The sequence below is a fragment of the Anthonomus grandis genome, chromosome 13 (assembly GCF_022605725.1).
Source record: "Anthonomus grandis grandis chromosome 13, icAntGran1.3, whole genome shotgun sequence".
NCBI classification, from domain to species: Eukaryota; Metazoa; Arthropoda; class Insecta; order Coleoptera; family Curculionidae; genus Anthonomus; species Anthonomus grandis.
In genome coordinates, this window is record NC_065558.1 from 4,733,027 (window position 1) to 4,805,115 (window position 72,089).

Here is a 72,089-nt window from a genome sequence, read left to right on the forward strand (position 1 = left end):
AAATTTATTTAATTTTGCATAATGTCCTAAAAAATGTCGATTTTTCAACGAAAATTGGTACTTGGAAGTTTTTGATATGAGTAATTTGAATTTGTCCTTAATTTAGCTCCTATTTGTAGAAGATAATATCGAAATAAAAAAAAAATAAATAACACGAAATCGTGGATCAAAAATTCCAGGCAGCTGAAACCACGTCCGGGAACTACCTCAACTGCCTGGAATTACAAATTTAAAAAATATCATGTATCAAGAATTCCAGGCAGTTGGGACCAAGTGTGGGAATTACCTAAACTGCCTGGAATTCCAAATCAAAACAATCATCGGTCAAGAATTTCAGGCAATTGAACCCACGTCCTGGAATTTGAAAATAAAAATCCAGGAATTCCAGGCAAATGAGACAGTTTCATAGCCTGGAATTAGAAAATAGTGTCTTTTATGCTGATGGAATATCATCAAAATTGCTACTCCTTTTGCCTGACTCAGCATTGAATGCCTTAGCTTCTGCCATAAACAATTCCTTTCATAATTGCATCTTTTCAGCATGTTTGAAAGAGGCAGTAGTTATCCCTCTTTATAAGGGTGGAGATTTGAGTGAGCCTTGTGATTTCCGTCCAATTTCTATATTATCTACCCTCTCCAAGATAGTTGAAAAACTTGCAAAAATCAAAATGTTGCGTTTTTTGCAACATAATTGCATTTTATCTGCAAATCAGTTTGGATTTCAAACGGGAAAAGGGACTCATGACGCTATTTTCGGCTTTTTGGAGAGTGTCTATGTGTCCTTAAATTCTGGAGAGTCCGCGGCGGCAGTGTTTTGCGATTTATCCAAGGCATTTGATTGTGTAGATCACGGAATAATGCTGTCTAAGCTCAATAATTATGGCTTTAGAGGTGTGGCATTGCAATGGCTGGAATCCTATATGTCTAATCGTACCCAAAGAGTTACACTATCTGAACCCTTATAAAAAGTCAAGAGCCTTTAAAAGTCATAAAAGATATGCAGATAGCGCCCTCTATAAGTAACAGCCAAATTAAGGACAAATTCAAATTTTTTATGTCAGACAGATACCAATTTTTGTTCAGAAATTGGCATTATCTAGGAAATTATGCAGAAAAAATCATAAATAAAAATAAATCTTTGACACCCTGTATCTTCAAAACCAAGCATTTTAGACCACACGTGTATATAAACTTTTTCGGACACTTATTAAATAACAGCCTGTATAAAAGAAATAATAAAATAATTTAAAAAAAATGATGAAAATAAATAGCCATTTAAATAATTTATTGACTTTGAACCCACAATAAAAACAAAGAGAGAGGTAAAAAGTTCAGAATTAAAGAAAAAATATAAGAAGCAATTAGAGATTTAAACAATAGAAAGAACGAACTCGAAAAACGATTAACATAATAACCATAGGGAAAATAACCGCAAAAAACAAACTAACATATGGAAGATTCGGAATGAAGTGAGATTAAAAAATAACTTAACAAGCAAAAACAGAAAGAAAGAATCCAAACAAATTGAAACAACAAACAACAAACGAATTTTCTATTATCGATTTTTTTAAATTTAAACAAAACTGCTCCACCTTTAAATTAAAACAACATATTTAGTTTATATAGGATTTATTTTTAGACTAATTTATTTACATATTCCTACCCTAGACCTAACATATGATAAAATACACATACAGGATACTTACTTAAACTATAAACAAGTTCAAAAGAATTCTTGAACACCCTGGCGTGTTTTATAAAAATTTGAACCATGTATACTAATCTAAAAAAAGCACAAAGAATTTACACTGGTATAAAAAAAAGACAAGTTGAAAAATAATAAATTAGTTATTTATTTATATATTATGGCATAAAACTAAAAATTTTTCATAATACTGCCCAAAAAAATGTGTTTTTTTTCTTAAATATTATATTATATGGTTGGCACATACAACTAGGAAATTTACAATACATAATTACAATCCTCCTCCTCCTCACTGTCTGTTATAAATGAAATACTTCTCATCGCTTTTATCGTAAACGGAATTCTCCTCCTCACCGGCGGCCTCTTTGTTCTGCATCAAATAAACTATTTGAGGCACGTAGTACCTCACTCCACCAGAATAAACTACTCCAATTTGAGGTACGTATTTCGCCTGTTTGTTCGTCTTGATCCTCTCCTCCTCCCTATACTTCGTAGACGGTTGCAAAGTAGTCTTTTTCACCTCGTAGTATTGGTAAGGTTGAACTTCGAAGAGGTGAGGACCGGTATAGTCGAGACCAAGGCTCCGCGAATATTGTTTCTTCTGTAGGTTGTATTTTGGTAAGGAGGGGGTGTACTTTTGGTCCAACGGGGTTCCCAAAATGAGATTGGGGTTGGGTTTGAACGAGTAAATTTTAGTGCGATATTGGTGGGGTACGGGGGGTTGGTACTGGTTGGGGTTGGGGGTGTCTGCTATGTGGCGTTCCTCACGTACTGGTGCTGGGCTTCTTGGCACAATGGTTTTTTGCTGAAAGAAAATGGATAAAAAGATATAGAAGATAAAAACGGTTTTGTACCACAGTACTCGTTTAATATTTTATTTTCATGTGTTAAAATGAGTGTTTTAGGACTTGCGAGAACCTCATTCTATATATTTATTTTTTATTTTGACCACTGTGCATGCTAAATTTTTATGATTTGCTTGATCGTATTTTATTTATTAATCTCATTTAGATTTTTTCAACTCCAAAATTTTTCTAGTTCAATTTACTTGTTTTAAAATTGAGTCAAGGGATTGTAAGTTTTAGAGCAGTGTATGTGAAAAAAACTGTTTTATTATTTGTTAATTTAAGAGGGGAATTTTGTATTATCTGAAAAATGTTCTAATTCACGGAGTATTCCAAAAAATTACGTCAAAGTCTTGTAAATTTTGGACCACTATATGTTTATAAAAAATTGCTTTTCTTTCCTCGTCTAAGACAGGAATTTTGCATTATCTCAAAAATTTTCTTATTTATAGAGTATACCAAAAAATTGGATCAAAGTCTTGTAAATTTTGGACTACTGTATGTTCATAAAAAATTGCTTTAGTCTTTCGTCGTCTAAGACAGGAATTTTGCATTATCTCAAAAATTTTCTAAATCATGGAGTATACCAAAAAATTGAATCAAATGTAGATAATATCTAGAGGTAGCTTCTCTATAATTAAAAAATATTTACAAATAATAATATCCAGATCAGTCAGTTGAAATTCAGTACTCTAGAACTTCAGTCAGTACTCTAGAAATCTTATCTCCATAAAATACTTTTTTAACATTTGGACCACTGTATATACTGAGATTTGTTTATTTCAAGTAGATAGTATTAAAGAGTAACTTTTCTATAACTAGAAATGAATATATACAGGTGTCCTAGAAAATTCCGGGTAATCCCTATTTAATATTCTCTATAAGAAGTGCATTTACAAGGACAGTAGGATGGATGAGCATTGAATATTTTAGCATTGCACATTTAGACAATTAATATACTTGCCTACCTCAAAATATCTGGAACATGTTTTAGATCCAAAGTTTAATGCAACTTTAGAGAACCAGCAAGAAACTCTAGTGAAACTTTTGGAATCGTTGAAATGATCAACTGAGATCCGAACATTTATGTGTTCCTAAACTTTGCACCTTAATGATCGAGTTGGAAGACTTTGAAAAGTGAGATTTTTAAATTAAATAAAAAAAACATTAACTTGGTCTTGAAACTGGTCAGTGAGTTTAGGGAGTTAAAAAATAACCTAAATATATGAAAAACGGCTTTAATTCTTCATTTGGCCATATTAAAACAGACATTTCTTTTATAAAATCAAACCCTGAAAATGTAAACATCTAGAGTGAAACTTCTCCACAAATTTCCTCCGGTAATGATCTCTTTACTGAAAAGTCAGAGCGTCAGAGCAGAGCATATAACTTCATCATATTCAAGTTTCCAAAAAAAAACGATATTGAAGATGAAAATGCTGCAAAATCACTAATTTTAGGCAGGCAACCACATCTTAGTGATGAGGGTTACTCGCATTGGAAGCAAAAATAAAACTGATCATAGATCAATTGGAGTGACATTACATTCAGCAGAAGATGTCCATAGGGTAATAAAAAAAAAAAAGATCTAAAGAAATTCTTATAGATAATGATCTACCTGTACAGCAGCGTCAAAATCTTAATCCTTTAAAAAATTAAATAAAAACCCGACAACAAAATGGGGAGAGCAATCTAATTCTGACATATATGAACGGCAATGCTGACATTCATCAAAAAACTAGAGAAACTCTTTATTTGTTAGAGATCTAACTGCTTATAAATGCTTCTTATTCCCAATACAGTATTATTATGTTAAATAAGACCTGAAACCTTAACAAGAAGTAACTTTTCCGACAGTGAATTACATCTTTACGACTATAATGTTTATAGGAGGAACAGATCTGCTGGAAATAGTGTGTTCTCTAGAGATGGAGATGGACTTATTGGTGTCCATAGGAATGTTTCAACCTCTTTACTTGTGTCGGATCCTTATTTAGTTTTAGTTTAGATTTTAATCAACCATTCTTTGTTGAAACCAAATATTTTACTTCCAGATCTACTTTGGACTGCTATGCAGCTTTTAGCCAATCCCTGGAAAACTTTGCAATAATTTTCCTTGCTGTAACTTGGGTATGTTCTTGGTCAAATGAAGAAATATAGTTCTGTCGCTATAACTCAACAGTCGGCATCACTAAATGAAGTAGATGCATTGTAAGCAATGTCTATCATGTGTTCATTGCATTGTCTGTACCAGGTAAACAATATTCCAAACGAAGCACATTTAATCTTAGATTTGATCGTCTTGCAAGACAAAAATCCGGAAATCTTCGTAGCAGAAGAGTCAAATTATCCATCTAAAAATATTAGTTACTGATGTATATACTAAATTATCCAGCTTGGATCTAGGGATTGGATGAAGACCAGATCCTCTCCCACCAATTTGCCTTAAAAAGTGTTATTAGTCAGGCCTCTTTTTACTATGAGCAACTTATTCCTGAGCTCTAGTGAATTTCCTGGCTACTGGAAGACAAATTCCTCTAGTGCCCAAAAAGCCCTACCATCCCTAAAATGTTTGAAGGATATGTTTATGAGCTCCTTGTACCTGCTCTTTAAGGTCATTTAATGGATCAACAATTTAGATTTATTGCTAAGCCTACCGCTAAATTAAATGTCCTTTTTTTGTTGACTTACTCACTGAGTCTTTCTGGGGAAAGCTGTCAAGTATATACTTTGTACACTGATTTCTCCAAGTCCTTTGACAGGGTAGATCATAGTAATGTATAGACTTATGAAAGCAGACATTGGTTCCCTCTTGAAATGGTTTGAGAGCTACCTAACTGATCGAACAAAGGTTGCCAAAGTTCTTGGTTATGCGTCACATGAGATTCATGTATTGTCTAGTGTTTTACAGGGGTCTAACTTGGAACATTTGTTGTTTAACCTTTATGTAAATGATATCTCGGAGTACTTTCAATATAGCTCTTATCTCATCTTTGCTGTAATAAGTCTTAAATATTGGTATGAACTTAAATGCTAGGATATATTATTCAATATGCTTTAATAAGTATAAGAAACCTTGAAATCACTCTAATTTCCTAGGTGATACCATGTTGGAATCTGTTAATCAAATCAGGGTTTTAGTTGACGGTGGTCTGGTCTTTATTCCACATATTTCAGATATAGTACCTGAGTCGTTCCAGATGCTTGGTTTTATTAAAAGATGTTCTCGGGATTTTCATGATATTGCTTCTCTCCCTTTGCTATACTGTTCATTAGTACATTAACCTCTTAAATACAGTTCTTGTGTCTGGTTTCCTTGCTATAATGAACATATTCAAAAAATCAAAAATGTGCAGTTCTCAGATATGTCTTTTAAACAGAATAAACTGCTTATCTGGAAGAGTTTAATTATCAATAACAAGAGTCATCCCTAAATTTAAAGAGTCTGAAATCTTGTTGCAAAGATAAAGACTTAAAGGGGTTTTATGATATTCTTCATTCTATGAAGTTTTGTCCTTTACTTCTTAATGAATTATATCTTGGACCACTGTGCAACTCTTGGTTTCTTATAAATATCGTATTTTGGCCTTCTTCTTAATTATAATATTTTTTGAAATTTTAGGGGGTTCCTTGAAAATAGAGTCAAAATCTCTATAAATGCTTTATTTGATTTTCAATTAGTTAAATTTTAGTCTACTGTCTGTGATTTGTTCAAATTATAGTGTCATTATTAAATACGGATCCCAAAAAATTTCATTAAACTTTATTTTGGAGTGGCAATTTTACTATCTTAAACTATTGTTGCCTATTTAAACAAAATTATATATGGCGTCTCAGGAAATCGGAAAAAACAGACATTTCTGAAATAAAGCCACTAGGCACTACAAAAACGCCATAAATTATATATTGGACCACTGTATAGGGATTCGCAATCAACATTTTCTTCCATTACATTTTGTTTAATTACATTAAACAGGGTGTCCTAGAAATTCGACTTATACTTTATAAACGAGTCTTTTAATATAATAAATTCTAAATAATCGTAAGATTTACGTGGTAAAGAAATTACAAGGGCAAAATACAGAAACAGGTGAAAAATCAAAATTGAGAATGACAAATAAACACGTGGACAAATATTTTCTTATTAATATAACAAACTTACCTGAATGCTATTTCTGGGTATATCCTTCGGTATAATGGGTCCCTTACTGGTACCAAACTCCACCATGATGGTATGACAGCATTCCAAAGTGGATAACCAAAAAACAAGTGCCTGCAATGAAAAAAAAACAATTAAAATTCCAAAATATGTAACTGAAGGAAATCCTTTATTATTCGCAGTGGTAATAAAAACTTTACCACAAAAAAACCTAAATCGATTTGTTCGCATACAAAGTGCATGAATTAAACAAAAAAAAATTCTCAGGTTACGCTTCAGCGGGTCCCAAGCAAAAAGTTATTCAGTATTTACGGTAATTGTTTCGTCTTTAATTAGTACAAAACAGTTTCAAAATTATCATAGAAAATCACGCATGTAGAATTTCGTGTTACGTCTACGTACTGTTGTAATTAATTATTGTGCAAGTGGACGTGGAAATGGCGCGAAGAGTGTACTTCTTCTGGTAAGAATGAAAATGCGTATAGTGATGCAGGTTAAATTTCGACATTATGTATCAACAATTTGTTTTTTTTTTAAATCTTGTTACATTCTTATTTTTAGGTTGTGCGTGTAATTCTAAGAAATTTGATGGGTCAGATGATATTATTATGGACTACAGTTTCTGAAATACACACAGTTGAAAATTAGAACAAGAATCATAAAATAATATGGAAAAAAAAAATTGAATTTTGAAATTAATTGACGCTTTTTGTAGTAGATTAAAAAAAAACTATATTTACGCAATTATTATTCTTTAGCAATAACAGTTAAAGAAGATAATAAAAATCGGCTGTCTAAAAAAATATCAAAATGTCGCCTTGTTTTTACAGTTTCAGGTAATTCTTCTCTGTTTTTTTCTTTTATTTCCTCTTATTTATTTCTTCTGATTTCCTACTCTTTTGCCATTCAATGAAATTTTTAAATTTTCAACTATCAACTGGAAGAACCAAAACATGACTTCAACTATCTAGAAAAAGAAATGTTCTGCTTCTTCTTCCTGTCAATGGAAATTATTTTCTTCTCCTTTTAATTCAGGTACTTAAAACTAGTTTCATCTCTTTTTTTTCTAAATTCATAATCCTTCCTTCTTCCAGTCAATCAAAGTTACTTAAAATATTCAATTGCCTGGAAGACTGACAAACCATGACTTTAATTGTGTTCTTTCCTTTGTAAAAATTGAAGTGATTTCTAGTTTCTTTCTTAATTTTCTTTATCTCTCTCTTCTTCATATGTCTTTTTTTTGTCCCAAGTGTCTTGAAGTTTCTCTTTTAGGACTTGAGACTTTTTTTTCTTTGTCTCTTCTTACAGTCTCTTTTCTATCCTTACTCCCTCTTACTTCCAGTCAATGATGATTTTTTAATTATTCATCTTATTTAGTATTTCGTATTTTTTTGTCTTGACTTTGAAGATTTATTTATTTTCTTTTTTTACCGGTGTGTTTTTAAAAATTTGCCTCTTCACTATCTATTTTTTTTCTCTTTATTCTCCTTTTTTCCAGTTACTTAATTGAAATTTACAAAATTCTAGGTAATTGGAATCTTTAGTTACTTCCTTAATTATCTGAAAGAACCTGGCAATGGAAATTATCTTATAATTTTTTTTGGCCACAACTGCCTGCAAGTTTTTGTTTCAGGACTTGAGATTCTGAATTAATGTTATTTTCTTTTGGTTTCGGGTAGTTCAAATTAGATTTTTTTTTGTTTTCCTTTTTATTCTGTCCTTTTCCATTTTCTCTAATTTCCTACCCCTTCTTTCAATGTAAAAAATTAGAAGAAACAAGACATGACTACAACTGTCTAAAATAAAAGATCTTCTGCTTCTCTTTCCTGTCAATGGATATTATTTTCTTTTCCTTTTAATTCAGGATTTGAGACTAGTCTTTTCTTTTTTTTGTTATGTCAAAGTTTTACTTGTATAAAAGAAGCAAAACATGACTTCAACTGCCTGGAAAAAGACATTTTCTACTTTTCTACTTAAAATTGAAGTAATTTTTAATTTTCTTCTTTATTTTGTTTCTCATCCATCTTCTTCATTGTTTCATATTCTTTTATCACAACTGTCTGGAAGTTCTTATTATAGGACTTAAGACATCGAAGATTGGATAGAGTTTTCTTCAGTTTCTCTTAATTCTCCTTTCTTCAAGTGACTCAACTGAACTTTATATGAAAAAAAAAACGACAAGACAAACTAGCGTATTTAACTCGTTTAATTTTGCTTGTAGGTAAGTACATTTACTTAATTAGTATAAATAGAAATAATCAGATTCATTTATTATTACACAAAAAATATGACATAACTTACAAAATATGATATCTGGTATCTCCTGACCTCAAGTGCCTTGAAGAAGAGGCTTAAGAATACTTAGAAGATACTTACAGGCAGTCAAATTTTTGCAGTAGACTCTTAGATAATCTTTAAGTAACTAGAGGAGCCTAAAGAATACTTAGTAGATACTTCCAGGCAGTCTGATTAGCTCAGATTACTCTTAAGCCTGGAAGAAACTTAAGAGTACCTATAAGACACTTATGGGTATTAAAGGTTATTAAAATTCCGGGAATAAACTCTTCAATTACCTTAGACACGTTACAGACAGTCAAAGTGACTCAAATTCCTGTAGTAAATTATTCTCAGATTACCTTTAAGTATCTGAATACTTTAAGAATTCTTAGAAGATACTTCTAGACTGGTAAATTCTTAAAATAGACTCTTAGGTAAAAGGCTTTATGACGCAGACATATAAAGTTAATGGAGAGGTTTATGGGTGTATTCTGGTGACCTATAATTTTAATATAATTGCAAAAGTTAGTTTCAGATAGATGGAATAGTAGTAATATGACGGAGTTTAGAAGATTGAGACGAAACCTGTAGATGCAGCTTCTAGTGATAAGAAAAAGAGAAACTGCAAGAAATTTTGTGAAAAAGAAAGGTAAAACCACAAATAATCCTTGACATCCTACAAATTTAAATAGAAAATTTGGTTTCAATTGATTTGGACCTAAAATAGTGTTTCTAGAAAATATTCTTCATGCTTAGTCTTCATCTCATTAGTTACTGAAATTTTCGATTTGGAAGTAAACTATCATCATTATCCTTAAACCTCACTTTATTTTTGATAAAATACATTAGAACCAGTTTTACTATGGCTTTGTACTAGTATTTCCAGGTAATTGGAATCATCATTAGATTCTTCCATAATTATCTGAAAGAAACTGCAAAGATTTTTATTATTATTTCTGTTAATAGAATTTTTTTTTTGGTTTCAGGCATTCTTCCTTTTTGTTCCTTCTATTTTTTATTTTTCTCAATTCACACTCTCTGCTTGTTCCAGTCAGTAAAAGTTATTTTGAATTTTCAACTACCTGGAAGAAACATTCCATGACCTTTACTGCCTGGAAAAGCAAATTTTCTACTTTTCTATTAAACAGTTTAAGTAATAAACACAAAATGTGACAACTTACAAATAGGATAACTCGTGTTTTCTGGGTTTAAGTGCCTGAAAGAGGCTTAAAAATACTAAGAAGACACTTCCAGGCAGTCAGATTTCTGCAGTAGACTCTTAGATAACCTTTAAGTACCTAGAGGACTCTAAAGAATACTTAATAGATACTTCCAGGCAGTCGAATTCCTGGAATAGACTCTTAGAATACCTTTAAGTGCCTAGAAGAGGCGTAGGAGTACCTAGAAGATACTTAAAGGTAGTAAAAGTGTAAATCAGTAATTCTCAGAGTACCTTAATGAACTTTAAGAATTCTTAGAAGGTACTTTCAGGCATTCAAATTCTTGAAATAGACTCTTAGATTTCAAGTTCGATATTGAGCAGCTACGCAAAGAGTTTCATGACGCAGATAAATAAAGTTAATGCAGAGGTTTATGGGTGTCTTTTGGTGACACCCATAAATATTAATAAAATGACAGAGTCTTGAAGATTGAGAAGAAGCCTTCTATAGATGCAGCTTCTAGTGATGCCAGAGCTAAAGAAAGTGACGGGAAAAAGAAAAACTGCACAAAATTTTGTGAAAAAAATTTTGTGGTATAACCATAAGTAATCCTTGACATAACTACAAATTTAAATAGGAAATTTGGTTTCGATTGATTTGCACCCAAAGTAGTATATTATAGAATATTTCTAGAGAATATTCTTCTGATTAATGTGCTTTCATACTATGTAACTGAAATTTTCCATTTGGAAGTAAACTAGCACCATTATCCTTAAAGCTGACTATATTTTTGATAAAATACATTAGAATACATTAGAACCAGTTTTACTATGGCTTTGTACTAGTATTTTCAGGTAACTGGAATCATCATTAGTTTCTTCCATAATTATCTGAAAGAAAGTGCAAAAATTTTCATTAATATTCAAACTAACGCATCTTCCCTGTTCTTCCTTTTTGTTCCTTCTTTTCTCTTTTTCTCAAATCACCTTCTTTGCTTGTTCCAGTCAATAAAAGTTATTTTAAATTATCAACTACCTAGAAGAAACATTACATGACGTCAACTGCCTGGAAAAGGAAATTTTCTACTTTTCTATTGAATAGTTAAAGTAATAAACACAAAACTTATAAATAGGATAATTTATGTCTTCTGGGTTTAAGTGCCTGGAAGAGGCTTAAAAATACTAAGAAGACACTTCCAGGCAGTCAAATTTCTACAGTAGACTCTCAGATAACCTTTAAGTACCTGGAGGACTCTAAAGAATACTTAATAGATACTCCAGGCAGTCGAATTCCTGGAATAGACTCTTAGATTACCTTTAAGTGCCTGGAAGAGGCGTAGGAGTACCTAGAAGATACTTAAAGGTAGTAAAAGTGTAAATCAGTAATTCTCAAAGTACCTTAATGAACTTTAAGAATTCTTAGAAGGTACTTCTAGGCATTCAAATTCTTGAAATAGACTCTTAGATTTGAGGTTCGATATTGAGCAGCTACGCAAAGAGTTTCATGACGCAGACAAATAAAGTTAATGCAGAAGTTTATGGGTGTCTTTTGGTGATACCCATAAATATTAATAAAATGACAGAGTCTTGAAGATTGAGAAGAAGCCTTCTAGTGATGCCAGAGCTAAAGAAAGTGATGGGAAAAAGAAAAACTGCACAAAATTTTGTGAAAAAGAGTGGTATAACCATAAGTAATCCTTGACATAACTACAAATTTAAATAGGAAATTTGGTTTCGATTGATTTGCACCCAAAGTAGTATTTCTAGAGAACATTCTTTTGAGTAATGTGCTTTCATGCTGATTTCATAATATCTCATTAGTAACTGAAATTTTCCATTTGAAAATAAACTAGCACCATTATCCTTAAAGCTGACTATATTTTTGATAAAATACATTAGAACCAGTTTTACTATGGCTTTGTACTAGTATTTCCAGGTAACTGGAATCATCATTAGTTTCTTCCATAATTATCTGAAAGAAAGTGCAAAAATTTTAATTAATATTCAAACTAACGCATCTTCCCTGTTCTTCCTTTTTGTTCCTTCTATTTTCTCTTTTTCTCAAATCACCTTCTTTGCTTGTTCCAGTCAATAAAATTATTTTAAATTATCAACTACCTGGAAGAAAGATTACATGACCTTAACTACAAGGAAAGGGAAATTTTCTACTGAACAGTTAAAGAAATAAACACAAAACTTATAAATAGGATAATTTGTGTCTTCTGGATTTAAATGTCTGGAAGAGGCTTAAGAATACTAAGACACTTCCAAGCAGTTAAATTTCTGCAGTAGACTCTTAGATAACCTTTAAGTACCTAAGACGCTTAAGAGAATACTTAGTAGATACTTCCAGGCAGTTGAATTCCTGGAATAGACACTTAGGTTACCTTTAAGTTAAAGAATTAGATTACCTTTAAGTTATTCTTGCAGTGGAGTTGATAGATCAATGGGTAACTAAAATTATTTCGGTCATCTTCCACTAAAAATAACTAAGGTAACTTTAAGTTAACTAAAAGGATTGATTAAAGTACTGTAAGTATGAAAAGCTATCAACCGATATTTCTCCTCTTTTTAATACCACTTTTCAGAAACTAATCTTTTTTAATTTCCTTTTTTTTTATATTTCTACTACTCTTGTTACTCTCTTTTCCTTCCATTAAGTTAATTGAAACCTCCTGAAAAAAGAAAAAAATCTTTCAGCCGTCTTCGGAAACTATAGAGATTTCTCTTTATCTTCTCATGTTCCTATTTACGTTCTCATTGTTTCTATTTCTTTCATATCTTTTTTGAAATTAATAACTTCTAGGAATGTATTACCTTAATACGCCCCTGCTTATCTTAATTAGAAACGTCAATAAAAAGTGACAACAGACGCTGAATACTTGATGCATCTGTCACTTGTCACGGCAATTGGAGACAGAACCGCACTAAGAAAAATTTCAATAATCGAGGATTTTTTTTACTGCTGTCATAAATCACCGCCAAATAATGTCTGTGTTTAACTTAATTTATCTCAAAAACTATTGGATCAAAATATGGCATATCACCTATCATACTCTTTGAAATTTTACGTAGAATCTAAAAATACCTATAAGTCATTCTATCCAAAATATTGAAGTTTTTACCTAAATCACACAAATATGCCTTCAACTAGACCTCCTTGAAGTGTATTTTTTGATTTATTAGCAGCAACACCCCTTTGTCACGATCAGCCGACTGGTTTATTAATAAAAAACAGAATTTAAATTTAATGTTTCTTAAAGTACTACTTTTCACGTCACGTTGAATCCAATGCCACCAATCCCTCTAACATCGCCTTAATAAATTTCGAAAAAAATTACAATTATTTGTCAAACGTTTCTGTATAAATCCGAAGCTCGTTAATTAATCTTTACTATTCCAATCATCAGAATAAGTACAATCAACTGCCAATTGACCTTAGAATAATGTTGACACACGAAGAATATAAATGCCCCATATAAAATCGTTTTGCCGCAATATCCACCCACATGTCTCTAGTATTTTTTTTATTGTTTTGAAATTCCTTTATCGTTAGGAATGTTACATTTAATTTGACTTCCAAATTTCGCCTTATTTTTTACATTTGAAGCAATTAAAATAATCTTGATGACCCAGTGCGGCGGGTTGTAATTTGGGTATTACCATACATGGAAACTATATTATAATACCTATGCATATTACATGATGATGGTTTTTAGTCGGTTTTGTAATTTAATTGTGTTAAGTGATGAAATTATTGTTTTTTGTACTTATGCCTTAGAAAGTTAGGTTTTACTCATGGGAAACTCGATCTAAAGGAGGAATTTTCTATGTTGTTTCCTTTGTATGTAAAGAGTTTTTAGAAAGGAAATTTACTTAATTTCTTTGTATAAGATTAAAAAACGTTTCACATTATTTTTTTATTCGAGTCAATTATTTAAATTCTTTTTCATCCGGTTCTGTTCAATTCTAATGACAAGTGACATTTACATTGTAATTAACGTCAATTGTCATCGTCTATTGGCGTTCTTGATCGAGATGACTTAAGCAGGGGCGTATTAAGGTATTTAAAAAAATTGTGTTTCTTCTACACATTCAAGGGTGAAATAATGTAGTTTTAGATATATCAGAAGACATATTTCTTATAAGCAGAGCTATTGGAAAGAATCTTTAATTGAGAAAAAATTGGAAATTAACTCGATTGCCTTTGGGATTTTAAAAACTTTAATGTTTTAGAATTTTTTTTTCCAGGTAATTTGAAAATTAAAGAGAAGAAAAGAAAGAAGAGGATAACGAGAAAATAACAAAGTTACTGCATTCAAACGAACAATGAGAAGATAAACCAAATAACGTTGAAGTAACCCAAGCAACACTTTATATATTATTATCGGTAAATATATATTTATCAACCGTATATGGTCAATGTATATTTATTAAACTGTCGTAGAATATACGAATATCATATACGATTCTGTTTACGAAAGGGATGAAATTTCAGCATTTAAAAAAATTGACACGAGATTTTCAATTTTTAAATTCGTTTACTAGACCTCAAATATTTAATAAAATCTTCTGAAAAATCACTGTTTTTCGTCCATATTATTCAATCTAATAACGCTGTTTTTATACTTAATATTCATATACAAAATAATATCAAATTTAAATAAACAATGTTATTAAATTAAATATTGAATTAATATTTTCTGCAAAAACTTTGTTTTTCATTAAAACGACCCTTACACCCCCCACCCACCCCAAACACTTGCCCAGTTACAGATTCCTTTGAAAAATATCAATTTTTCGTCCATAATATCCAAACTAATAGCACTGTTTTCGTATTAAATATTTATTAATACATATAAATAATTATATCAAATTTAAATAAACAAACTGTGCTATTCATACGTATTATTTTACAAAACAGTAATTTTTAAAACAATTTCTTACTGGTAAGTTGTGTGGGGTGGGTGGGGGGGTAAGGGTAAAGTTAATGAAGAACGGTTTTTTTCAGATTATACCTGAGACACAAATCTTTTTTAAGAAATGTATAAATAATACAAAAATTTACTGTTTTTGTATTTTTTTCACATAATGTTAAGGTTTTCGAGTAAAGTGGTATCGCTATGAAAATTGCAGTAGTTTGCAGAGATTTAATACTTGTCTCTTGTCATTTTGCGTTTTTTGTTTAATTCTTTTATAAATTCGTACTCTATATTTATTTAAGTATTTGAATTTTTGATTAAGTTTTAATTGCCTGGAATAATGAAATTTTTTGCTCATTATCTTTTAGTATAAAAGTTAATTAACTGATTTTATGATAATTTTGTCATTTTTCTTATTTTAGATAGCTTAGTAGTTTCTTTTCTTTTATTCTCTCTTCTCTTCTATTTTGTTTCCTTCTCAATTATCTGAAAAAAAAAACTATTCAGTTAATGAAAATAAATATTTTAGTCTCTTCTCCTTTTGTTTTTCTTTATTTGGTTCTTTTCTCATTTTTTCACTTCTGAATTCGTCTTTTTCTTTTCTTTCAGGTTTTCTTTATTTTAAACTGCCTGGGAAAAATAATTTTTTTATTGCTTTTAGGCACATAATACACTTTTATTATCTTCCAGGCAATTGAAATAATTGAAATTACCAGAAAAAACTAAATTAGTTGATTTATTGAAGAAAAAATAATTTAGGCAATAAGCTGGAAAAAGGAAAGAGTAAATAATAAAAAAATATAAGCAAATAAAAGTCGAGAAAAAGCAAGGAAAAAATAATAGAGAAAACTAGTTTTAACCTGAACTAATTCAGGTTAAAACTAGTTTTTCAATGAGATGCCGTTTCTTCAAAAGCAGACATTTGAAATCGTTACATATATTTCTTCAAGGTAGTTGAAATTTAATTAATTAAAAATAAAATCTGGCAGTGACGTGGAAGAAGGATACAAAAAGAGTCGATAAAAAAAGGTAAAAAGAGAAGGAAAAAAATGAAAATAATAAAACAATTGATTGAAAATATTTCCATTGACAGAAATATAAATAATAATCGTTGCATTTCATTTTAGGAAATTATTAAGAAAATTATTTCAATGTGACTAAAAAATTAATTTCTTTCAATTTTTTGATTTCTTGAAATAGGTGCTTCGACACAGGAAGGAATAAAAATTGAGAAAAGGAAAGAAAGAGAAAAATCAAAAATATAATTGCTTTGAAAACCCTTGCAGTACAATTACCAGAAAAAAAAAACTGAATTTATTGTTTGTTAATAATTTCGTTTTGTTAATTTTTGTTTGGGTAATATTGACTAATTTTGTTTCTTTTTTCCTTCTCTTTCAATTCATTCTATTCTCAATTCTCCATTATTGCCTGAATGACCTAAAAAGTATACTTTTCTTAATAACCTATAAGTAAACAGTCGTTTTCGCCCCTCTTTTATTCAATACACCATTACAAACTAAATAATATAAAACATTTAGAGAATTTTCATTTAGAACTTTAGAAACTGTATCACATAAAGAATTCACATTAAATTAATTAAAACGTCAGTACTTATCGTATTGACATTTCGTAAATATATTAATGGGACAAAAATTGTTTTAAACACAAATACGTAGAAAATCATGAATGAACTTGACATTAATGTGCGGTCATTGTAAAACATTGAAGGTATTTAACATAGGTAGCAAAGGTCAGTATGACAATAATTGATAGAGTGTTCGTACAATGTATACATATGAATTATTCTGTTTTTATTATTTTTAATATTATGCTATTTTCCATTATATTAGGCAATGGAAAAGTCTTTCAAGTAGATTCAAAAATTAGTTCAATTATCCTAATTAATTTTTTCAGTCCATTGAAGTCATATTTAATTTATTCAAAGTATTTAAACTTAAGAAAAACTATAGGGAGTTACCTGGAAAAAGGTAATAATTAAAATTGAGGAGACATAAGGAAGGACAAAGAGAAGGAAAGAAAAAAAATTACAAAAATAATAGAAAAAGTTCATGTGACTAAAATAGAAATTAGATCCATTGAAAGCAATGAAAATAGAAATCCATATATGTAGTTTCTTCAATTGCCTGGAAAAAAGAAGAACTAAAAAAAAGAGAACGAATATGATAAGGAAAGCAAAAAAATTATGACGGAAAGAAAAACACTCTCAACTACCTAAAACGATTAAAATAGAAATAATTTTTATTATGACCAATATAAATCAGAAGCATTGAAGTTTAGTCCAGGAAAATATGCAGAAAATCAGATTAAATAAAACTAAAAAGAGAACAACAAAACAAAGGTAAAAGCTCCAAGTCGGGGTCTCAATAAATGTATATAATTTTATAAACTACGATAGAAATCGAAGCATTATCAGGCCTAAAAATGAGCTAAAAATTTTATAAAAAAACGCTTATAAATTATGATAAAACTTGATCAAATATTTAAACAAAAAAATTAAATTTTAAATCATTAAACTGCCTTTAAAAAAATTAAAAATAATATGTAGTAATTATTCACAGTTTTCTTTCTAATTTGATTTTTTCTAAATAAAATTAAAAAATTGTTATAAGTAAAAAATTAAATTTAAAATAGTTTTTCTTAAAGTTAAATTTCTTAATTTTATAAAATTTTATCTCAGTTACATTTTAATAAGTTATATAAATTGTCTTTAACCAGAACTAATCCTTTACAAACATTTTTATCATTTAGATAATTTAATTTTTATTTAAATCGTTTTTTAAATTTTATGATTGCTGTATATAAGAATATTAAGAATTTTATTTAAATTTGAAAAAAATATTTTCTTTTAATTAAAATTTATTTTTTTTTATTCAAAACGCCTAATTTGTTTTAATTACCGTAATTTTTTTATTTTAATTTATTTTCGAATACACTCGCTTTTCCTTTTTAAACTGAATTTAAAATTAAACGTATTAAACTCAGTTTCAAAATTATTTTCAGTAACATTTTTCAAAATTAATTTGATAAATTTAATTTAATTTTAAATTACTATTAGGAGGGTTCTTCTGGGTAAGTAATTAAATCTGATGTTTTATAACACATTTAAATTAATGTTAAAATTCACAAAAAAATGCCTTTAATTTTTGTTATTTAGAAAGTTTAAATTTTAGATTTAAATATTTTTTTATAAATCTCAAAGTCAAATTTCTGAAATTTTTTAAAACCTAAACAGGAAAAAAATAAATTTCAATTAAAAAAAAAAGAAAAAATGTTTGTTCTTCTCTTCTTGTTATCGTTTTTTAAATAAAATTATTTTGTTAAATTCCTTATTAAATAAAATAATAAAAATTAAATTTATACAAAAATTTCATCTATATTTTTCTGTTAAAGCTTAACTTTAAATTAACTAAACTCCTTAAATTTTTTTATTAATTTGAATTTAACTAATTTTTTAAATTTTTGTTTAACTATTTATAATAATCAAGGATTTTTTTTAAGCAAATAATTAAATTCAAGTTTAATTTCTCATACATATTTAAATTGACTTAAAAAATTATTAAAATTAAAAATATATATCATTTTACTTATTCCATTTCAGTTAAAATAAGTTTTAATCTATACTTATTAATATTTACAGTTTTCTAGTTTAAATATTTTAAATATGTTTTACAAGTTTTATTTAAATTTTCAAAAATTCCATTCGTTTTTTTTATTTTCTTATTACAAATCATTTAAAGTTTTCCTTTTTTTGTTCAGATATTTGATAAAATGTTATCTTCTTTTTGTGTAATTTTTTATTTTTAGGCCTGATGATGCTCTCCAATAAAAGCGAAACACGTATAGCTTATAAAATTATATATATTTAATAAGACCTTGACTTATTTTACTTTTTACTTTATTTTACTTTATGTTTCTATTAAAAAATAGAGCTGTCTTAATGTGTCTAATGAAAAAAAAAACTTTAAGGCAGTTAACATATTTGTTATTTTTTTCAGTTAGTTGTCTATATGAAGGAAGGAATAATAATTGAAAAAAAGTAAGAAAGAAAAAGAGAAGTTATAAATCTATTTGTCTTAAAAATTCATTGAAATTTCTTTCTTAAGTATTTAAGAGAAGCCGAGAACTTTATTTCTTTTAGGCATCTAAGTGCAGTTAAAAACTTTAAATAAATTCAGGTGATTACTTGGATGAGGAAGGAATAAAAATGTAGAAAACAAAAGAATGGAGGAAATAAAAGAAGAAAGAAATGAAAAAGAATTAAGTGAACAAATTAAAAAATTACAACTACCTGAATGAAAACAGAATTAAGAATAGAGTAGAGAGCAGAAAAAAAACAGATAAGAGAAGTGAAAAAATGAAGAGGAAATAGAGGAAAAGAAAGAAGAAAAAATAATCTCTACCTAATATTCTTTTATTTGTATTAGATCTTTAATATACACTCTAAAAATATAAAGCGGAAAACTCGGTTGATTACCTCCTAATACATAATAAGCCTAATTATGTAAAACAAAACAATTTCAGGAAGATCTTAAATCTTCAGCAACAGAGAAATGAAACGAGTTACAGACAATAAAAAAACAATGAACGTACGATAATGATCATGATAATATTTTCATATAATATGAAGGTAAAATGATGGTATCTTTAGAAAATTAACATCTTTGACTGCATGAAAAATATTAAAAAACGCGCAGTCATTTTCAGGTATTTAGTATTCATATATGGTAACGAGAGAATAATGGACGCGCATCACGTTTGATAATTGGTGAGATCATGCACCACTGGCCATTGTAATTTGTTAAATTAAAAATGTGTTTAAACCTAAACAGGTCTTGATCAGAAGGTCAACTACTCGCTTTTTTAGAAAGTGTCCTATTCCCTTATTGCGATTTTTCTTTAACGAAAATTTCTCTATAGTAAACGCCCATCAGGACGTGTAACCTACCCACAAAGATTTACTCGACTCATTTATTATCTGACCGGTAAACTTTCTATACAGTACGTACTGCCTCTATTTGTTCAAATTTATGTACACGTTTTTTCAACGTTACGCACTTTACTGTCACTAATTTCTGATTTGTTATTATTATTTCAACCGAAAGCGTGTTTTTAACAACTAATTGTTATGGCGGTTATTATTTACGATGTGAGTACTACAGGAAACGAGGCTTGTTCGGTTAATTGTCAAGATCACACGCGGTACTATAGAAAATTTATTTTTTGTTATTTAGGAGAGAGAAAGTTGAGAGGAGCATATTATGTTTAACTTTGATATTGATGTTAGCACCTTCAGGAACTCAAAATGTCACATAATCTCTATTTAAATGATGGGAAGTTAAGAATAAAAAGCTTTTGTAAAATTCATCATTGAAGAGTAAAATCAACCAATATTATTTTCGCTTTAAACAACGATTAAACCGCTATTAACATCTTAGCAGCAAAGATCACCCTGTATGGTGAAAATGTTGTTATATAATATAACAATTAACTGAAATTATAGTCTCATCTTTAACACTTTATCATCCTCATCTAATGTCAGAATAATCGCAGGTCGTGTGAATTCTTTAGAGCAAATTGCCTTAGGAGATATAGTATATGCGGAAATAAATGACTAGTTTTGTTGTACAATTTTATTCCTAAAAATATGCACTTGGATATGTGTGGTTTATTAGCATACCCATTAATCTAGAAATAATTTTTCCAAAAACCATGTGGAAAATGCACCATCAATAACTGAATGTTGAACTTCTGGATTTGTAAATCCGTATATGTTGAATCTACCTTCTATTCAGTTAATAATATGAAGACTTTCAGGTAACAACTACCTTTTAACAGACTATACCGCTAATATTATGAATGTTATCTCATCTTTGACACCCGTTACGGAGCGTGAAAGGTAACCGCTTAAAATCTAATATTATTTTATGCATTGACCTTTTTACGAAAATATTTTAATAAACCAATTAAAAAATTTGTAAAATGATCTTTAGTGGTAGCCTTGGGTTTATATGATGTTACCTTCTTAGCATAATATGAATACCACTTTGTATCCACCGATATGGGTTAATGCATGGACTAGTTTTTCACTGTTAAGTTATGTGTTGAGGCATATTTTACATGGATGCTTAATTTTGATTGGTCGTTAATACGGTTTGGTAAAAATGCAATTTTTATATGTCAGTACTAATATGAACATTTAGAATTAATTGGTTTTAAGCTAATCCGTTTAATTTCTTCATGACGGTTTATTACTATAATTTGCAATTTGTTAATGTATGTGTTTGTATTTAAAATACAAATTAAACATGTTGAAAATGTGTATTTTTTAATAAAAAAAATGAGTCCCAAAAAATAATAAATATAGCAATTCTGTGGACCAATGAAAATCCTCATACTGATATCACTTTGTTAACAATTTTGACATAAATTCAAGCCTTGGTAAGTCCGATGTGTATTAATTTTGAGATGGTTTTTGTGTTCAGTGTTTTTGTTCATGACCAATTTCTTTTAGTGTCAGAAATATGTTGACAGTTTTGACTTAGCTTTTTCACAAAAAGAAAATACAGAACCATATTAGACTGTTTTTTATTTTGTATTAAATATTATGCCTAATGCTTATAATAAAATAAAAATTTACGTCAAATAATAAAATTGCGTTGATGTACAATGATTTAATAAACAACGTTTTGAACTTTTTAGTCTCCTCTTTAAGTTAAAAAAAAAACAAGAAATATGGTAAAGTATACAAAGAATTGAGGATAATTTTATTTATATGTATTTATTCTTCTAAAATTCTTTTAGTTGCTATTAATTTTACTGACCTCCTGACTTTTTTTTTTATAACCTGAATTTATTTTATATATATTTTTAAATTAGTTATCTGTAAATTAATTGATTTTATTAATAAAAATTAATTGATTTTTTTAAATAGTTCTATCAGTATTAATTTTTTTTATTAAAGAAAAGAAAATCTAAGTTTGTAGTAAAAAACTAAAACAATTTAATTTAAACAATCAAATTTAAAATAAATGAACTTCTCGTAATATTTGGCAACAGTGATCATTATTTTAGTTTTAAATAATTATACTTTTATATTTATTAATTTTAAAATTTTTTTACAGGTACTGCCAAAATCCTAAAAGTTGTAATTTTAAGTATCTATAGTCAAAATTAAAATATTTTAATACAAAAATAATATCTCAAGATTTAATTTTATACCTATTTTTAAACTGTAAATCTAAATTATTTGTATATTTAATTTATTTATTTTATTTAAAATTTGTATCAGTATTTATATTTTTAGTATTGGAAAAGAAAATCCAAGTTAATTCAGTTTATAGTTAGAACTAAAATATGCTAACATTAAAATAATTTAAAAATTGAAACTAAACATTTAAATTAAAACTTAAAGCTTTTTTAAAATTCAAAAAATTATGGAATATTTCATTTTGCAAAAGTGACCCTAATTTAAATGGAAAAAATTAAACAAATATTTTTTATTTAAAAAAATTAAAATTAAATTATATTATTGCAAAAATTATTTCAAGATTTAATTTTATACATATTTTTAAAGACAATATCTAATATAACAAGCTAGTTCAATTTATAGTTAAAATTAAAATATCGTAATATTAAAATAATTAAAAAATGTATTCTTGCTAGTGATGTACTAAATGGTAATATTACCGAGGTAACATTACCGGTAATTTTGGTAATATTACGTAATATTACTGCATGATGTTTATTTTGTAGTTGCGATAATATGGTTAAGCCAAAGAGTGATGTTTGGAGATACTACGATCTTAAAGATAAAGACAACTATTTCTGTAAATATTGTAAAACCTCCTTTAAAATAAATGCTACCAGACAGTTCCAACATTTGCTTAAATGTGTCAAAATACCTGAAAATATAGTACACATTCTTAAAAAAGAGAATTTGCCTGTTAAAAATGTTTTCGGTAGTAACAATAATACCAATACCTCGCGAAGTTCACTTATGGTATTAGAAGATAGTGATACTGAAATTGCTGATTATGAAACCTCTCAGCAGGGACACGCATTTGAGACTTTAGACTCAGAAATAGCTTCACTAGTTCGGTCTGTGCCTTCCTCAGCTAGTTCTACTTTTTCAAGTACATCTAAAGCATCACAGGGTACAATTTCCTCGTATATTGATAACATGTCCTCTCAAGAAAACAACAAGATTGATGAAATACTGGCAAGGGCTATTTATGTCTCAGGAGCCCCATTAGATATGACAACAAAAAAAGTATGGTTAGATGTATTCAAAACAATGAGATGCGCATATAAACCGCCTTCTCGTTACCAGTTGTCGAATCCACTACTCGAATCTGAGTACACTAGAGTACAAGCTGCAGTTTCTTCAAAAATTAGTGAAATTGGTCAAATTGTAGAAATCACTCTATATCCAATTTTGTGATTAATACACCTCTGCCGGTATTTTATAAATCAATCCATACCGAAGATAACAGACATTTAGCAACATTTTTGGCCTCAGAAATTGAAAAAGTATTGGAAGAATTGGAAGCTTCAAATTTTTTGGCTATATTGTCACTGACAACGGAGCTAACATAAAAAAGGCTCGTGAAATAGTTAGCAGCAAGTACAATTACATAACTAATTATGGTTGTGTTTGTCTTCTGGTAGAAGACTTCTTGAAATTAGACCAATTTGCCAATTTTAAAAAGAACATAATTTCAATCAGAGTTGAAAAATTCGCAGATTTTACATGCAAGGTTTGAAAAATCCACTGCGATACATCTTTTTAAAATTGCCGGTGAAAACAAGATGGGGTTCCTTTCTTTCTTGTTTAAAAAGCTTTTTGGACACTAAACATTCATTGAAAAGTTTAGCAGTTGATGATAACCCAGATATTTCTGATGTTCTTTCAACAAATACAGTAAGACCTTTTCTTCAAAATGAATTTTGGTTGGAAGAAATTGAAAAAGAAGATCTCGGTTTCGCAATTATAGACTGAATTAACCGAGGAGAAAGAAGAATCAGATGAAGAGGTTGGGGATGATGAGGATGATTTACCATTATCCACTCTATTACGTAGTTCATTCTGACTCGTTTTTTTTGTCTTTCCTAATGTTTTTACAGTTTTGAATTAAAAAAACTAGTATTAGTTAAAAAGTTGTTTTTTTTTAAATAAATTACCAATATTACCGTAATATTACGTAATATTACCGATTTTTAAATTACCGGTAATTTTACATCTATAATTCTTGCTATTCAAATTAAAAATTAGAAAAATTAAGAAATCTTGGAACATTTCATTTTGTAAAAGTGACCTTAGCTTAAGTGTTAAAAAAATCGAAATTATTATAATTTTTAAATCTTTTTCTTTTTTACCAAATATTGTCAAAGAATTAAGAAAGCTATAATTTTAAAAAAAATTATTTAAGCCCTTTATTTTATATATAAATATATCTAAAATAAATATCTGAATAAGCAAAAATTACGAGTTTAACTAGCAACTTTTGAAAAATTGACAAATTTTGTATTTGAATTTGAAAAATTAAAGTTTTAGTCAAATGAATATTTAAAATATAAATTTAAATATTCAAAATTAGAACATCTTCATATATAAATGCCTTTGAATTTAGGACATGATTTTCCCAAATATTATACTTTATTCTTTTTTAATTAAAATGACTTAATTAGTCAAATTAATCCGTAACAATTATTATAAAAAGTTAAAATTAAGGTTATTATGCAATGTCGCAAAAGTGTTAAATAATATTAAAAGTGTAAATTACCCAAACTTGTATTTGAAACTTTAGTTTAAAGTTATTTTTTGTTAGTAAGGTAATATTAATAAAATCCAAATTTTTATAGCAAAAAATTAAAATATTTAAATATTTTAGTAATTTTCAGATTTAACATGTTACATTTTTAATTAATTATTTACATTTTAATTTATATATTGAACTGGTTTTTAAAAAAAACAGTTTTAATATAATTAATATAATTGACTATAAACCAAGTTGATATTCCATATTTACAAGCAAGCTACAAGTAAGCAATGCTTACAAGAACAGTTTAATATATTACTATTCAAATATATTTAGAACAGAGTAGTAATATACTGCACATTCAACGTTTCATGAAACATTTCCATATCAGAAATGTATTGTCTGACTATCATTAGACAAAAACCCTTTATCACATAATAATAATGTTCAGACATCAGATTTTCGAAATCACATTAGGGGGAAGCTAATCCGTATTGACCCTCTACATAAATTTGATAATTTATTACAAAACAATCAATCAATTAAGATTCATCTTCTCACGTTCCATAATAATTAATTTATAATAAAACGTCGTGACTCATCGTTTGCTCCTATTCTTCATGACTGACGAGACCTTCGAGAACTTATTTTAGTTATTTATTTAGGATCGTCTTGAAATAACTTAATAACAAATCAATTTATATAAATGGAGCTTGAGTTATTCAGGGAAGAAAAAAATTTTAAAATAAATTTTTGCTAATTGCATCGAAAGCCAAGATATTTTTGCACAACATTTATTCTTATATAAGTGGCACTCGTTCATTAACCAGAAATTATTTAATACCGAAAAGTGTACCATCTGCTATAGGAAACACGAAAATTACAAAACAAACAAATTAATTATTATGTTGTCATATTTAGTGCAAAAATTAAATGCTTTCTCCCTGTATTGTACTATTGGAATTATATGCATTTATCATCCTTATAGTGATTCACCGACATCATAGTCAAGTAATTTTGCTTTAATGACTTTTAAATCGCACGTTTGACATTTACGTTGCACTTTCTTTTATTGTTGAACCTGATTTTTGAGAAGGTCCTGCTTTTTCTTTTTTTTTTTTCGGTTAAAAGTCTAATTAAAAGTTTCATAGATTTTTTGTTATTACTAGGTGATACGTGAAAAAAATACATATTTTTATTGGGAAAACGACAAGACTTCAATCAGTCGTTTATTGTTTTTTATGCAGTTCAATAAAAAATAGGTTTGACATAATAGTAATGCATAATATTTTTGTCTCAACATGACCATAACTGTTGGAACAACATGGAACAAATATTCAGATATATTTTCAATTTTTTCCATGATTCTACAAAACTATTAGCTAAACTCAACTACCTGGAAAAAGACATAAAACAAGAACTATTTGGATAAATTTAAAAAGTTTCAAGAAAGTTTAAATCAAATTGTTTAAAACACCAACTTAATTAAATGAGTTATAATTCAAAACGTTTTCATTTAAGGCAAACATTAAATGCATAACTTAAATGGATACATTTTTTATTTTTTATTTTAAGCTTCCTTAAAATAGGAATAAAATAATAATAATATTAAAAAAAAGTCTAGCAACTAACAAAAATACCAATTTTAGTAACTAGTGCCGAAATACATTCTCCCCTTAGTTTTAATAACTGTATAAATATATATGTCGAGGATTTTTTTATTAATTTAATACTTTTTTTATAATTAATTTATTATCGTTTTATTGGAGAAAGGGATTTTTTAGGAATCAATGGGTTATACTGAGTGTAACTAATTGAAATTTATTGCTTCATTTTAGGAACTTAGGATTTTTAGGAACTTAGGATTTTTAGGAACCTTTAGGGATTGAAGATACTTTAATATGTTATTTTTTATGGAACTGTTTAGCAGAAAAAATTAAAAGTTTTATATATTTTTTATTATTACTAAAGTGATACGTAAGAATACTTATTTTACGGTTTTTTATCGAGAAAACGACAATACTTCAAACAGTCGTTTATTATTTTTTTACGCAGTTCAACAAAAAATAATACTTTAAGTTTGACATAATAGTAATGCATAATATTTTTAAATAAATTAAAAAAGTGGAGGATGACAGATACATTTTCAATTTTTTCCATGATTTTACAATAATGAAATTTTCTTAAATATTAAATAAATTAGGGACCATAAATTATGTCACCTTATTCAGTTTTAGGTCTAATTAATTGATTTAAATTTTTAAATTAATCTGTATCTGTATGTATCTAAAAAAAAATCTTTTTGCAGGCATTTTTTTATGGGGTATTAATAAGAATCAAAAAATCGACTTCAATAACTTGAAAAATTGTTTTTGTTTTCCAGGCAACTTACCCAAGCAGTTCAGAGTATTTGCTGTTATTCAGTTCACATTAGCTAAGAAAACGTAAATTTCTTTATTTCCAAATAATTTCACTTTTTTCATCCATAAAAAAATATATGATGGTACTGAGAATCAAGCAAAAAAAATCTGAAAAAATATCCAGAGATCTTACTAAATGTAAAACATCAATTTCCAAGCAGTTCACTCAACATAACCATAACTACCTGGAAAAAAACATAACACAATAACTATTTGAATAAATTGAAAAATTTTTCAAGGAAGGTAAAATCATATTCTTTAAAAGAGAAACTTAAGTAAATAAGTTACAATTCCCAACGTTTTTATTTTAGGTGCATGCATAACTTAAATGGATACATTCTTACTTTTTTTAATCTACCTTAAAATAGGAATAAAAAATAATAATTATACAAAAAATTGTTGCAAATAGTGTCGAAATATATTTTTTACTTCTGGTTGCTTTTAATAACTGGGTGTATACGTCGATTGATTCTTTTTTATTCTCAATGAAATATTTGTAAGGTTTTATTTTAGAAAGGGATTTTTTGGGAATTAATGGCTGATACTAATGGTATTAGTGTAATCAATTGAAATTTATTGCTTCATGACCCTTTAGGATCCTTTAGGGATTAATGATGCCTTAAATTGTTAATATTTAAGGAACTATTCAATAAAAAAAATTTAATTAATTAAAAGTTTCATATATCTTTTATTATTACTGAAGTAATACGTGAAAAAAATACTTGTTTTATGATTTTTTATTGAAAACTCGACAATACTTAAATCAGTCGTTTATTTTTTTTAAGTTAGTCATAAGTATATGAAAAATAATCGATTTCTTACATAAAATTTGACTTCAATAACTTGAAAAAATTTAAAAATTGTTTGTATTTTCTCAGGCAACTTACCCAATTTACTTTCAGTTACCTGAAAAGAAATATAGCTCTTTTCTAAGCAGTTCAGAGTATTTGGTGTTATGCAGTTCACAAATATAAAATAAATTGCCTAAGAAAACATTAATTTCTTTATTTCCAAATAGTTTTATGAATGAAAATTATTATAATATGATATTGAAAATCAAACAAAAAAAAAACAATTCCTAACGTTTTCATTTAAGTTATGCATTAAATGCATAACTTAAATGGATACATTCTTACTTTTTTTAAGCTTCCTTAAAATAGGAATAAAAAAATGATAATTATACAAAAAATTGTTACAAATAGTGTCGAAATATATTCTTTACTTTCGGTTACTAAGTTTTAATAACTGGATAAATATATATGTTGAGGGAGTTTTTATGAATTTAAGACTTTTCTTATAATCAATGCAATTTTTGCATTTGAATTTTTTGGCTGAATTGAAATTTATTGCTTCATGACCTCTAGGAACCTTTAGGGATTGATGATGTCTTAAAATCGTGAACATTTACCGAATAAGACAAAATATATCTTGATGACAGAAAAGGATAGGAAAATATAAGATTAAGTTGGGTGGAATTACGTTAAGTCGAGGTCTATACTTGATAGTTTCATTTTTATTCCAAATGAAACCCTTTCGATGTCTTGGCAATATATTACACAAATTCTCTCCTAAACACCTGGGTGCTCATCCTAATTGCAAATAAAAATTTAACCCGTGTTTAACCATATAAAGAAATTAAACGAGCCCATGCCGTTTCGCAACATCACGATTGCAAAATGGTTCTTTAAACGTTTTCACGGTTTTAAACGCACTACCAGCATTTTTAAAAAAAATTATAATTTATTGTTTTCGCTTATCATGAAGAAGATTTACAATTATTTAGGTTGCGTTATGTAATTCGGTATACTTCGACCATTGAAACAAGTAAATATTTTGGCTGAAGTAGAGCTGCAAACCGCTTTCTTACATAAGTAAAAGGTATATAAGTCATAAAATATAATCAAAAAATAATTATATAGTATTATAATAAAGATTTAATCATGTTTTCATAAGATAATCGGTGCGCTTGCAATTGATGCATGATGGTAGTATTATGTAGTTTATTGTTTATTTCTCGTAATGGTGAATGTAGAGAAATGGCAGGTAATGGGATAAGATGAACATTTCTGATAAGTTTTTTTTAGTATCAGTTAAACCTACTTCATATTTCCTATTTTTGCCAAATAGTCAAAGAATTTTTTCACCTTATTAGCTTGAGAATTTATTTGTTTGTTAGTAATTGACTTGGGAATAATAATCAATTTATTTTTAAGGATCCACCAATCTATATTAGAAAAAGAAGTTCTATCCCTTGAATCCTCTTAAATTTCGTTAAAAATGCCTTGGCATAAATCAAATACTAATTTTATCTGATATTTTTAATATTGTATATTACGAACCGGCTGGAAAAATGGTCTTATTCTAAATTAACTTAAAGAGAAATAGTGAAAAAAATTCCCCCTGTCTGATTTTTAAGATTAGTCTAACCCAGATGCAAAAGTACCGATTCGACAAGTATTTAGATGCTGTGGATGCCCACAATATAATTAGGTACAAGAGCATCCCATATTTTATCACTAAAATAATGTTGCACCATCACACTTATTACATTAATGCTGTTCATGCTTATTTAATTTAAATAAAAATTAAACTCAACATACATGCAATTTGTCTGCAACCATTTTATTTTTATACACAAATTATTCGCGTTTTGACTGGACTTTCGCATCTAGATTAGAGTAACTAGATACCAGAAGATTCCCGAAGAAGATTCCCCATGAAGTCCCGCTTCTTCAATGTAAATAAAAACGATATTTAACATACATGCAATTTGTCTGCAGCCATTTGCTTTATCAAACGTGTCACCCATGCGGTTTATCTGGGACCGCTTTCTTGAGATCACCAAAATCGATTTACGTTTTTACTACACGTTGGCATCTGGATTGGAGTAACTAGACACCAGAGCATTTCAACTTCTTTTTACTAAATAATGTTGTACGAGCACACGAATTATATTAATGTAGGTCCTGCTTCTTCAATGTAAATAAAAACGATACCCAACATACATGCAATTTGTGTGCGGCCGTTTGTTTTTTCATACTTGCCATCCATGCGGTTTTTCTGGGACCCCTTTCTCGAGATTACCGAAATTAATTCGTGTTTTTTTACCAGATTTTCGCATTTGGATTAGGTCCTGCTTTTTCAATTTAAATAAAAACGATATTAAACATGCATGCAATTGGTCTGCAGCCAATTATTTTCTCATATTTAGCATCCATGCGGCTTATCTGAGACTGCTTTCTTAAAGTCCTAAAAATCGGTTCGCGTTTTTACTGAAATTTCGCATCTGGACCAAAGTGAGTAATTAGGTACCAGAGCATCCCATATTTCATAACTTAAATAATTTTGGACCATCACACGATACACATTAATGCAAGTTTATTATGCGTATTTCCATAGTATTCATAGTTATAGAAATGCAAATAAATTGAATATTCATTCAGTTATGGGATGGTCTTTGTTTGTCTTTTTTTATCTATTAAGACAAATTTTCATTTGAATTTACGTGAGAAAACAATAGTTACCATCCATGCAATTTGTCCGTAGCTCAATGCAGATTACTTGTTTTCTAACAACTATTTTTTTTATTCATTTTTAAATGAATCAAATATCAATCTAAATACTTATTTGAAGGCTTTTTGGATAATATTAAATTGTTGTGGTTACAAAAAGTGTTTGTTCCTAATTATCTACTTAAATGTGTTCCTTTTTCTTATTATTTAATATTTATTTTAGTATTTTTTAAATATTTTGTACAATAAGAATATATTTGTTTTTATTTTTTTTAACAGTGGTTTTCGAAATTAATCACCCTGAAAATATAGAAGAAATTTACTCCAGTTGTAATTTAAGAATCGATTATAAAAGTCCTGGACTGGTAAGTCATTATTTTTTTTCTTTTATTAGCTTAGAAATTATAAAATATTTATCTCAGTAGTAAAACGTCCATGGGCTACTCAAAAGAAAATGGGTTTTCTCCGAGTGTTTCTTATATCATGAATTGTATTTAAGATGTATGAGTTTTTCATTTAAATTTTCTTCAATATTAGACCTATGTTTGGATAAAATTTGAACCGAAATTATACAGTAAGGTATAAGGAAAGTCACTGTTTTGTAAATTAATACCAAAGACAGAAATATAATAGTATACAGAAAGGTTCAAAATTCAATATTACACCACTTTATGTTCTCGTAAATATATTGAAAATAAAATTAAAATAATAATTAAAATATTTTATCAGTCAAGTTCCTGTTCAAATTCCCGTTACTTGTAAGGATTACCGGAGGATCATAAATAAATAAGTAAATAAATTTTAATAATTACGCTTTTTATGGTAAATTAATAATAAAATGCGGTGAGAATAATTCCGCCTATTTTATTATGATTTAATAATGTACCTACCAACGTGGCGCAATCGATACAAAACCGCCGTATAATTATTTTACCATTTTTCTTTTTAATAATAACATCCGCGTTTTAAACGACACTAAGGTTATTAAATCAGAAATTATATTTTATAGTGAAAGATTAAACTTATTCTCTTTATATTAGAAATATATTGTAAAATTCCTAAATATTAAAACGTCTAGTCCTGTCTATATTTAATAAACCTTTAGTATACTTCCCTGTTGTGCAAAAAAACAATAGAACAGCACAGCCGTTTCAACAAAAGATATTTTAATGATCCCCGAACGTCTTATAATAACCAAATAAGTACTTTATTATTATTATATAAGGTATCGCTTTAGCAGTTATTATAAAAGATGTTACATGCCTCTGAAACAATACGAGACACGTAAACCAACCAGTCACGCATTCCTGCGTTTAAACAATAATTATCCTCAATTGAATAAATGTTTGTTTTATTAATATTATATAATTTTTTTCTCTGTTAGTCAAAGTGATAACTTTTGTGTGATGGTTAATGTAATTGTAAAAAAATTATGGTTTTAAGGACTTATTTTTGTTATAACCTTCATCCTATTGAAATTAATTAAAATTAACTCTGTTAAATAAATATTCTTTTTATCTTTCTTATTTTTGATTTTTTTGTTACTCATTCATTTTTCCGATTTTTATTAGTGTACATTTTATGTCATTTTTTAAAAGTTCTTATTATCCTTTCTTTATGGGTTTTTTGAATTTTCTAATTCAAATTAAACAATAATTATCCTCAATTGAACAAATGTATGTTTTATTAATATTATATAATTTTTTCTCTGTTAGTCAAAGTGATGACTTTTGTGTGATAATTAATGCAATTGTAAAAAAATATGCTTTTAAGGACTTATTTTTGTTATAACATACATCTTATCCAAATTAATTAAAATTAACTTTATTAAATAAATATTCTTTATATATTTCTTATTTTTGATATTTTATTTATTCATCCATTTTCCCCATTTTTATTAGGGTACCTACATCATGTTATTCTTTAAAAGTTCTTATCATTTTTTCTTGTCGGACTTTTAATTTTTCAAATTCTACTTTTTGAAAAATTTCGCATTTTATATGAATTCAAATTTACCTGTTCCGACTTTTAAGTTTATTCTTAATTTTTTTACTTCATTAATTTTAATTAATCAATTTTGCTTTTTTCTTCTTTATATTCTCTTACACGTTTTAGTTATAATCAATTACTTTTTTTTTGGTTTCTTGTTGTTTTTTTATATAATTTTATTGAATATATTTTCAACTTTTATTCTTGAATTTTATTATTAAGTTTATAATTAAGAATTAAGTTTATAAAAAAATTAAATATTTATCTACAAACTTTGAAAACAATTAATGAAGACTTTTTTGCTAATCAGTCTTTTGTCCAGACTGACTTAATTGGTTATTCTTCCACTTAAAACGTGAATTTTCTCCATATCTCATGTAATATTCTAATAAAATTAACTACAATAGATTGAGAAATATCTTTTTATAAGTACAATTTTCCATATTCAAATTTTTAATTATCTGTCCTTTCAGGTTATTAAAAAAATTAAGGTTGGTTTAATCCAGGTTACCCTTTAAGAAGATTTTGAGTTTATGGTACATCGTCAACTTAAACTAAATTTTCTCTGAAATGATATTTTAATAAAATCGACTCCATAAGATGAGGGAATAAATAAAATAATATAAAATGATAAAAACACAGCAAGAGCGTTTTTTGTCTCCTCTCCTTTGAACGTTTATGGTAAAACAATCTTTGAGGAAATTCTTGAAGAAGGAATGTAAATCAACGATAAACAATTTTAGATACGCCGACAGTATTGAAGACCTCTGGAATCTATTGCAAAGAATAAATTACTCTTGTAAATCATATGAACTCAATACGAACTTGAAAAAGACAAAGTATCGAGTCCAACATCATAAATATTTAGACACAATAATACATGATTCATCTATACATCTTTTTCTTTAGTAGACTGGCCAAGAACCATTTGAACCCAAAAACTCTTCATAACGCCCTTTATAGAACCCCTTTGCTAATTTTCGTCTTAAATTAAGAAAAAAACCGTTAAAAAAATCCATATATAGCGGATATTCTTGACCCCAAAAGCTTTTAAAAATCTGCAATTTACGTTCAATAATTCAAAGACAAATAATATGTTGTAATACGAACTGGTCGGAATCACGAAGGACCACAACGCATTCATAAATTCAAGAATTAAAGCCTAAAGTGATGTAGATCAAAAGGCGTTTCAAAAGATGTAATATTACATTTATTTAGAATGTGCAACAGCTAACTACCTTCATAATATACTTAAATAAATGGACCATATTTTGATGCAATAGGTGAGAGATGGTGTAACGAATTTTAAATTTGCTGCCTTATTAATCGTATTACTATATAAGGATAAAGTATTTTAAGCAAAAATACAGGAAGAAACAATTATTTCGATGTTTCCTGCAACAGATTTCCTGTAATAAAACTGACCCGGAGAAATGCTCTGTAATGATATCTTTTACTTTCTTCATTACTTTTTATGGTGCACATAAGAATGCAATTCTTATCAAACTAGATTTGAATTAAGTGGGTGTGTTTTTATAATATATAGCAGTGTAAACTAAAACAAACTGAAATTTCTTAACGATTACATAAAGCAAATAAGAAATAGCCCGAGGTAAGAATGGGTACAATCGTCTATCGGTCACGGTGATTGATAGACCACGACGAGAGTCAATTCTAATTATTCGTTTCTTTTATGAATTGTCTTTAAGATTAAAAGGTCAGGACTTTGGGATCATCGTTGATTGGTTTTTTCTGTTTTGGGTTTCAGATAGTTCTCGTGAGAAAATATTTTTTTTGTTTTACAAGTAGTCGTTTGTTCTAGGTATTTAAAGACTATTTTTCAAAGATTATTTGTGTTATTTTAAGCACTACTTATTTTATTTATAGGTACTTAAATTGGTTTTGAAATTCAAGTATTTTCTCTGTTTTCTTCAAATTTTAAAAAATATTTTTAATACTTCCAGTTGAAGTTGTTTTTATTATTGTATTTTTTACCAAGGTACTAAGAATCTTGTTCCAATAATTTCTTTTTTTATTTAATTAAATATTTGTTTTAGTTTTTAAAAGTCTGTTCTTTTTTAATTTATTTAAAAGGCACTTATAGTCGGTACCATATTTACTTTCTGTGTTTGTAGGTGCGCTTTAAATTTCTTCAAAATTGTACACCCAGTTTGATTTCTATTAATTATTTCAAAAGTTCTACAAGAGTCTACAAATATTGCCAAAATAAAATTCCTTAACAATTTCCTTACTAAACTTAACTAATGCAATAACAGGCTTTCATAAATAATGAATATGAAAGCCTGATTGATTTGTTTGCCACGTTTTTTTAATTTTCTGTTTTCCTTAAAGTCATTTAAAGCAACTGAAAGTATTGTTACAATAATTTCTTTTTTGTTACCGTATATTTCCCTTTTTTTTCTGTTTTCTTTAAAGTCACTTAAAGCAACTGAAAGTGATGTTGAAATTATTTATTTTTTTATTTAATAAATTTCTTGATTTTTCCAGGCATTTAAAATATTTATTTTAGGCTCCTAAAGTTTGTTCTGTTATTTTTCAATTTATTTAAAGACTCTTAAAGTCAATTTTCCTATTTGCTGTAACAAAAATATTTTTATTACTTTCAGGTAGTTTAACTGTATTTTTTTTAATTCCACTCTTGCTTTTGTTTCAGGTTTTATTTAAAGTCACTTAAAACAACTAAGAGTCTTGTTCCCAATAATATTTGTTTTATTTAAAGTAATTTCTTGATATTTCCAGGTGCCTAAAATATTGGTTTTAGGCTCTTAAAGTATGTTCTGTTTTTTTTTCAATTTATTTAAAGGCACTTAAAGTCAATTTTACTATTTGCTGTAAAACATATTTTTTTTACTTCCAGGCAGTATAAACTGTTTTTATTATTGTATTATTCCTTTTAATTCCTGTTTTTTTTAAAGTCTCTTAAAATAGTTGAGAGTCTTGTTCCAATAATTTCTTCTTTTATTCAGAGTAATTTCTTGATACTTTCAGGTATTTAAAATATTTGTCTTAGCAATAGTCTATAACAGGCATTAAAAAAAATTAAAAATAGAAAATTACAATTACCCATCAAGATTAATTAGTATACACGTAGACATCTCATGCTAAAATCAGTCTATATTACTCATAATTTACCTAGATATTTTCATATTTAATTAATTTTTGTAGAAAATTGACCCTTTTCTTGTTCCCTGTATGCATCAAATATTAATCTAGTAATTTTTTTTAATGAAATATTGCAAGAAATTCTTTGTTTTTTTTTTAATTTTTGTTGATGAAAATTAGTTACAAAGATGGATTGTGTGCCATAAAAAATATCGTAATTTGAAGATTCCGCTCAGGTTAAAGAACATGGAGCCAAATATACCATATTACTTTAGCATGTTTTTCTCAATGGTCTGCTGACAAAAAAAAAACGATCATTTTATCTAATGACCGAAATAAAAACAATTCAATTAATAAAAAAAACATGAAACATTATATTCCATAGCCTGTAGATTCCATAGATGTTGACTGGCTGCTTACCAAAAGTTAAACCTATATTAGGACAACGTTAACATGTAATAACGCCCAACCAATTCACTTTCTTCAGATTTCTTTACAATAAATTCAATTTATTTATTAGAGGTAAAATAAAAAAATTGATATTTGGACATTCTCAATTTTATAGATATAAAAAATTAATTAATTAATATTTCTTTTAGAGAATGAGAATCTCAAATATTACTCCAAAAACTTAAATATGACTCTTAAAACTTATACTGTCTTAACGTAATATTCTTAGGGAACCCAATTTAGAATATATACATGTGGAACTTCTAAACTTAAGGTATAAGTAATATTAGTTTTTGTCATGATAGATTCTTGTAATTGCAATTAGTTTCAACATTTTTAAAAGTATTATGATTATTTTTTATCAATACATATGTGTATATTTGTTTCGATTGTAAATCTTTTAATTGTAGGTACTTCCTTTTTCTTAGTTATATTTTTTATTGATTTTATTATCTCCCGTTGTTTAATATTATTGTTTTTTAAATGATGTTAAGTCTTTCACGAACAAGGGTAATCTTTTGTGGGTTTTTGTGTATTCATTTCCTTCTGACTTGTAATGTAATTTGAATGTAACTTTTGTTTTTATGTTTGAATAAACTTATAATTATTATTATTATTATTAAATAAATGTAAGATGTTACAAACATGAGGATACCAAGCGCAATATATGTTCAGGTTTCTGTTTTCTTTCAACTAATTTAAAGGCCCTTAAAGTCATTTTAAAATTTGCTGTATAAAAAATATTTTATTACTTACAGGCAGTTGAACTGTTTTTTTTTTAATTGTATTTTTCCATTTCTTTTCTTAATATAATTTCTGGTTGTTACTATCCAAGCATATAATTTTTGTAGGTCTGATTAATAACTATCTTAATTTTTTTTAATAAACCTATCCTTCCTCCAAGAAATTTAAGAAAATTCTACTAGCAAGCCTAAGATGAGCACTTATAATTACCGGGAAAACAAAACAATTTTTTTTATATAAAGTTTTCCAAGCATTTTCCATTATATTAAATAATTATTAATCAATGATTACAGGCATTATATATTTTTTATTAGGCATTTAAAACCTGTTCTTCAATTTAAAAAAAGTATATATTAATGATTCCTTCTGTAAAAACTGATTTTTTTTAACCACTTGCAAGTAGTTTATTGCAGACACTTAAAGCCTCTTTTTTCAGGATTTTTACTCTAATTGAAGTGTTTTTTTTTCAACAAAAAAAAATTTCAAACATTTTCTATTATATTCTTAAAATAATTTCACGACTCTTATCTTACATTGGTATATTAGGCACTTAAAGTCTGTAGTTCAATTTAAAAAAAACATATTTTCATCTTCCATTTTTTCTCAAGCCACTTAAAGCCATATTTCCAAACGTTCCTTGCTTAAAAACTGATATTTCTGTTACTTGAAGTATTTTTTTGCCTACACTTTGCAAACCTCTTTTTGTGATTATTTTTTATTTATTTAGAATAAATATTTTATTACTTCCAGGCAGTTGAACTGAGTTTTTGTCATTGTATTTTTATTTCTTTTTTAGATTCTTAAAGGAACTAAAGCTCTGGTTCAATAATTTTTTGTTTTATTTAATGTATTTTCTTGATATTAAAATCTGTTCTCCAATTGAAGTATTTTCTCCGTTTATGTCCTGTTTTCTTAAAGCCACTTAAATTTTCTGTTTAAAAAATAATTTTTAGTTGCTTCCAGGCCTCTTTTGTTGCATGTTTTTCAGTATTTTGTACTCTAATTTAACGTTTTTTTTTTTTAAAAATTATGCATTTTCTATAATATTTAAAAAATAAATTCTCGGCGCTAACTTGCAATAGATATTTTCATATTAAGCAATTAAAGCTTTTTCTTTAATTAAAATATTTTTATATTTATTTTCTGTTTTCTCTCAAGCTACTTAAAGCCATATTTCCAAACGTTCCTTGTCTAAAAACCGATTTTCTTGCACGCGATCACTTGCAGTTAAAGTAGTTTCTTGCAGGCACTTTTTTACGATAATTTTCTATTTGTTTAGAGTAAATATTTTATTACTTCTAGACAGTTAAGCTGCGTTTTTGCTATTGTATTTTTCCCTATTTTTCTGTTTTCTTTAAAGTCACTTAAAGTAATTAAGAATCTTATTGCAATAATTTTTTGTGTTTTTTTTAATGTAATTTTTTTATATTTCTTATTATAAAAGTCACTAAAATTGAGCACATATTTTCTTTAAAAAAATATTTTTTTATTACTTTTAGGCATTCTTTGTTGCAGAAGGATTTTTTACTCTAATTAAAGCGTTTTTTTACATTCTTTCACATTTTTTTTATTAATTTAATTAAAATAATTTTTTATTGCTTTCATATGATTAATTCATTTTCATATGGACAGTTGTAGCGTTCTTGTAAAAATTTTCTATTTATTAATCAAATTATTTTCTCTATTTAAAAAAAATATATTTAATTTTCTGTTTTTTCTTCCAAGGGACTTCTTTTAATTAAAGTAACTTATTAATGTTTTCTTTTTGATTAATTTTTAGGTTATTTTTCTAAGCACTTTTTAAATCAATTTCTTAATTCCTTATAAATAATTTCTTATTTATTCCAGGCAAATTGACTTTCTTTATTTAATAATTTACTAATTATTTAAAAACTTTGAGTTTTTAGTCTGAGGTTGATATTCCTTGAATTCACTTGGATTCCCCTTACTTAATTTTTGCGAATTTTCGAATGTTTTTTTTAAAAGGACCTTTTTTCTAGACTTTTTTAATATACTTAAAGAACAATATATATCGCATTTTCCGTTTTCATGGTAAACATGTACCATCACTCGACATTGCAACACCCATAAACGTACTTAAAGAAAAATATGCGCAAAACAAGATTCCGCGTACGGAATTTTAACTCAACTTTATTGGTCTTCTTTACACGCGATGACACCAAAAAAATCGGGTTTCGACGTTTTTTTAAAGGTCGAGTTATGTCAGCGGTTATGTCACGTTATTTATTGGCACCGAAGGAGTTTGTTTCATCAGTTTGGCAATTATATTAATTATTCTGGGCCCTAAGACTATTATGAAACCTAGATAAGATCAAGGTTTTCAAAGGTCCTTCATAACTAGTAAACGAAAGTTTTCACTTGATAGGTTTGTCACTAACAGTCTCGATTTCTCACTCATATATATATGAGCAACTTATTCACGGTAAAATTCATACGAGTTTTAAGCGGCAACCCAATCTTCCAGATAAGAATTTCTGGGTTATCCGTTTTATTATTGTTATTATTCTTCTAAGGTTGACTGCTCTTTTATTACTCTTAACACAACAGCGATGTACCATAAAACCGTACACCGGTTTTGATGAATCTGAAATGTTAATGCTGCTACTTATTTGTTGCGAAACCGAACCTGATGGAGCGTGCAAATGTAATTTGGTTTCGATAATTTTTTATTTCATCTCGTAATCTCGTATTGACGGTTGCCTCATATGTTTGTTTTTGTGGGCAATATAGTACCACCTTATTTAGTTTTTGACCTCAGATGATATAGAGCCAAGATGAGAGTTACTGAAGCTTCTTTTAGTTTTTTTGTTTATTCAGAAAATTTTTAGGTTTTCATGATTAATTGTACTTTTCTCTTAGATTAAATTTAAATTTAAGAAATGATTGACCTAATTGCATGGGACCTGTAAACCAATTCAAGTAATGATTTCTTAGAACATTGAAAAACCTTTCAGAATGATTTAATGTTGCATTCAAAATTATTTTAAATATGGATGAAATTTGCTAGGAATTAAGTAGTTATACCTAGGGAATCAGAAGGGTTATATTTAAAAATTGGAATATAGGAATATTGGAATTGTTTTCATAAATGTTATAAATTCGTAATAAAATTTTATTTTCTGAGAAACAAGGGTAAGATTTATTTTTTGATAATTTTAGGGTTTTTTAAACTAATTTTAAACCAGTTTAGCCTAACAAAAGATTTCAAAACCTTAAATTTAAAAATTTTGAATCTTTTAAATTAAACATCTTAAAGGTTAAATAAAATTGCAAAATAATATTCTCTAGAAATCAAAAAACAAATAATATTTATAATTATGCATGACTTTAGAAAATTCTAATCTCCAGACAATTAAAAACGTTTATTTACAATTATTATTTACAAATTTATCAGCAATTTAAATCTATTTGTTGTTGTTTCTCGATTGTCTTATTTATTTGTATTCGTGTCTTATTACTTTATTATTTACTTCTTAAATTTATGAAAACAGGAAAATTCTATTAAATATTTTTTTGCTTAAAGCATTATTTACTTTGACAAATATCTGGCAGTAATTGATTTATTGTAATGATCGTCTAATTAGGGTCGAACATTTAAAAATATATTTATTAGAGTTGAAAAAACATAAAAAAATCGTTTTATTTAGTATTATTATTTATACATTTATTATAATTTTTTTCAATATTTTTAACTTTTTTTTGCTATTAATCTTACTTAATTTTTCTTTATGTAGTCATATGATAAATACCATTATAATAAAAAATTATTTATTTGAAAAAAATTAATAAAATAAAGAAATAACTATATTTTGACATTTTTTAAAATATAAAAAAAATTAAAATCTCTTTTAAAATTATTAGCTGTATTTGTTTAAATAAACACCTTCATTTTAAGCTGAGAAGTTGGGATATAAACAAAAATAATAATAATCTTTATTTAGCATAAAAAAGCTATATATAAAATACAATACATTTTTACAAAGTTCAATGAAACTATAATATTTTTGTAAACCCAAGATATTATTATAAGCTACTTTCGTAAGCAGGAATAACAAAATAAAATAACAAAAAAAGAATAAAAAAAAGTTGATTTTTTAAAATAATTAAATAAAAGAGGAATTCTAAAATATTTATGTTTTAAATTGTTAATATTTTTTTTATTTATTTAAAAATGTTACTTGTAAACTAATGAAAAATATCTTTAATTTATATAAAAATGTTAAATTAGGAAATTTTGAATTTTTTAAATTAAATTTCTTAAAGGTTAAAGGATTTATAAAAAAAAAAAATAAAATTAACGTTTTAAAAATATGACAATTTATACAGTATAAATTCGTTTTAAAAATTATTAAATTAAGAAGGGAAGTTATTTATAAAAATAAAATTTCCTAGAAGAAATATTTTATTCTTTGCTTATTTTTGATTATACATGACTTCAGAGGAGTTAATATTTAAAAGATTATTATATAAAGATTTATCAGCATTTTAAGTCTCTTTGTTGTTGTTTCTCGTTTATTTTACATACTAGTATTTATAATTTTTTTTGTAATCTATTTTTGATTTTTTTTTAAATATGGAAATTCAGTTAAATGTTTCTTTGTTTAAAACATTAATTGTTCTGATAGATTTACGCCTGTACCTAATAAATTTCTTGAATAAACATTTAATTAAATCAAAACGATTTATTTATTACTATTATTTATAGATTTATATTGAATTTTGTTATTAGTTTAACTTTTTTATTTACTTTTAATGCTACTAATTTTACTTTATTCATTTTTAATTTTCTTTGATTCTACTTCAATTCTGTGCTGAATTTTTCACTATTTAGTCATAAGGTTTAAATAAATTTCCATAATAATAAACACTTATTGTACTAAAAAATATATATAAAAATTGAAAAATGAGTAGAAAAATTAATCTTAAAAAAAACTTTTTTGGAATTATGAGTAAAATTAATTTTTTCTCTGTTATTAATGATTCTTTGATTTCTTTTTTAGTTTAACAACTTAATTTTAACCTACGAATTTAATATAAAAAAGATTAGGTTTTTCATTCATCAATAAAAAAAATGTAGCAATTGAATATTTTGATGAAAATTGTAGAATAAATTTTGAAAAATCAAAAGAAACAAATTTTAAATTGGTAATAATTTCTAAAAACACAATTGTAACCTTAAAAAATTTCTAAAAAACATCTTAAGGGTACGTAAAAAAATTATTATATAATACATTAAAATGTAATTTAATTGAAAAAAATATAATATATAAATTTATAAATTAAGAGGAGAAAAAAAAATTGAATTCCCTTAGTCAAGTCAAGAACAAATTTAATTTATTGGTAATTCTTGAATATACCTGAATTAAGAGAAGTTCAATACTCATCACAGTAAAAAGCGTTTCTTTACGATTATTATTTACAGGTCTATCAATATTTTAACAGTATTTGTCGTTGTTTCTCGATTGATTAAATACTTTAATTCGTGTTTTATTACTTCATTCATTTTTTCTGTATTTTAATTTTTATATTTTTTTAAATAGAAAAATTCGACTAAATGTTTTTCTGTTGAAAAATAATAGTTATTTTAATTATAATAAATTCATTGTAATGTAGGTACGTTCAATTCGAATTGAAAATTTTAAAATATCTTTATTTGAGCTCAACGTTCAACAACATAAAAAGTTTATTAAGTTTATAATTTTTAAATCGATAATTAATTTCATTATTTTTGCAATTTTCTCATTTACTTTTATTGCTGTTATTTATTTATTTTTGATTTGTTTTCATCTAAATCTAAGCTTCATTTTTCACTTTATAGTCATATACTTGTAAATTTGAACAAAAAAATTGAATAAATTGCAATCGTGACAAACATTTATTTATTTAAAAATAAAAAAATTAAACCTAAAAAAAAAACTTTAAAATATTATTAAAAAAAAAATTAATATCATGAAATTTATTTTTTGTTTATTACTGATCCTTTGAGTTTTTTTAGCTTAATTTCAATACAAAAATTTATTATAAAAAAAATTTAAAACATAAAAGAATAGAGTAATTAAATATTTTATTAAATGACAAAAAAAAAATTAATAGATCAGTTAAAAAAATCAAATGAAAAAAAAAACTTAATAGCAACAACTTTTGGAGTCAAGACAAGACCTTTCAAATAAAAAAAAAATATTTATTTGAAAAATTATAAAATTAACAAGAAAAAATTAAAAAATTTGTTATTACTTTTTGTAATCTCTTTTAAGTCAATTTAATCAATTTTTGTTAAAGACTTTAAAAAAAGCTACTAATGAAAGAAAAAGTTTCGTATTCAAAATTAAAATTCAAACTCAAAAATAAACAAAAGAAAAATTAATTTTCATTTAACATTTACAATCAACTCAACTTACCATAAAAGCACACTTTCCATTAAGAAAACCCATCCTGAAGTCTTTAAGAGCCACTCGAAAAATCCACCCACGATCCAACAAAACAATTATCGAACCACACTAAAATCAACTAATAAAAAGCGAAAAATAAAAAGCACCCGTCAAGTATTCAACTTCTTCGGTAGTCGCTCTTCATTCAGAGCGTGTGCATCGCAATCAACAATCAAATTCGACTAAAACAATAACAATAAATAAACGATCTCGCGACTGCCAACGGTTTCGCGGTTTCGTAATCGCGAACGTTGTCTGGTCGATCTGTTGGTTCTGTGTAAGAAGATCTTTTTGAAAAAAAACTGCTCATAGGAAACGTTTATTGGAGTGGGGTGCTGTAAATTGTCCTTTCTGTGATCATAGTTCAAACTTGTTTTAGGTGGTTAGTACGATTATGGAAAAGGAGTATCAAATTCAAAAGTGCTTATAAATAAAATACAAAACTATGTATATATGCAGTGCAGATTCTGGTCTTTACCATTGTAACCCGAAAAAAAATTTCATTTTATTAAAGGACAATTCAGATTATGTTTTTGAATAGTTATTTAACCTAATCTAATGATACAAGTACTAACATGCATGTACTAAACAGACAGAAACTAAAAGAATACTAAAAATAATTTTAAAACAAAACATACTTGGCGCATACAGAAAGAGCAAAAAAAACAAATACATAAAATATATATCCAACTTAATTAATTATTCTTTCAAAATTTAGAATAATATTCTTTGTAATAATGTAAAAAGATCTATATTTCACTGCTGGATCATTAGAACTGACATTATTCTTCTACGAAAAGTAGCACTAGATAACATTAGAAGATTTGGACCTAGAGAATTATTTTGAGGAGCAACATTATATGAAAAAGACCCTTTAAATATTTCAGTTCTATGTCTAGGTATATAAACATAGCTTCTGCTCAAATTTAAATGGTTTGGAATATTATTTTGTCATAAAGATATAAACGGTGAATTAGAATTTTATGGTAGAAATTAAGCGCTGAGACCACTGCGAATACCAAAGATACGATGTATGCAAGAGCTCTGGGTTTTTGTAATATGTGATTATCATTGGGTCCAAATACCAACCATAATGTGAAACCATTAAGGTCTTGCACAATAGGTTTTTTAACATCTTGGTGAAGACAGCGCCTCTGTACTGTAGATATAGTAATTTAAGAGCAAAATACGATTTCTTAAGAATACAGACATGTGGAACCTGAAACATAGCTCAATATCAATCGACAGACCCAAACTCTTGCATTTATCCACAACAGGAATTGCCATCCTCTATTTTAATATTTATGTCATCTTTTAAATTTCTCATCTTGTTTTTATTTTCGAAAAACATGACACTTGAATAAGATCGATTCAACATTAAAAGATGTTTAGAAGAAAGTTTGCTATAGAAAGCCAGCAAATCATTATAAAATAAAAAAATATGAGAGAAAAAGATGAGCAATACCTTAATTAAAGATAATTTCTTGATGTGTATATGATGAAAATGAATGGATTGAAGCACCCCATTTTATATTATTAAAGGACCAGAAATTTCACTATGTCCCCGAAATGAGTCAACAATCTTGTTGACAAAGCAAGATTGGCATAAAAGTAAACAGAAACCATTAAATACATACAAGAGCACAAAAATTAAATTATACAATTTATAATAAAAAGTTAAATTTATAATAAAGTCAAAAATTTTAAAGTGCATCCTGGTAGAATTCTTCCATATAAGAGGGTGATTGACCTTAGTCGATGGTTTATTAGCTACATTAGCTGTACCTTAGCTGTATATAGTATTTTTCTGAAAATTTGATAGCCATGGTAACCGACAATGCTCTATCGGTCCAAAATACTTTCAGCACTGCAGCATTGCCGCTTCTATAGAAAAATAGTAACACTTTTGTTTTTTTAAATAGAATACCTTTTATTTTTTTGATATTTTGATTTCCTGCTGCATTTTGAGCCTTTTTTTAATCATATTTGAATGAATAAGTATAAGGCCAAAAGAAATACTATAGTAAATAAAATAAGAGTGAAGAAAAAAAATTTTATACAGAATGCATAGACAAATAACCCCAAAGAGTTATGGAAAAATCCCAAGACTCTACTACCTGGCAAAATGCAGATAGCCACCAATCAAATTAATTTTGAAGAGACATTAGTCAGTGAAGAAGTGTATATTACACAAAAATTTAATAAATATTTTATAGAATGTATAGACAGTATTGTTAAGAACAATCCACGGTCACCAAACTTAATAAATGATTTTGCTACTAAGCTAGTAAAGTATTTTCCAAGTTTAAACAAGACACAATAAGTGAAATGAAAAAAATATCAGTTAAAGTCTAAAAAATGAGAATTTTAAAAGAGTATCAGAGACTGTTAACAGATCAATGTTGCTTTATAAATTAGAAGGTTTATGATGTCTTAAAGTGGTTCAAATCCTATTTGTGTAATATAGTGCAATGTGTTAAACTTTTAAATATTTTATCCGAAGTTCTCTATGTCAAATTTGGTATTCTACAGGGTACAGTTTTTTAGGCCATTTTGTTAAATAATTTAATTGACTGGCTGTGTATTAATAAATGCGTCGTCAAAAATTAAACAAATATCTTTCATTTACTAACATGGCGAAAGAACCATTTTTTTAAATGGAACACCCTGTATTTTATTTTATGTTCTAATGCATGATTAAAATACCTTTAATTTAATATAACATATTCCTATACCTAAGTAGCCGCGTTTTAAAAAAAAATACTTATTTATTTCTATGACTTTTTATAATTTTAAATATTTTTATTTTGTAAATTACTTAGTAAGCCCTGAAAATCTAATTTAAAAAAAGGAACATTATTAATGACTACTGAAATGAAGTTTTGATGAGACTATTTATTTTCCATAGACAATGTGCTCAAATAATAGCAATAGCATGTAGGAAATTTAACAAAAAAAAAAGAATTGATATAGGAAATTTTCCAAATGGCTACTATTTTTCCCTAAACATTTATAAAATCGTTTTCTGGTAGATATATTCGTCGCTCTTTTAATTTCGATCTAATCTAGCTCTTTAAAACAGATAATAACTCGCTGACGTACATAGTTTTTCTTTATTGTTTACTGGTGTTGCGCGTTTTTAACTTAAGGTTGAAAAGTTGTAAATTAAGCAGACCAATAAATTTTTGAATGAAACAAAAATATATTTAAAAAAAATAGAGTAAAAAAAGAAAATTAAAATTAAATAAGGAAATCAAGAAACGTTAACAAATGGTTTGAAAACTGCAATAAACTTCAAAATAATTTTAGGTAAGTAAACGCTTTTCAGTATTCTTATAAGTATTTTTGAAACCTTTTATAGCAGTACTACAATAGGGTAAAAATTTAATCCTTATAGGGAAATATTTTAAATTACAACAAACTTATTATATACTTAAAAAAAAGCTGAATTTTGTTGGGAAGAGGTACCCAATTAATATCTAACAACTTTTACAAAAACCGATACCATCTCCAGCGCAAAACGCTATCACCAACAGGACTCTCACTTTTGACAGATATCTCAATACCCCGATTGAGATTGGTTTCAAATCAGAGATAAGCGGCAGGCATTATCTGCGCTGCACCGCTTTTTGCTTTCTACTTCATTCGGTTTCGCCGATTTTTCTACTACATCTCAGTTGCGTAACACACGATCTCGAAGATACGTAAATCACGCCGTGCAAAGAAGGATTTATCAATCTGCAATTCACAAATTATAATTACGATGCATGACTTTAGATTTTTCTTTTTTTTTTGTTAATGTTGTTGTCGCTTATCTGATCCGAGAGGTTTTGATGTGATATCTCGATGAGCTTTAGGAAGATACAAGTTATTAGAAGGTGCAAAAAGAACCGGACTACTGGATTTCCTGTTAGGCTTCTCTTCATTTTTACGGCAAAATATATATGTTTTAGAAACTTAATCATTTTTTTAGTCTGACAAATTATTTGGAGGATCTTTTGGCCTTTCCAAGAAAGACACTAGCTGATTCTTTCACAACAAATATATTACCTACCTTTCTTAAAAGAGTAATGATTGTTCGTCTCCATAAAGGTGGTGACCACAACAATCCATCTAATTTTAGGCCTGTTATGTTCAAAGTTGTCGAGAATTTAGTGATGGTTTAATTTTTAAGCATTTTAAGTCCTAACCAGTTTGGATTCCAGGAAAGAAAATGCGTAGTAGAGGCTATGTTTGTTCTTCTTGAGCTTATCTACGCCAGTTTGAATGTGGGTGATGTGGCTGCAGTGGTGTTCTGTGATGTATTCAGAGCCTTTGATTTTGTGGATACTGCTGTCCAAACTAAAAGCTTAGCCTTGGAATGGCAGATCCTACTTATCGTGATCACAAGGTCAATAACAATTGTTCCTCACAGGAACTATGTTTTCACTGTAGTTCTTCAGGGTTCTGTCTTCGCACCCCTACTCTTTTTGTTATATATATAATAATGACTGGCGAGTTCTACCAATAAGAGGCAAGGTAGCAATGTTCGCTGATGACACCACCATGTTATGCGATGAGTGAAATTTAACACTTTTAATGTTGTTAAATTTTTAATGTATTTTATACCCACTTTTTATACTCAAGAATGACTTTCTGAATTCTATGATATTTGTATTTTATTAGAATGATTTTAGCTTATAGCAAGGCTTTGTCAATAACTGTGTTTGTAATAATAGGGCTAGTAAAAAATATCGATTTATCAAAGTTTTTAATTATTTGTTATTATTTTTTATTTATTTTATTTATTCCTATATTTATTTTCTTATATCTTTTTAATATTTTTTTCTGTAATTTCATTAATATGATCCAAAAAAAAAAATGTGGCGGTATAATCTGAAATATTCCTTAAACCTAAATTTTTAAACCACTTCTTCATAACCATAATAATGTATTTATTTATTTAGCTTGAGCTACAAAAGGTAATACATAATATAGATAATATAATACAAATTAAAAAAAAATGCAAATAAATTGAAAAAAGTGTGTGCTTGTACAAAATGGCTTACATATAAAAAAACACAAAATGTCTCACATACAGTAAAGGTATAAATAAAATTTAAGCCTAAAATAAAATAGCAAAAATAAAACAAAATGCGAATTAAAATTGTAAAACAAAAATAAAATAAATACACATCTCACACGTATGAAAAGAGAGTTTCATGATGAGTCTTGATGACTCTTGCTCTGGTTCTGTATCTATATAACTATTTGCTATCAACTAATAATAATTGATTTGATTTTATTAAATATCCAAATAAGAAAAATATTTATAATATTAAAAGTTTTAATACCATTTTCTTATGTCTTTAATAATTTTCATCTATTTTAAGGTTTATCCCCCCCCCCTTAATTTTTTAAATGTAATTTCCTTTACTAAATAAAAATATAAATAAATTTAAATTAATAATATTCTTATTTTAAAAACTATTGCTTATTAATTGAAATCTTTGTTTATTAAAGCCAAATTTAAAGTGTGTCTTAATAATTATTATTTAAAAATTTATTAGCAGATTTATCTTAATTTTTCGTTTTTTATTTAACTTCCTGTTATTTGTGTTTCTTTATTTTATCGTCTTTCTTAAAATAAATAATTCAATTGGAAAAAATTGCAAATTTCAGGTCATAACCTGAGTTTTTAATTAATTGGTTAGTCTTTCTGATTTTTTATTTCTTTTAATTCTGTTTTTTTTTTAAATTATTTTGATCTTTTTTTGGCCAATTTTTTAAAATGTTTATTTTCACTTAAATAAGAAATAAGAGTTTTCATTAGCTTTCATTTAATTTCAAATAATATAATTGTAATTAGGTTCTATAGACCAATTCATGTTTTAAGGTGTCTAATACTAACTTCAATCTTTGGCCGAAAAAGTCCAATATTTAATAAAATAAAAAGTGTTTCATCATTATCATTCGCATATTTACTGCATACTACCTTTTCTTTTAATTTATTAGTCTTATTTTGTCATTTCATTTCTGTTTTACTATAGCCTTACTCCTACCCTTATTTTCTTCATATCTCGAGTCATAATCAAAGTTTTTAATTAATTGATTATTGTTACTGATTTTGTTTATTTATTTTAGTACTTATTTTGTTACAATTCATTCTTGAAATAAAAGAAATCCTTCACTCTACTTTTTATTTAATTTTTACTAAAATGAAAAATTCGAGTTTTCATTAGTTTTTACGGAAAATATGTAAATAATTGTTATTATTTTTTAAGGAGCATTTTATATTTTGAAATGTCTAATACCACACTCAATTTTCAGCTGAAAAAATCTCATATTTAACATAACAAATAATAATAAAAAGCGTTTGTTTAACATTCTTTTTAGCACATCTATAAGTCTTTTTAAATAATTTATTATTGTTTCTTATTTCATTTTTTCACTCCTTAATCTTCTTAATTTTGTAAATGTAATTTATATTTTTCTGGTGTCTAATTTAAACTTCAAACAAGTGTTTTATTTAAAGAATTATTGTTTATTAATAAGAAAAATCTATTGAAGCCAAATATTTAATATAAATTAAAAGCGTGTCTTTATGAATATTCTTAGAAACTTATTAGCATTTTTTAATGGATTTCTTTTATTTACTGCTATGTCATTTAAATACATTTTCTGCATTTTTTTTATTTTTTTAGGCACATCAATAATTGTTTGTTTCATTTATTTTTTCATACTTCTGTTTTCAGCATTACATAATTTTTTTTTTAATATTTCCTCTTTAATTTAATATGTTATTTTCTTATTTATTTCAGGCAGATGGACTTTCTTCATATAGTATTTTCAATGGATTCCTTATTGTTTATTGTTTTTTTTTTATTTATTGTTGTCTGTGCTTTTTTTTCTTTAATTTTCTTTCTGTTATCATGTTTTTCCACATGAACAATTAAATTGAAAAAATAGCATATTTTAAGTCAAAAGCTAAGTTTTTAATTAATTGTGTTATTGTTTCCGATTTTTTTCAAATGAATTTTTTTTTAATTATTTTTAATGCATATTTTTATGTTTTTTAGATTCCTATTCAGCTTTTTGCTTGTTTTTTTTAGTGAAGAAAAGAAAAGTATAAATATCTTTTGTCCAAAAATTACAATTTATTTTGTATAAAGGGTAACAAGTTTAGCGGCATCATTACACAGAGTACTAAAAATCGGAAAAAAAAATATAAATAATATCAGATTATCAAACATTAATAAATTAAAAAAAAAAATATTCCTTCCTAATGTATGAATTTTTTAAATAAAAATATTGAATTTGTAATACTTAAGTATCCAGTATTATTTGTCGTTTTTTTTTTAGTTACTCGCTTTATTTATTTCAATTAATTAATTATTTTGTCATTATATTCAGTAAAGGAAATAGATCGTTTGCTAAAACTTCATTTTCGACTTATACTCATGTGCTAATAAGCTCTCAATTATTTCGTTTAATAATACCATATTGCCCAACTCATTTTAAGAAAAACCGTTTATTTGCGAATATTATTTATTAATTTATAAGTGTTTCCAATTCATTTGCTACTGTTTCTCGTTTGTCTTATTTAATTTTATTATTATTTTTTTCTTTATTTACTTTTTTTGTCATTCCGTCTTCATATTCTTTTTAAAAATTTCAATCCTTGACACTCAGATGAGATATTCTCTCTGAAGACGTTAAAATTCTTCAACCATTTCTCTCTATTTATCGCATGTTATTTCCCTATTATCATCAAATAACTTAGTTTATACAAAAATTAATCGTCATCGTAAATCTGAGTTAAAATGCCTAAAAATGCAAAAAAAATTAAATTTTTGACCAATTAATACTATTACTAAAATCACCTTAAAACTGTAATTTTATCACGTAATTTGGACTAATATATACGTAAGCCATTACTATATTACGATTCATAATAAGAATTTTCTTGATAAAGTCAATAAGTAAAAATACTCTTTTAATAATTGCTCCTTGAAAATAATATCCTTATTCGAATAACCGAAACAAGGATGTACATTTAGAAGATGTTGCATTTGAACTTTAAAAAAAATGAAACATTTCCATTAATGGTATACCTACATTTCGATTAATTTCCTACATTATCCATTTATAGATATTTCATTCAAACACTCCTAAATATAATTGTCATTATTACGCAACTTTAATTGCATGTAAAAGGATCTTGGGGTTTCCTTCTTCGATAGGTCAGGTTGTACCTCTTTTAAAATATTTGTTTTTTTTTCTAAATAAAGTTGTAAAAATTTAATTGCAGCAAAACGCTTAAGGCACTACGGGATTACTTTTACCAACTTAAACATTTAAATGTAACCTGTAATCAAGGTGTTAAAAGTTAAAGTAGTTGATGTTTCCTGGTTAATTTTTTTTTTAGTCTTTTTACAGGGTGTTTATTACTTTATGGCCATAATAAAGCTGCTTTTGGAAGATCAAGAAAAGCAATCACCATTAATTTTTTCCAAAAAATTATTCCATTAGTAGCTAATATAATGTGTCCCAATAGTTATGTCACATTTTGATTGGTCGAACAAAAGAATTTTAATTCGAAGGTTATGCGTAAGTGTAACTTATCAGCTTTGTATTAAAATGAGATCGTAAAAATCTATTGTCATCTGTTAATGTAAATTTAATGTTATGTATAAGCACTTAGCGATTAAGCTATGGAAATGTATTAAATATTTTCTATAGCAGTCACTTATAATGAAAATTATATTAATTCCTTTTATTTATTATTTATCAATGTCAATGTTATCAATTCGAATTTACCAAGGAATCTATTCCATATGGTATTAAACTCTGTAACAAAGTCTACATATTTCAATTGACTATTTCTATATACTTTAAAAATATAAAAGTCTATATAATCAGTAGAAATATATAGACTTTGCCTGTAAGCTCTACATTGCTCACCATAAACATCTGTCACACCATAACAATGGAATTGTATGAAAAAATTATCTGATGTTCATCTTTACAAAGAATTCCATACATTTCCCCTCATAAAAACGTTCAAATGAAGGTTGACTTTTAAATTCATCCTTGTGCAATTTCTTTTCTTTTTTTCACTTAATGGGATCGTCGTCATTTACATGTTTGACGAGATTCTTACATAAAAAAATCAATTTTCCTTCCTATAATTAGGAATGGAATATTTATTAGTATAAAAACTGTATGTGCTTAATATACAATTAAAGACTATAAATACGTATATACAATGTGACTTTTTAAAAATTACATTATTAATAGTATTTATTATGAAGATCATCGCTGTAGTATTCGTGTAAATTGTAGTTCTCTGGATACACGTAGGCTGTCTGATATTCTGTAGGGTAGTAAGCTGCTTGTGGTTGGTGCTTAGGGTGATAGTCTGGAACTAAATTAAGCTTATATTTATTAATTTTGTTTGTTTAAGAATTTATATCTTGTTTATAATTTATTTGTCTTTGAAATAAAGAAATTTTTTCTAAATTATTTTAGTTTTTGATCAAGTATTTCAGTTGTATCTTATACATACTTAATTCATATTTTTTATTATTTTTTACTGCTTCAGTACATTTTTATAATTTTTTTGCAGCTAAGTAAAAATATGTTTTCTTAACACCGGAAAATTCTTTTCATAGAGATTTAAATGTTAAAGAATATGCAGACTATTTTGACAACAATTCTTTGACAAACTACAAAATAAATACACTAATGAACATCTTTAACACTTATGAACTTTATCAGCAATAAAGTACTACATCACTTACCACTGGTTCTTAACATAATGCATAACTACTTCATTTATCATACAAATAAAAACCCCAAATCCACACAACCTTTACTGTATAACTTTGAAAAAGCAAACTATCAAGAATTTCATGAAATAGCAGACTTAAACAGTGCCTGTGATATTTTCCACAAATTTCTTGGTATGAATGTATATATACAATATGTATATATACATTCAGTATGAATGTATATATGAATGTATATATCAACTCTGGATACCTTTAGTCCAAAATAACCTTCCAAATGCAAGACCTTGGTACACTGTTGAAATTAATAGGGACATTCATCTGAAGAACAACACAAGAATTACAAAAAGACAAAATATAATGCGACATATCAAGAATTTTACATACTACGAACGAATATTAAGTCTGATATTGTTACTGCATATGAGAATTACATTAATTCAAAACGTTCAAACTTTAGTCAGATTCCTAACACCATGATTTACAATAATACAAATATTACTAATACTGAAGAAACTGTTAATGTACCCTCTGATTTTTTCGTCAATGGACATGACCAACGATGATGACCTAGATGTCATATTTCCTTTAAAAGACTTTAAGTCTTTTATTGAAGGTGAGTTGCTCAAATCGCAAAGTCTTTTAAAGACAAACTAATAAGTGATCCAAACTTAATACTTTCCTTCTTAATAAAAGATTCCACTTATGTTCTTGTCAAATCTATCTTATACCTCTTCGATCTTTGTCTTTGCACTAACTCTATCCCTGATATTTGGGAGAGTATAAAAGTATGTCCTATCCACAAAAAAGACCCATTTTTACAGTCATTTACAGACCCATAGCAAGTTTAGAAATAAATATATATACCAGAATTTCTAATCAGGTACACGTAGACTTTTGTCCCATTTACATGGATTTCTTAAAGGTCTATACAGATCTCCTATTTGGTTTCTTCCATAATCTATAGATTCTTGGCTTTCAGAACGACATCAGTTGCTTCTATTAATGATGTTAACTCAAAAGTTTTAATTTTAATATCTGATTATCGACCCGACTCATTTAAATACCTGGGAGTAGATTTTGGTAGTAAAATGTCTTTCACCAAATACTTTGAAACTATTATATTTGAATCAGCCAAGACCTATAGCCATGAATTTCACAACAAAGATACCCTTAAGTGTCTATTTTTTGCTTTTATCATTTATGTGTACAACATAAAATACTTTGTGTATTAACTTTGATATTTTTAACACCTGTATTTGCTCTATCTGCAAACATTTTACCTCAGACCCTCTAGCAGGTAGATTGAACTGTTTTAAATCGACTGTACAAAATATGTATGCATGTCCTTCTCCATCTAACTTGTCTGTTAAAATTATTATATTATTTTAATTTTTTGTCCTAATTATTTATTTATCTATAAGCCTAATTTATATGACCACCTTTGCTTTGGTGCATTGTTTTGTCAGTAGTTCTATCTGTTGTGTTTGGAAGTTTTTATTTTGCTGATTTACATATTAATTATGTTTAGTCTGATTTGTTGTTGACTCACTGCTTTGTAATTGAGATATTCTGTTATGCAGTGTATATTAAATAAATACATTTTTTTATAAGGAGAAGATTAATTCTTACACTATTTTTGAATTTTTTGTTTTTATTATTTAACAGCAAAGTTAGTTTTTTCAGGTTTTCAGGTAATATTTGTTTTAGTTTTTTTAGGCAGTTAAAATTGTATTTGTTAATTCTTTATTAACAGTTTAAATTAATGTTTGAATATCTTGCTTTTTTGAAATACTGTAATTATTATTATTTAATTTAAACAATATAAAAAAATTTTGTTTATTAATATCTAATTATTTTTTTTACCATTTGCAGTTTATTGATGCTAATATTTATACCCTTTTAAAATTATTAAATTAATATAAAAGTTAGTTTATAATCATTTTTACTGCATTTAGATAGTTATTTTTTTTTGTATGCAGTTGAATATGCTTCTTGTAATTTATTTTATGTTGACCTAATAAGAAAAGTATTTTTTAATTTTCTCAATTTTTTCTTGAAGCATGCGTTAAATGCTTCTGTGGAGTAAATAAACTTAAATATAAATAAAATAATAATAAAAAATAAACAAGTTAAAGACAATTAATTAAGAACTTTAATTTATAAAAATTGCTTTTTATTTATTATCTTTCCCGCAAAACAGTAAGTATTATCAATTATATTAAATAATTTAAGAAAAATTTCATTTAATTCACTCTTAAAGTTATTATGCCATTTTAGTTTTTGATAGATCACGCATTCGTAAGGACTATAAAAAACAACATAAATAAAATAGTCCGGATAATTATTCAACCAAATCATTATGTCTTGTTAGTAAGTATTATAATTAATTAAAATAGATTAATAAAATTTAAACCCAAAGAACACTTAATATAAAAAGTTAATATAAAAAAAGGACAAATGACAAACATAACCTGGAAAAATGTATACATATATATTTGTTACGTAATATATATTCAATTATTGTTTTTGACTCTTACAGTTTGTTGAAACTAATTATTATATCAATATTTAAATGACCAGATGACCATAGAAATTAGCTTATAATTGTTTTTTGATTTACTTAATTTACTGTAACTATTCCAAGTATTTTAATGAGGTTTTCACCTAAAGTTAAAGCAATTCTTAATGAACAATTTCAAGTGCTTTACGAATTTGTTTAAGTTTTCCTCTGATTTATTGACCTGGACCTAGGTGACCCTTAAATTAAATTTTAAGATTTAAATCATTAATGTATACTTTTGAGTGGTATTCAAAAACCTTTTAAGATGATTTTTTTGAATTTTTTTTTCACGAAACTCTAGAGGGATTTATGAATGAATTTAGAAAAATTAAATAAGCTACAGCAGTGGTAATTCAGCCATATTGTTTTTTACAAAAATGTCACTTTAATCCACGATAATTCAAGAACTATTTGAAGCTTTTTAATGAGGTTTTCACTCGAACTTAAAGCAATTCTTACTGAACAATTTCAGATATAAATAATTTTTATGGTCTAAGACCTAGATGAGGCTAAAATGGAATCTTGGACAATTTTAAAAAATTTGTTTATATTTTTCAAAGCAGTTAAGCGCACGCTCCTGTGGTGTAATTAAATTTAAATAAAAATAAAGTAATAAAAAATCAAAAATTAAAGAAAACAACAGAAAATTTTAACTGCTAAATACTATTAAAACACTGAATTTTATCTGGAAAAAAATAAAAAATTCACTTTGAAAGACTAAAGATGTTTAGCTTTTATTGTCGTTATTTTTTCAAATATTTTATTATATATTTTTATAAAAATCCTACTTTAATCCACGATAATTTAAAATCTATTTTAAGCATTTTAATGAGGTTTTCACTTTAAATTGCATCAATTCTTACTGAACAATTTCATGTATAAAAAATTTTTGTAGCTTAATAATTTGCTGAGTTACACTCAGTTTTATGAGGCCTGAAGCTCATTTAGTGAGGCTAAAATGGATTAAAGACAGTTTTTTTTTAATTCATTCTCTATTTTCTTTCAAAGCAGTTAAGCGCATGCTTGTGCGAAGTAATTGGACCCAAATATATACATGAATAGAATAAAAAATTAAGAAAAAAAAATTGACTGTTAATAAAAGTAAATAAATAAATTTATCTGAAAAAACAGTTTCTTTTCAAAAATTAAGAAATAAATAAATAATTTAAAAAATATCAAGTGTCCAAGAAGAGAAAATGAGGAGCTGTAACTATCTGAAAAAACAGTTTCTGAAAGTCTGTCTTTTTTGCAATGTTTTTATATCTTATTTTCTTTCTTGAAATAAAGTATTTATTTTTATTATTTAGTTCTTATTATTTTTTTGGCAGTTAAATAACTTTCATTATATTCCATTTCTCTTTTAAATTACATTTAATCTTCTAGTACTTTCTGTTTTTTACAAGCAGTGAAATGCATGCTTCCTCAAGGCAAATAAACTTAAATATTATAATAATTGTAATACAAAAATTAAAAATAAAGGAATTTTTGAAAAAAAAAATAGCTGTAAGAAGAAAAAAAATTAAGATAGATTATTAAAAAATTACAATTACAAGCCTCATTTACAAACTTTAAAAACGACTCAATCAGAGAAATGTCCTGAAATAGAGACACTCAAAGATATCATATTTCGATAGCATTCTCATATAAATTCAGTTTTTCTTTGTAACTTAATCCATTATAATTCAATAAAAAAATAAACTGCATAATAACCCACACAAGGCAATTTACGGTGGCATATACGGGCTTCCAAAAACCCATTAGATTTTATTTATTTCCAAACAATGCTACCAGGAAATTCGGGTTTTGGCGACCGGTTTTAATTGCATAATTAGGTTGGAAGAGATTTCATTAATGTCAGCCGCGGATTAATTTACCATAGGGCCTTGATATTTGAGTCTAGACCCGAAAAATGTAATCTAGTTTTTTTTGCATTATATAATTGACTGAGATGGGTGGTCGGGCTTAAGTAGATTTTGAATTTATATAAGGTCCTTTTGTCATTATAACTAAAAGAGAAATTGTTCGGAGGTCATTGAATCTGTCATTTATCCCCTTTAATATGCTAAGGAATTTAAGAGAGAACATTTCCTATAATATAGTCCTGATGCCTCATCATATACTATATAATATAGTACATCTTCTCAAAGATACTCGTTTACCTCCTTTAGTAAATCCACGCCTTTAAGTGCTGTATGAGACACTAATGCAAGTTACATTTTAATTAAACATTATTCTTCTGGTGAACAATGTGAAACAATATGAAATTTCAACAACATTGTGTAAATTTCTTATATAGAAATTATAGCGCGATACCGATATATTGTATGTAAATGGTATTATATTGGCGTTCTTCCTCGTTTCAGTACGTAATGCAATATTCACCACCGTATTTTGCAGATGACGTGCAATAAATCTTTCCGACTGTATTTTAATAATAGAAAATAAATTGATTATGGAATTCTTGATCGGTTGGTTGTTATTGTAAGCGAACGCTGTGGACTTTTGTAATGTATTAATTACCTTGCAACGAGGGCATTATATAACTGGAGAAGTTAGTTTGGTTACGTCATAAAATGCCTTCATCATTTCTCGGCCCAAAAATCATCAACGTATAGTTCGCAATTTCTGGAACACAGGTGAGAATTTGTCTTGATCAAAGTTGGAAAAATTGCTGATAAATTAAGCAGTAAAACCAAGATACAGGGTGAAGCAGTATTGCAATTCCTATAAATTGCTTAAGTCAGGTTAAAAACCTTGAAGTGGCCGTCGAAAAAAGTGTTCGTGAAATAAGAAAGTGAATATACCCTGATATTTCAACTACTGAGACATAGGTGGTATATATATACATACATATATACATATACATATATACATGTCATACTGGTACAACAAGTGTTGAATTTTTTTTTATATCAGGTATCAAAGCCTGGAACTCGTAATTGAAGAAGGAGATAGTATAATTACTCCAACCCCTATTCATTTGAAGGAGAGAAGTTCATTTAACAGTTTAGTTAGTAGAACACAGATCGCTATGCTATATACGGTGTGTCCGAGGATGAGCGAATGGAAATTCAATGGAAATTAAATTACAAGCGTCTCTAATTCTTTGTTTTAGTAATTTTTTTTGTTTTAATTATTTTTTTTAATTTTCTTTGTTTTAATTCCCTGTCATTTAGTAATGACTCGGAATAAACAATTTGCTTGAACCGGCCCTATAATAGGAATCAGAAATGGTTAAATCAGGTGACCTTGGCGGCTACTTGGATTGCGTCTTCCATATTTTACTATTATATAGTATCTATTATTCCAGTAGGATATTTTGAGAAATTCCAGGCAGTCGAGGTAATTCCTGGATATGACGTTCAACTGCCTGGAATTCTTGATTTATAATGTTATTTTATTTGTAATTCCAGGTAGTCAAACAGCTCAGTTTCAATTACCTGGAATTGAAAAATAATTAGTTTACGGCTATATAGTCTATATTATTCCAGAAGGACATTTTAGGAAATTTCAGGCACTTGAGGTTATTTCTGGACTTGCTTTTAACTGCCTGAGATTCTTGATTTATGATGTTATTTTATTTTTAATTCTAGGCGGTCAAACAGCTCAGTCACAATTACCTTGAATTGAGAAAAAGAGGATTTACGACTATATAACCTCTGTATTTCCTGAATATTTTATCAAATTCCAGGCAGTTGAGGTAATTCCTAGACTTGCGTTCAACTGCTTGAAATTTGTTATACATGATGTTATTTTATTTGAAATTCTAGGCAGTCAAACAGCTTAGTCTCAATTGCCCAAATTTGAAAAATAAAAAGGATTTACGACTATAATAGCCCCTATTATTCCAGGATATTTTGGAAATTTCTAGGCAGTTGAGGTAATTCCTGGATGTGACGTTCAACTGCCTAGAATTCCCGATTCATGTTGTTATTTTATTTGTAATTCCAGGTAGTCAAACAGCTTAGTTTCAATTGCCTGGAATTGAAAAATAATTAGTTTACGGCTATATAGTCTATATTATTCCGGTAATATATTTTAGGAAATTCCAGGCACTTGAGGTCATTTCTGGACATGCTTTTAACTGCCTGGAATTCTTGATTCATGATGCCATTTTATTTGTAATTCCAGGCGGTCAAACAGCTCAGTCACAATTACCTTGAATTGAAAAAAAGAGGATTTACGACTATATAATCTCTGTAATTCCTGAATATTTGTTCAAATTCCAGGCAGTTGAGGTAATTCCTAGACTTGCGTTCAACTGCTTGAAATTTGTTATACATGATGTTATTTTATTTGTAATTCCAGGCGGTCAAACAGCTCACTCACAATTACCTTGAATTGAAAAAAAGAGGATTTACGACTGTATAGTCTCTGTAATTCCTGAATATTTTGTCAAATTCCAGGCAGTTGAGGTAATTCCTAGACTTGCGTTCAACTGCTTGAAATTTGTTATACACGATGTTATTTTATTTGAAATTCTAGGCAGTCAAACAGCTTAGTCTCAATTGCCCGAATTTGAAAAATAGAAAGGATTTACGACTATAATAGCTCCTATTATTCTAGGATATTTTAGAAATTTTCAGGCGGTTGAGGTAATTTCTAGATGTGACGTTCAACTGCCTGGAATTCCCGATTCATGATGTTATTTAATTTGTAATTCCAGGTAGTAAAACAGCTTAGTTTCAATTGCCTCGAATTCAAAAATAATTAGTTTAGGGCTATATAGTCTATATTATTTCAGGAGGATATTTTAGGAAATTCCAGGCACTTGAGGTCATTTCTTGCTTTTAACTGCCTTGAAATTCTTGATTTATAATGTTATTTTATTTGAAAGTCCAGGCGGTCAAACAGCTCAGTCTTAATTGTCTGGATTTGAAAAATTATTATTCTGCTAATATAAAGTACTACTCTATTATTCCAGGAAGATATTTTAAGAAATTCCAGGCAGTCAAGGTAATTATACATCAAGGTATCATTCAACTGCTTGGAATTCTCGATTAATTATGTTGTTTTATTTGTAATTTCAGGCAGTCAAACAGCTCAGTTTTAATTCCCTGAAAGTGAAAAATAAGTAGTTTATGATTATATAGTATCTATTATTCCAGGAGGATATTTTGGGAAATTCCAAGCAGCTAAGGTAATTCCTGGACGTGCATTCAATTGCCTGCAATTCTTGATTCATAATGTTATTTTATTTTTAGTTTAAGGCAGTCAAAGAGCTCAGTTTCAATTGCCTGGAATTGAAAAATAAAAAAGGTTTACGACTATATAGTCCTTGTAATTCCTGGATATTTCGAGAAATTTCAGGCAGTTGAAGTAATTCCTGGACGTGTATTCAACTGCCTAGAATTTTTCATTTTTGATTTTAAATAATTTGTAATTCCAGGCAGTCCAACAACTCAATCTCAATTACCTTAAATTGAGCAATTCAAACCCAAAATTTTTTTTTAATTTTTACGTATAAATTCGTTCATCCTGGGACACACTGTATATGACTTCGATATATGACGATACTATACAAGTCCTAAAGCCTTGAATTGTCTATTGAGACAATTGTCTAAGAGATGGCGCAAATTCGTTTCATTCTCTCTCTTCGCTAGATTCAAATCAAAAAAATGATTGACGGTTAAAGTACTGACCAAGAAAATTTTCATCGAAATCCTTGAATACAAAGTCTGAAAAAATGACATATTAAATTCCTATGGCCATATTTCATATTGAAGAAGCACTACAATACTGTAAGTGCTCGTCAAAGAGAGCGATAATGAGTAAGAGAGAAAAAGTAAATTTACTGTGATGTTTCAAGAACTGAGACATAGATGGCGATACTACTTACTATACTGGTACTCCAAGAAAGACATGGTGCAATTACATCGATCTTCTATTTATTTAACTGTAAAACGAAAAGAATTCCCGATGTTTGAAGTACTAAAATACAGATGGCAATATTATATGCTAAGGCATTGTTAAACGTACCGAAAAGTCACGCATTTAATTAATCATTGAAGAAAAAGATGGCGCAAATGCGTTCCATTCTCTGTTCAGCTCTCTGTCGTCTTATTTGAAGCGGAAAATTTCTATTAACGGCCTTAATACTGGATCACAGATGGCCTTAGTACCTACTATACCAATACTTCAGGCACTGAATATAATATTAGATCGGGAATTAAAGTACATTCGGTGAAACCAGATGGCGATACTATATAGTACATCATCATTACAGGTACTAAAGCCTTGTTTTCTTCCTTGTTTCTTTCTTTATGCATTGAACTTGAAGGAGAAAAAATCTTTTAAAGGTTAAACTACTGAAAGACAGATGGCTTTTGTACCTGCTATTACTACTTAAAATATATTAAGATCGGGTACATTAAGTAAAACACAGATGGCGAGAGGTATTTAGTACATCAGTACTATAGGTACTAAGGCCTTGAATTGCCTTTTGAAGAATAGATGGCGCCGATTCGTTTTATTCTATAATTTCTTCTCTCTTCACTTGAAAAGTAAAAAAATTGATGATAGTTGAAGTGCTGCTTATTAGCAGTACAAGTACTAAAAATTTATTTATATCAGGTACTAAAGCTTTGCATTTGCAATTGAAGAAATAGTTGATGCGATTATTTCTACCTCTATTCAATTAACTTAAAGGCGAACAATTCTTTTAACAGTCTACTACTGGAACATAAATGGCCTCACTACGTGCTATACCAGCATTTCAAGGGCATAACGTGAAACACAGATGGTGAGACTTAATAGTAAGTACGTTACTACCTGGTACTAAAGCCTTGATATTTCTATTGAAGAAGAGATGGCGTTTCATTCTTTCACTTCTCTCAACTTGAGTTAAAAAGACATTGATAGTCCGACTTGACAGATGGTGCGGTACAAAAAATTTTCATCAAAAGCCTGAAATTCGCCCAGTAAATGGCGTCATTGCTCTCAAAAGAGAAAACAACATCTATGAAGTCCAACATTGAAACACAGATGGCGTCATTATACAATATAGTGGGTACCACAGTAACTATTTAAAGAATTTCTTAGATTTAACCAGAGATGGCGCAGATCAGTTCATTAAACTTTATACTAGGTGCCACAGTAACTATTCAAAGAATTTTTAGATATTTGACCACAGATGGCGTACATAACCTAAAAAATACTCACTTATGGCTTGTGTATATTTTACAACTGGTTTTTGATAATGAACCACTGGCTCTACAGTTTTTACGGGATAATTGGGCTTAACATAAATCGGCTTCTCTGGTACCAAATGTTGCTGGGGTTCCTCGTGTACACTTGGGCCACTTTTAGACACCACCGCATTAAATCCTGTTAATAAAAATAGCTCAATTATGAAATATCAAATTAGGAGTCTACTTAGGGTACCATTCACAGGATCTGCTACGTAATTAACAGTCCTAATAGAACCATCAGGTTCTACCAGAGAGTATTGACCTTTAACAACTTCTCCATCTCTTATTTCGGTTTGGGTCTTATGGTCTCCGGTGTGAGGGTCAGAGACTCCATATTTAAAAGCATATTTTGGAGGAGACTGAAAATACGTTTAATAGAGACGCTTTGAACTTTAAATTATTAGATATTACTTACATAATAATCTACTGATTCTTCTGAAGAGTATTTGTGATGATAGTGAGGATCGCTTATAGTATATTTGGGTTGTACAATCCCTGCTAATGTTTGCGTTAAAAGGGTTGATATGATGACGATAAGTAGCTGAAAAGAGTTTTATCTAAAAACTTTCATTTTCTTCGTTAAATATAAACGTTATTGGTGTTACGACATGAATCTTATATTGAAGGTTTTTTTTAAGAGAAATTGCTTTGTTTTGTTTTGATACGCGAGTACTTTACATACATTATGCATAAAGTGCTTAGAGACATGTGGTAGATGATGGTTTTTATTGCGTATTGGCAATCTTTAGAAGCAACACATTTTTTGAATATTAAATTAATGTTGCTAGGATTTTAGTTTGAATGCATAAAACTGATCATACAAGTACATCTAAAAATTTTAGGAAAAATTATTGAGTCCAACAATTGAAAAAAGGTGAATATTTTCAAAATTACCACTTGAAATGGTTTGGATCGAAACTAATATTTAAATAACGCATTTTTCTAAGTCATTCGCTTTTTTGGGAGCGCATGTTTTAAATATTCTTCTTGCTATTGAAGTAATGACTTGAGGATCAAGCAACTTCTTTGTACATCACTTATGTACAATATTATCCAAACGATCACTTGGACTGATTTGAATTCAAATTTACACATGAAGAATATATGATGAATACATGGATATATTTCTAATAGTTTTTACGATTTTTAACATTGAAATCAGTGATAATCAGATCAAATCAAATATGCCTTATGGTTAAAAAAGAAAAAAAAAATTGTAGACTAAGCTATACATAAAAAGCAAAACACACAAATATAGAAATCAAAATACAAGTACTAAATAAATATATACAAAACTGGGTACAAAAGATGTACCTGGTTGAATTTCTTATACTTATACTAAATGTAAAAAGTAAGAAAATAGGAAAGTAAATAAAAAAAGTAACAAAAACAGTCAAAAACATTAATACAATGTTTAAGAAGTCATAAAAATTTTTATAGAAATTTAGCAATACGAAATATTGCTATTCTACATCGTAAAAAATTTAATAATTAACCAGTGCATGCATGATACTCAAAAATGAATATTAAAAAAAAATCATCTACTGCATATAAAGCTCTCTCCAGTAAATATGATTTCAAAGCATTGCGAAATCAAGGAAAAGATGTCAATGATTTAATTTCCAAAGGCAGATGATTGTGCATTTTTTAGCTCTGTAAAGAATAGAGCTTTTTATTAATTCTGACCTTGGGATTAGCACATAAAGATCATGCTCTGCGTTTCGAAGTGGATAATTGCGAGATGGTCTATTAGGAATTTCTGATATATGCTTGCGAACCAAGCAAATAGATTCAAAAATGAATATAATTGGAAGAGTTAATATTTTAAATCTTTTAAACATTTCTTGGTGAGCTCTCTTTGTAGTTTAAAAATGCGCTCAAACTGAGTCGCACAGCATGTGCCCCAGAATGGAATGGCGTAACGAAGATGGGACTCAAAAAGGGCACAATACACTGTTCTTGATGACGAAAGATTTAGTTCCTTGGAAACTGATCTTATGGCAAAACAAGCTGAACTTAATTGTTTAGATAAAACATCGATATGTAATTCCCACTTCAAAGAGCTGTCAACAATAAGTCCCAAAAATTTCACAGATTCAACAACGTCCAAGCTGGTGTTGCTAAGTACTTTAGATTTTGAGAGAGTAAGACTTTAGTTTTTGAGATGTTTAAGCAGAGAAGATTCAAATCGCACCACGATTTAATGTTGATAAGGTCTTTAGCAATAGTTGCATGAAGTGCCGCAACATCCGGATTGATCCATGTAAAGCTATTATCATCGGTAAAGAGACAGATTTTGCCGCTGATGTTAAGATGGGCCATATTATTAATAAACAGCAGAAACAGAATTGGGCCCAGAACTGAACCATGAGATACCCCACATTCTATTGGTCTGCTAGAAAACATGGTCGTATCAACCTTTACAAGCTGACTTCTGTAGCTAAGTTAGAGAGGCGTTCCTCTGAACCCGTAGTGCTGTAATTTGTTGATCAAGATAGTATGGTTTACACAATCAAAAGCCTTGGAGAAATCACAGAAAATAGTTGATGTTGAATGATGATTGTTTATACTGGAGTAAACACTGTTAAGAAGGGAGAACATTAGTGCATTTATTACTCAAGAAGCCAAATTGATGGAGAGTTAGTATTTTATAGTTAAACAGGAACGATAATAGCCTTTTTTTAACCAATATTTCTATGATCTTCGATAATGTTGGAAGGAGAGCGATTGGACGATAATTTGAAGCTTGCTCTTTATCTCCACCTTTATGCAAGGGAATAATTATTGCAGTCTTAAGGCAGTTAGGAAAGACCCCATTTTGAAATGATTTGTTAGCTAGGTTTAAGGTGTTATCAGGCAGATTTGAGAACATTTTTAGAGTAAGACCATCTGTACCAGATGATAATTTGTTTCTTATTTCATTTATTGTACTTTGAAGTTCTGTAATTAGTACAGGGGTAAAAAAGAAACTCTGTAAGTTTTCATTAGAGAGATATGAAAGTGGATCATGAGAAGGTGTTATAGTAGTCATTAGGTTTCTAGCCACTTTTACAAAGTAATCGTTAAGATTCTCAGGTGAAGAGGGGATAGTGCTAGTTGAAGAAGGCTTAGTTCTAAAAAAAAACATACAATATCAACCATGTTCCCAGGATAAGGTTTAATATTTTTAAAATAAATATACTTAGACTTATTTGAATTCAATGAATACAATTTAATAGAATAGTGTTCTGAATACTGTAGCTTTGATACTTATAGAGAATTTTTTAATTATTTTTTTAGATTTTAAGCCTTGAACTGAGTGGTTACATAAAACTATGCAGAGATTATCGGTAATTAGTCTGATAATTTGTAAATTTTCCATTAATTTTTTATAAAATTTTGGATTAATATTTTTAATTTTGTTCAGGTTATACTGTATTAATTTTCTATCTTTCTTTGCTTTTAATTTTTTTACTTTCTTACTCTTGCTGATCTATGTTTCTGTTTGCTCATTGTCCATTTTTCCTTTCTGGTTTTTTTATTTTGTATTTTTTCTTTATCTTTTTGAGTTTTAATCTTTTTTTTCACTTTATTTGTTTCATCCATTTTACGTAAATTCTCGTAACTTTTAGACTTTTGGAGAAATTTTTTCAAGACATTGCAGATTTTAGATTCGAACTAAACGTGTTTTATTTCTTGGCAACATTGGTTGAAAGAAATAAGCCTGGAATAAAAAAAAAATTTCTTCTAAATAATTTTACTTGTAATAGGTAGTATCTGAATTAAGCAGGACTATTAAGAGAAACAAATTTTGAAGCGCAATATCTTGACAAAAAAGCAAATGTTCAATTTGAAAAGCCTGGAATAGAATAACCGGAAAAATCAGCCTTGAAAACAAACGTTGGAACGACCAAATTGCGAAATTTTTTTTCTATTTCATTAAAAACCAACATAATATAACAATATCTTTATGTTTCTTTATATTTTATTCCATGTTTTGTCTTATAGATTCCTGCAAAAGATGTGAACAGTTTGAGAAATTACGTGGAATATTCCAGGAGTTTCAATTTTAATGGAATATATGTGAGAATAATTTGTTACGATAAATCTTAATAAAATTTATCGTAACAAATTATATAATAGTCAAAGTTGTCAAAAAAAAATTATTCTATATAAAATTCTGTTATATTTAATGAAGTCTGAACGAAAAATTAAACAGTCATAATATGACTTAAAGACCTTAGTTAAATAAAAAAATATGTTCCTATTATTTTCTGCTTCATTTGTAATATTGTTACATCAAGGGAAAAAATAAAAGCTCTATAGAAGGGCCGAATTTTTCACAATTTACTAATCACTATAGCACCACACCCAAATTACCTTTAAATTACACATATTTGACACAAACCACTTTTTCCCCGACTATTTCTAGCAGTAAAAACAATTATCGAATAACGTCCAACTTAAGTTCTCACTTCTACTTATTCGCTTGGAACCTGATGCGTGGTTCCCAAAACGCAAATTCATAAAAACAATTCCCCACCTTGGAAAACGATAATTATTATTGAAGAAAAGTGTTGCAATAATGAGTTCCTGAATTTCGGCCTAGATGAAGGTTATTTGCGCTAAGTGTAATGGTTTCTTCGTTATTGGCCATTGTCATGCAGAAAGTTTGGGGAATTTTATTTTTTTTTTGGAACAAAGGAAAATCGGATCATACAGGTTTACTCATTTGCGTAATTTATGCACATTTGGTTAAATAATATATATATTTGAACAAAAAGACAAGGAGAGAAAGAAGAGAAAAGTTCGAAAACGATAATTGGACCCAATTGTTGAAAATTGTATCAAATATTTCCTTACCTTTGGTCCTTATTTTGGGACGCCCTATATAATTATTATGCCAGAAAAACTCTCACATAAACAAAATATATATTCATAATAACGATAATTATACCAATTTATCGGATGAATTAAAACACTTACACGCCTTATTAAACCGAGGCATCATTTCAGCCTTAATTACCATTTAATTGGGAAACCTATCGTAACAATTACTTGGTTAAAACTCGTTTGGTGATGATTTATACTTAAGGTTAATATAAAAGCATTTCTTTGATTTTATTGTTTAATTTAGCAGAAAAAAAAATATTTAAAAGACAAAAAAATTTTAAGACAATGGCTCGTTTTGTTTGGCACATTTCTCACGGAAAATTAAGGTAAACGGTTTCGGTGGGTGTTGAAATATTTTAATTAGTTCTAATGTCTTTTGAAGGAAAAAGTGCTTATTTTTCTTACGTAATTTGTTTCACTACAGATAAGCATAAGTTTATTAGATTTTCTCATGTTTATTGGAACGGCTATTTTAATAGCCGAATATAGAATATCTCATAGGGAACTATCTATAATACACAAAATATATCACTTTTTCAGTCAATATCAGCCATAGATACCTTCTAAAAAAAGTGTCAAGTATACACAACAAAAATAAGTAAAAGTTACGGCAATTTTTTTAATAATAAAACAAATAACAATAAGTTGAGTAAGATGCAAGCACTAATTCGACGAGGCATGCTATTCTTGAGGAACATTTGCCAATTCCTAAATATAGGTTCTTCTGTATTACTAGCGTTATTTTGACGAGATCTGATCTTTCTTTTGATCTCATCCTATAGGCGCTCTATAGGATTAAGACCAGGTGAGCAAGAAGGCCACTCCAAAGATGCACCAGCTTCACCTTCTAAGAAACATTTTGCAACTCTCCTGGTATGTGAGGGTGAATGGAATTTTCTTGCATAAAGAAACACTAATATCTGTAGCTTACAAAAGTTGCAATTGAAGTTCTGCTTGAGGATTTCTTTTTGATATTTGAGCTATAAAGCGATCCTCAATGGATCTATAGTGACTCTTTTACGACTTTTCCTCGGTCTATCCTTTAGTGTTCCTAGGTTCAAAAATCTTAAATAGTTTTTTGAAATTACCCCTTTTTGGAAATAACCCTTCTTGCGATCTGCCTTTATGCCATGCCTTGTTATATCAAAACAAGGATTCCAGCAATTCTTTCCATCTGGACTTTCGATAACCCCAAGTACGATTTTTGTATTTAAATGTGCTAAAATAAAGAAATTTTAAACTTATCAATATCAGTTATTTTGTTTACCTGTTCCTGTTAATAAATATATGTATTTTTTCATCGCTTGTAACAAAAAAAAAATTAAACGAATATTGACTGAAAAAAATGACAAAAAATCAAAATCGATTGTTTTTTTTGACCGCATTTTTAAAACACAAAAGTTTATTACCGTAAAGTCGGGGGACTTTGACTCACGGGGGTGACTTTGTCTCAAAACAAGGAAAAAGATTAAAATTGTGTTTCTTTTTTTATCAACGGTTTTGAAAATGGCTTTTTTTCAGTAAATTATGCCTTCGACCTACAAACGCACAGCCGGTGTTAGGAGTTATGTTAACTACACCCAAGAGACTTTACATAGAGCCGTAGAAGCAGTAAAAAACGGAGAACTGTCTCAGAGAAAGGCTGCCCTACAATTTAAAGTTGGGACAATAAAAAACAAAATTAAAAATAGACACACAAAATCAATAGGTGGTCAGCCGGTTTTTACAAAAATTGAAGAAGATGCATTTACTTCACATATTTGCACTCTTTCTCATTATGGGTTCCCCATCGACCAAACCGACCTTAAATATTTAGTTAAAAACTACTTAGAGCGCGAGGGTAGAACGGTGAAGCAGTTTCCAGAAAACACCGCTGGAAAAGATTGGAAACCCAACACTAACGCAACGGTTTGCGAGTAACATAAAAAGATCACGGGCCGAAATAAATGAAGAAACCATAACTGAATATTTTAATAATTTGGAGGAAGAACTTAAGGACGTTCCGCCAAATTGTATTTGGAACTATGACGAAACGAATCTAAGTGACGATCCGGGTCGTAAAAGAGTTCCGACCAAACGCGGGACCAAATATACAGGGTGTAACATAAGTGATGACTTTAATTTTAAGGGGTAATTCCTTGTCATTTTTTAAGTAAAAAAGTTCATATAAACACATGTCCGGAAATGCTTCGTTTTCGAGATACAGGGTGTTAAACTTTTTTTTTTAAATCGATTTTTTATTAATATCTCATAAACTCATTTACCGAATTTGTTGAAATCTTTACATTTTGTTAGTCAGTTTATAAGGTACCTTTTGGAATTCTCACATCTGGCATATAAATTTCAGGGACGTGCCCACGGACTAAGTCGGATGATTTTTTTGTAAAAAAATATCGCCCAGTACATTTTTTGTAAGTATGATATTTTTTTTAATTAAATCATCTAAAAGTTAAACTTTTTTGTCTCTTAATTTTTTTTCGTATCTTGCTTCGTTTAGAAATAAATTTTAAAAACCATATTTTAGCACGTCTCGGGCCTCCATAAAAAAAACCTAAAATGCTTCAAAATTGATTTTATTGGGAATACTACATATTTATGCAGGTATGTATAAAAATTTCTCTGATAAGAACATTCCTATGTCTTACATTAACATTTACCAGGTACTGGGTACTGTTAGTTGAATGTGTTTTACTGTGCAGATAACTATGAATAACGCCGAATTAGCTCAAATGCATGTCATTTATGGCCTTGCAGATGGAAATGGTGCAGAAGCCCGTCGAATTTATCATGAACGCTTTCCCGATAGACCAATTCTAGCAGAAAGAACTTTCATAAGACTCCATGCCCGTCTGTGTGAGACTGGATCTGTCAATGCTCATGCTGAGCGCGTTGGTAGACCGAGGGTAATAATGACGCCACAACTAGAGGAAGCAATTCTGCAAGCAGCGGAAGACGATCCGTCAACTAGCACGCGAAGATTATCGTTACAGTTTAACATCAGCCACGAAAGTGTCTGGAGGGTTTTGCACACAAATTTACTTTATCCATTCCACATTCAGCACTGTTGCCAACAGATTTTCCTGCACGATTAGAGTTTTGCCAGTGGTTTCTTCAAAAAACTGCCCAGAATCCAAATTTTACGGCTAAAATTCTTTTCACAGATGAGGCCTGTTTTTCACGGGAAGCCATCAGAAACTTCCACAAAAACCATCTTTGGGACTTTAAAAATCCCCATGCCATTGGAGAAGATGGATTTCAACAGCAGTTTTCCGTGAATGTTTGGGCCGGAATTATCAATGATCATCTTATCGGACTGCACTTTCTCCCTCCTAGACTGAATGATGATACTTACAATTTTTAGAAGAAATATTGCCAGATTTATTAGAAGACGTATCACTAGCAACAAGAAATATCATGTGGTTTATGCACGACGGTGCACCTGCTCATTTTAGTCTTGTCGCTCGAAACTATCTAAATGATACTTTTGCTCAGCAATGGATAGGTCGGAGGGGACCTCAACTATGGTCAGCACGATCTCCAGACCTGAATCCTCTGGACTATTTCTTTTGGGGATATCTGAAATCGCTTGCTTGTTTATTTAACGACTTAAGAAACCGGATTGTAAACTCTTTTAATGTCATACGCAACACACCAGCAATTTTCGAACGTGTGCGCCAGTCGATAAGAAGAAGATTGCGTGCTTGTATTGACAGTCGTGGTTCTCATTTCTCATTTTTCACAAAAATTAAGCGATCGTATTTTTAATTGCTTAAATTTGTACAAATATCTCGCACAAAAAAAAATAGTGGCGTACACAAACAACAAATAAATTTTATATAGGTAACCATTTGCGACGCCATTGCATTAAAATTTAAACATCAAAAATAGCATCTTATTAATTTTTGTTTTCGGTCAAGTATGTTTGTTGCAAAAAAATTTATTTAACGTTTTTTCTTAGCTGTTAAATAATAAACATGCTAGTAATTTGTCAGTTAATTTTAAAGCATTTTATTTTTTTCTATGGAGGCCCGAGACGTGCTGAGATATGATTTTTAATTATTTATTTCTAAACGAAACAAAAAATTCGATGTTATACGCAAAAAATTTAAGAGACTAAAAAGTTTCATTTTTAGATGCTTTATTTAAAAGAAATATCATACT

The 72,089-nt window shown here is 27.9% G+C and overlaps 2 protein-coding genes across 2 annotated transcripts; both read right to left on the minus strand.

The window, feature by feature from the left end:
- Positions 1–1,829: 1,829 nt before the first annotated feature.
- Positions 1,830–43,805, minus strand: LOC126744003 (uncharacterized). Its single transcript, XM_050451310.1, has 3 exons — positions 43,504–43,805; positions 6,713–6,823; positions 1,830–2,510 (listed from the first exon to the last, which is right to left on the minus strand). Exons 1-3 carry the CDS (start codon positions 43,534–43,536, stop codon positions 1,995–1,997), a joined length of 660 nt encoding a protein of 219 aa, XP_050307267.1. The 5' UTR covers positions 43,537–43,805; the 3' UTR covers positions 1,830–1,994.
- Positions 43,806–52,688: 8,883 nt separating this feature from the next.
- Positions 52,689–67,560, minus strand: LOC126743909 (cuticle protein 7-like). The gene is made up of 5 exons (XM_050451181.1): positions 67,416–67,560; positions 63,472–63,597; positions 63,250–63,415; positions 63,028–63,192; positions 52,689–52,939 (listed from the first exon to the last, which is right to left on the minus strand). The coding sequence occupies exons 1-5, from the start codon at positions 67,428–67,430 to the stop codon at positions 52,806–52,808; spliced, it is 606 nt and encodes a 201-aa protein (XP_050307138.1). The 5' UTR covers positions 67,431–67,560; the 3' UTR covers positions 52,689–52,805.
- Between the last annotated feature and the right edge of the window lie 4,529 nt (positions 67,561–72,089).

Bases quoted from the DNA above. Each gene is read 5' to 3' on its own strand.
- LOC126744003 (XM_050451310.1), bottom strand. From the start codon at position 43,536: ATGGGTTTTCTTAATGGAAAGTGTGCTTTTATG. The intron at 6,824-43,503 runs GTAAGTTGAGTT...TTTTCATTGCAG, and splicing joins ATGGAAAGTGTGCTTTTATG to GCACTTGTTTTTTGGTTATC. The intron at 2,511-6,712 runs GTAAGTTTGTTA...ATTTTCTTTCAG, and splicing joins TACCCAGAAATAGCATTCAG to CAAAAAACCATTGTGCCAAG.
- LOC126743909 (XM_050451181.1), bottom strand. The intron at 63,416-63,471 runs GTAAGTAATATC...ACGTATTTTCAG, and splicing joins AAGAATCAGTAGATTATTAT to TCTCCTCCAAAATATGCTTT. The intron at 63,193-63,249 runs GTACCCTAAGTA...TTTTATTAACAG, and splicing joins CGTAGCAGATCCTGTGAATG to GATTTAATGCGGTGGTGTCT.